Here is a 71,930-nt window from a genome sequence, read left to right as displayed (position 1 = left end):
GTCCAGAACTACATCAGCTAATCCTAAGAAGGCTGCCTCAGTGTCCACATCCGATTAACTCTCCCGTATCAGTGACATTCCCAGCAAAGGCTTGCCCTGCTGGTCAGAGAGCAGACATCCCAAACTTTCAAACTTTAATTATGAATGAAGCTTTATTAGGTTTCTGCAAGGCATTTTTTTGCATATAAAATTATTTCAAAATACAGAAAGCACACTTAAGAATTTCCAGACAGAAACTCGTTTCATACCTAAAGTAAACCATGTGCTAGTTTGCTGCTGTTAAAGCTATTAAGGGGTTAAACGATTTTTTGCACGGCCAGAATATTCGTGACCTGGCAAAACCTCGTTCGGTTCTTCTGCTTCTGACAAAGCAGCTTATGAGTATGTTCTCATTATATATAAATAATGTCATTCCTGCATTCCCCATCAACCCCCACGGAGCCGAATGCTTTTCACAGCCTCAACAGTCCAGCCTGATTTATTATAATATTTACCTGCAGTGTATTGCAGCACAGATTGACACAAGATCACAAGGTCAGCTAAGCAGAACACAGACAAAAGTGGGAAAGTGAAAATCTGCTGCATAAAATGGAGAAGCTATGGCAGTGGTTAGAAGCCGGAGAAACAGTGGATCCAGAAAATTGCCATTCAGTGCCAAGTGCGTCGTTAGGGCCAAACCGTGGATCTTTATAGCATAATCCCTCAGTCACTCCCGAGCTTCCTCTTTGTGATTTATCGTTGCCTTAAGAATTTAGCAATTAACTATTTATTTTGCCCATCTATCTTCCAGCGGCTTCCCCAGCACAGGGCGGCTGTGACCCTGGAGCCCGCCCTGGGAAGTGCAGGGCATGAGGCTCACCAGCAGGAATGCCATCCCATTTATTTCACACAAGCACTCAAAGGAAATCTGTGTGCGATGCTATTGGTAGCGACGGCTCAGCGGGTTGAGCTGTGCTGGTATTCCTGTGAGGATGGCCAAGGCTTGGTTCCTGCCCGAGCTGTTATTTGTGGACAGAGCAGACTCTCTCTGAGCTCCCCCTACAGTCTGCCAGAGTGCAACCAGCGTCTGGAATCAGCCCTGAGTGTATGAATGCTGTGTGATTAAGTACTGGTGCAAGGAACGTCTCTGACTTTTCAATAGGAAGCTATTTATGAAGAAAAAAAAAAAAACACTTGTGTTTCTGCAGATCGGGATGACAGTTCTGCATGAAGGCCAGCTGAGTTAAATTATGGAATAATGTTTCATTAACTATGTTTTAGCATTTGGGGGCAAAAAGAAGTACATCCCAGTAATCACATTTAATATAACGGCTCCTTACCGAAGAAACAATCTTAGATTATGAGCCAATCTAAGGCTGGGCCAAGCAGAATGGGAAAAGGGCGAGGAGAGAGAGGCAGACAGTGGGGTGTGGATTTGAGGTGATGTTATTATGTTATTATAGATGCAATGGACAGACACAACCACCAAAGAGCAAATAGCAGACAGCAGCTAATGTGAGTGTTGTTCCTTGAGATTGAGGGTATTTAGTATTATTTATATTGATTAAACCCACCCCCAAAATGCACTAGAGGCACCAGACAAATATCCCGACCCTGCATGACCCCAAGCTTCTCGTTCGCTTGTATATACAGTGTCTCAAAGGAGAGCGTGATGGGAAATTCCAGTGTACCTGTACTTGTGCAAATACCAAATAAAGCATCTTTTCAAATGGATAGACGTAACCCTGGTCACTAGTCACTAAATTTACAAACGGTTGGATCACAGGTACATTTTCCAGCAAGAGCACTGTGCTCATTTCTTCTGGCTAAATGAAACTGCACATTATCTGCAAAAAATCTGCCAAAACTACATGCCTGAAGAAAAGACCCCTGAGTGTAACCCATAGGCTTCATGGGTTTATATCTGTGCCATTGGCTATGTTTCCGGTCCAACAGCAGCTGAAATCTGCTGGAATACTGGAGTGAAGAAAGGCCTTGGCTGGAGAGTATCAGTGACAAATCTCATAAGAACCTTTTTCTCATGAATCTGCTTTATATCGAGTTATTAATTTTTTTGTGTAAGGAATTTTTTATGAGTATTCAAGTATGGAGAAAGAGACATTCATATCCTCTTTATACTGATAATTGAAATGCATGCTTATTTTCCCATTTTACAACTATATCATAGTAATTTATTCATTTATTTAACTCTGCAAGATGAAAAACCTCACCATAACAAAAGTGAAATCTTGAATGAGGAGAATCAGCACTGAAAATCTCACATTATGCAAATTCATGAAGATGTCTATAGATGCGCAAGGAGAGCGAAGTCCCATTCGTCTGAGCTGCTTCTTCGGGTCTTCATCCAACTCTGGGACTTCTGTTTACTTTCGCTTAATTGGCCCTATTAGGTGTACAGGGGTGGCTAATCTATTAGAAAGGTCACCATGTTATAACTGCAGTCATTTAAGTCTCAAGGACAAAAGCAGCCCTAAAAATGATCATGAGACTCTGATGTGGGGAAGTGGAAAATGACATGAGATCCTAAAAACATCAAATTACACACCTGAATATTTTATTTGACAAAGTAAGTCAGCTGTTAAAACGATTATTCATTATTGGCCCCCCAAGGAAGATGGATCCAGTGCTTTTTAGTATTTCTGATTCTGCACGTCACCCCTTTAAAATCATATAGGTATTCTTATCAGTAAAGTGATATCTGCACCCATGAAAGGTTACTGGTGACGAGCACAAAGAATCCAGGAGCCAAGGCTCTACCACAGTGCCAAATGTCTGGGTCACATGACTTCGGCAACACGCCCCCCCCTGGGGTATTTCATTGCACCACAGACTCTGGAGCTAACAAAGTGGGTTGGGGCTCAAAGAGGGAGGAGATGACACGACTTCAGAGTGGCGCAATGGAATACCCTAATACCCTACAGTGCGCTGCTGAGGTCATGTGACCCAGACATTCCGCACTGTGACTCACTGCAGAGCCATGTCTGAGAGCAGAGTTGGATCTGAGATGAGAGTCATGTCTGAAGGCAGAGTCATGGCTGAGAGCAGAATCCAGTCTGAGAGCAGAGTCATGTCAAAGAACAGGGTTATATATGAGAGCAGAGTTGAATGTAAAAGCAGAGTCATGCGTAAGACTATAGTTACGAAAGAGACACCTGTGACAGCAGAGTCCTGTCCTAGAGCAGAGTCATGCCTGAGGGTACAGTTGTGTTTAAGAGTCGTGTTTGAGATCAGTCATGTCTGAGGATAATGTTGTGTTTAAGAGTCGGGTTTGAGATCAGTCATGTCTGAGGGTAGAGTTGTGTTTAAGAGTCGGGTTTGAGATCAGTCATGTCTGAGGATAGAGTTGTGTTTAAGAGTCGGGTTTGAGATCAGTCATGTCTGAGGGTAGAGTTGTGATTAAGAGTCGGGTTTGAGATCAGTCATGTCTGAGGATAGAGTTGTGTTTAAGAGTCAGGTTTGAGATCAGTCATGTCTGAGGATAGAGTTGTGTTTAAGAGTCGGGTTTGAGATCAGTCATGTCTGAGGGTAGAGTTGTGTTTAAGAGTCGGGTTTGAAATCAGTCATGTCTGAGGATAGAGTTGTGTTTAAGAGTCGGGTTTGAGATCAGTCATGTCTGAGGGTAGAGTTGTGTTTAAGAGTCGGGTTTGAGATCAGTCATGTTTGAGGGTACAGTTGTGTCGGATGGCAGAGTTGTAACTGAGAGCAGAGTCCTGTCTGACAGCAGTTGTGTCCGACAGCATAGTCATGTCGGAAAGTAGAGTCATGTCTGACAGCAGAGTTGTATGAGCTGTTTAATTTTGGCACCAGGATCCTCTTCAGTTTTCTTTTTCATCCACAGCTGATTTTCATTTGGCTGTTTCAACATTATTATTTATACTTTGCCAACCCTCCTTTCGCTGACTAAGGAGAGTCATTGAAATATGCTGCTCAGAAACAAGGTAAAACTGAGACTCGGGGCTAAATTAAATTGACATCCTTTCAAAAAGTTAATTAATCATAATTAACTTCTTTTATGCTTCTGTTCATTAAAGTGGTCATTTGCCACACAAGTGGACAAAGAGGACACGTTTATTCACATCAACACCTTGCAGAAAGGGATTTGATAGTCCTTTAAAATGGTCTGTAAAAAACATTCAATTTCTGAGACACATTTCATCATGTAAAGGCTCGTTTGATGACGCCTGGGCTGAAGCAGAACCCAGCCAGGAGCTGCCCGTTCTTTCAAACAGTCGTATTCTGTTTTTTTTCCAGGCGAATTTTACCTCGACTCCATTAACATGCACCTGTGTCTCCTTGCACCTTGCTGTGAAGGGACACAGTCGGCACGGTGATGGAAGCATGACCACAGACTACGGGAGACATCACTACTCACCGTTCCACACCTGTGGTGCTCGTGTATGGCAGAAATGTCACACGGCACACGGACAGCAGTGGAAGCTGCATATTACAGGGCTCTCGTGTGCTACGGGCTGTAAGAGAAACTCTCCCGGAATCATGTCACATTTGTTTAATGCCAAGGAAATGTCATGTTGATGGGGGAAGTCATTTACTTTTGTAAAGAGGGATAACGAGCTTTAGCTTAAGCGGGTCAACGAATTAATAAAGATCCTGGATGGTAATGCATGCTGAATAACTTGCCACACTGGAAATACAGAACATTATGTTGGCCAGCTCACTTGGATGTATGTTTTTCTCTGAAATAGTGTAATCTCCGCCCTCCTGGATGGTGACATGTTTTATGGAGGTCAGAGAAGTGGAAAGAGATGCAAAGCAATGGGTCAGTGTGAGTGCTGAGGAAAGACGATGTTGCCTCTGGGCTGGAGTTTCCTGAGTAGAACCTTCTGTTGGGTGTTGCGATCGGGCTGTGGGCCTGACCTTTGCATACATCCCCAAAGTGCTAAGCTTAGCTAGTCAGTTATAGGGATTTTAAGAATGGAATGTAGGTTTGTTTGCATCTGAGCAGAGTTTCTTAAGAAACCACAGCAGATGGATTGCAGCAGTATGAAGCATTAAATATTTATCACAGGGCCGATAAGGAACCACTGGTGCGTGTTCCTGATAAAGTTGGTGTTGGGGGGGGGGTAACCCAGCATGGCCACACAAAAAGGGGGCTGTCCCACTCTTAGAGACTGTCTTTGAAATCAACTTGGGGGCTCCACCCCCTTGCTTAATCTCAAGAAGACACAAATCACCTGCCGTTATATGCGGCCTAACAAAGGCTATATATCTCCATCCATTAAACAGTCAACTAATTAAAACGTGTTGTTTATTTTCGGTTTTGCTGCCATTATTCAGCTGTGTTTTACTGCTGCTATTTGTGTTGCAAGAACCCTGATCTTAGAACGATTTAAGGTTGAGGGAGGGGCCCTGGTGTGTGACGGGGGTTCCCAGACAAACGACCCAGTGTCCATCAGTCTGTCTGCTCATTAGGCTGTTTGTGTTGCATGACCCCAGAATAACTCAAGTGATTTAAGGTTTAGGGAAGGAAGGGCCCTGGTGTGTGAAAAGGGGTTTTCAGACAAACAATGCTCTGTCCATCAGTCTATCTGCTCATTATTTCTTGTTTAATGAGGCCTTGAAACCCAGCCTTTGTCTTTGGCATGTCTCCCCTCTAAGTACACTCTCTTGTTTCTTCCACCTCTCCTATCTGTTTCCATCTTCCCCCTTCTCTCAGTCCTCTCCTGCTACATCTTACCCTTCATCTCCATCTCTTCTTGTTCTTCTATCTTCCCCCTTATCCCCTCCATCATCTCTAAGGCCTGTTCCATGCAGTCCGTCCCTCTCTATTTGCTCTTCCATCCCTTGGCTCCCCTGAACACAGAAGGATGCAGGTTTGTCCTAATAAGCTATTACATTCAGTGTTTAAATTGAGGGGAAACTGAGAGGGGCTCCCCGGACTCACAATAAGAACACTGTCAGGATCGGTGCCCATCTGGCCTTGTCCCATGTGTCTTCTGCCTGTTTGGCCAGTGGTTCCTGCTGGCTATTCCGTTTGGGACTGCCAGCTCCCTGGGATACCACATGGCTCAATGGGTGGGTGATTCAGAGACAGGTATCCTGTCTGTCATAAGTTTGAGACTGGCCTTTTATTTATTTTTGGTATAGTTCATTTATGTCTTGTTTATGGATAGCCTGCCCATGCCTTTATGTTCCTTGAGCTCTCCTAGTGTTGATAGCGCTCAGTGTTTGTTAGTTTCCTAGTTTCTAATGCCTGTTAATTGTAATCTATCCCACCTGTTCCTTGTTGCCCTGAGCCCTTACTGATTGGTTAATTTTATTATGGTTCTCACCTGACTGGCGTCATGTCTTGTCCGTAGTGTATTTAAGTGCCCACTCCTGTCCTATTTTTCAGTGGTTCATTGTGGCTGCATCCCTGTGTTAGCTGGGTGTTTGTTAGTTGTAGTTACACCATGTTAGTTATTGTCATTTCCTGTGTTCCTCCCTAGCTTTGGTATTGCTGTTCCCAGTGTTGCTCCTTGCCTTAGTTTTGACCCCTCGTGGCCCCCTCTGTTTTCTGTTTCTCCTGTTCTGTTTTGTTAAATAAACCCTGTTTTGTTGGAGCCATTGGACTGGAGCCGCTACATGGATTGTTTCTCCCTCATCGTACCGAACTGTAACAGAGCTATATCAAGTTATATTAAAAACATAGCTCCCCAGGTTACTTTCTTTACATCACTGTACATAATGTTAGAGACCGCTGTCCTACAGTTATGCAAATTGGTTGTCTCGTCACTGATTACATTTGATTGATTATGAATACTTATTAGATTTGTGTCTTAGATTGTTCTTTCATGTATATCAACCCAAAACCAGCCCTTGGATGTACAGTGCACTGATCATAAAGGTGAAGGGAGCATGCAGTGAACAGCAGTGAAGCACTCCCTCATTATGCAATATCTCACATATATGTATTTTATAAATGATCAGAAAATTAAGATAGTGGAAAACAGTTGACTCCATATGGGGCATATTGGCTGTAAATATGCAGTACGTTAAAGGGCACAGCACACACACACACACACACACACACACACACACATAGAGGGGTGCTGGGGCGGCTCCCCCGACATCATCACTCTTATCTCCACCCATATGTTTGCTCCAAGGAGATGCGGCTCTCCGTAATTGACTTTCTTCCACGGAGTTCTAGCTGGAGGCGAGAGTTTAGTCCACTTATGTCTGCTGCAGGTCTGATAAAACGATTAAGCGCTTCCTCCAGAAGCCTGGAGTGACTACAATAACACGGCCGTTTATTTCCGCGTCTCCCAATGCCACCTAAACACGCCCGCCTGCTATGTAATGGCTTCGTAAAACATCCCACAGCTGAGTTCAGCAGTCAGGTGAGAAGCTCGAGATGGACACAAATGCCGTGAAGGCCACCCAGGGGATAACAGGAACAGCCCATGGCAGCCATAGGCCGGACGTACGGTGTGCAGCAAGGCTCAGAAAGGCAGAGATGTCACATCCGAGCAGGAGGGACAGAAAGCATACGAGAGTCTGTTGCATTGTGTCGCTCGTCATCCTACATCGATAGCCAGCTCCTACATGTCATACAAACAAGGCAAAGCCACTGAAAATCATTCCCGTCAATCTATAGCCTACCTGCTGTCTGACTCGCAGAACAGAAATCAAGCTGAAAGACAGTAATAATAATAAAAATAGAAAAAACGTCACGGAAAGTAACTTCCCCCACCCTGAAAATGTTTTCTGGAGTTCTGTAAAAATCCAGCCAGCCCTTTTAGCTCTGTTTTCTCGGCTCTCACCCCAGGTGGCCCCAGGGCACATAGCGGGTGGCTCTGAGCGCTGATTGCCATCAAGGTTTCCCAAGGCTTTTTCATACCTTCTGAAGATGGCCATACTGCAGGGACACTCATAAATTAGGCCCTGAGAACACTGAAGGAGAGTATACCTTTGGTATGCAGGCCTCTTTGTCACGTTTGCCAGGAACATAGCACAGGAAAAGACTTCTTTATCATGCCAATCTACAGTCAGGAGGCTGTGGAGATGAGGACTGCTTGCTCTAAAGCAGACTGACATTCAAGCAGGAGTATTCGTCACCAGTGGTTATCAAAAACACTACAGTCACAGGCAGCTGGGGTAAAAACCAGGTTATGGAGCATGGTAATAAGGGAAACAGTTATTCCATTATTCATCTTCATCCGCTCTAAAGCTCACCTTTACCCACTCTATCGGGCGAAACGTCACGTAGCGCAGGCAGGGAGTGTTCCTCAAACATCCCAGTCGCAGAGTGGCCTCAGTCTTCTGAAAGAAGATACCGGAAGCCAGCTCAGTCACTAACACTGCGGCTTTTGTTTTGTTTTGTTTTTATCCAGCACAAAAGGCGCGAGCGTGAAATGCACTGCAGCTGCGACGATACATTCACACGGGAGAGAAGCAGCAGAAAAAAAAATAGGCAGACAGGGTTCACAGAAACACAGACCGCATGCGGAAAACTGACAATTTCTACTCATGCAGGAGTCACTCATACTAACACTTCTCCATGCATACAGGTATTATGATGGGACGTCCTCTGCATGCATACATGCATCATGATGGAACGTGCTCTACATGCATACATGCATTATGCTAGGAACTTCCTCTGCACACATACGCACATCATCATGGGGACTTCCTCTACACGCATACACACATCATGATAGGGTCGTCCTGTACACGCATATGCACATCATGAGGGGGACTTCCTCTGCACGCATACGCACATCATGATGGGGTCGTCCTCTACACACATACGCACATCATGATGGGGACTTCCTCTACACGCATACGCACATCATGATGGGGACCTCCTCTGCACGCATACGCACATCATGATGGGGACTTCCTCTGCACGCATACGCATATCATGATGGGGACGTCCTCTACACACATACGCACATCATGATGGGGACTTCCTCTGCATGCATACGCATATCATGATGGGGACATCCTCTACACACATATGCACATCATGAGGGGGACTTCCTCTGCACGCATATGCACATCATGATGGAGACTTCCTCTGCATGCATAAAGACTTCATGATGGGGACTCCCTCTGCATGCATACGCACATGATGAGGGGGACTTCCTCTGCACACTCATGCACGTCATGCTGGAGACTTCCTCTGCATGATTACGCACATCATGATGGGGACTTCCTCTGCATGCATATGCACATCATGATGGGGACTTCCTCTGCATGCTTACACATGTCATGATAGGGATTTCCTCTGCATGCATACGCACATCATGATGGGGACTTCCTCTGGAGGCATACGCACATCATGATGGGGACTCCCTCTGCATGCATATGCACATCATGATGGGGACTTCCTCTGCATGCTTACGCATGTCATGATGGGGACGTCTTCTACTCGCATACGCACATCATGATGGGGACTTCCTCTATACGCATACGCACATCATGATGGGGACGTCTTCTACTCGCATACGCACATCATGATGGGGACTTCCTCTGCAGGCATACGCACATCATGATGGGGACTCCCTCTGCATGTATATGCACATCATGATGGGGACTTCCTCTGCATGCTTACGCATGTCATGATGGGGACGTCTTCTACTCGCATACGCACATCATGATGGGGACTTCCTCTATACGCATACGCACATCATGATGGGGACTTCCTCTGCATGCTTACGCACATCATGATGGGGACTCCCTCTGCATGCATATGCACATCATGATGGGGACTTCCTCTGCACACATACGCACATCATGATGGGGACTTCCTCTGCAGGCATACGCACATCATGATGGGGACTCCCTCTGCATGCATATGCACATCATGATGGGGACTTCCTCTGCACACATACGCACATCATGATGAGGACTTCCTCTGCAGGCATACGCACATCATGATGGGGACTCCCTCTGCATGCATATGCACATCATGATGGGGACTTCCTCTGCATGCTTACGCATGTCATGATGGGGACTTCCTCTGCACGCATACGCATATCATGATGGGGACGTCCTCTACACACATATGCACATCATGAGGGGGACTTCCTCTGCATGCATATGCACATCATGATGGGGACTTCCTCTGCATGCTTACGCATGTCATGATGGGGACTTCCTCTGCACGCATACGCATATCATGATGGGGACGTCCTCTACACACATATGCACATCATGAGGGGGACTTCCTCTGCATGCATATGCACATCATGATAGGGACTTCCTCTGCAGGCATACGCACATCATGATGGGTACGTCCTCTGCATGCATATGCACATCATGATGGGGACTTCCTCTGCATGCTTACGCATGTCATGATGGGGACTTCCTCTGCATGCATACGCATGTCATGATGGGGACTTCTTCTACTCGCATACGCACATCATGATGGGGACTTCCTCTATACGCATACGCACGTCATGATGAGGTTTTCCTCTGCATGCTTACGCATGTCATGATGGGGACTTCCTCTGCACGCATACGCATATCATGATGGGGACGTCCTCTACACACATATGCACATCATGAGGGGGACTTCCTCTGCATGCATATGCACATCATGATAGGGACTTCCTCTGCATGCTTACGCATGTCATGATGGGGACTTCCTCTGCATGCATACGCATGTCATGATGGGGACTTCTTCTACTCGCATACGCACATCATGATGGGGACTTCCTCTATACGCATACGCACGTCATGATGAGGTTTTCCTCTGCACACATATGCACATCATGATGGGGACTTCCTCTACACGCATACGCACATCATGATGGGGACTTCCTCTGCATGCTTACGCATGTCATGATGGGGACGTCTTCAACTCGCATACGCACATCATGATGGGGACTTCCTCTATACGCATACGCACATCATGATGGGGACTTCCTCTATACGCATACGCACATCATGATGGGGAAGTCTTCTACTCGCATACGCACATCATGATGGGGACTTCCTCTACACGCATACGCACATCATGATTGGGACTTCCTCTGCATGCTTACGCAGATCATGATGGGGACTTCCTCTGGACACATACGCACATCATGATGGGGACTTCCTCTGCACACATACGCACATCATGATTGGGACTTCCTCTGCATGCTTACGCAGGTCATGATGGGGACTTCCTCTGGACACATACGCACGTCATGATGGGGTTTTCCTCTGCACACATAAACACATCATGAAGGGGACTTCCTCTGCATGCTTACGCAGATCATGATGGGGACTTCCTCTGGACACATACGCACATCATGATGGGGACTTCCTCTGCACACATACGCACATCATGATTGGGACTTCCTCTGCATGCTTACGCAGATCATGATGGGGACTTCCTCTGGACACATACGCACGTCATGATGTGGACTTCCTCTGCACACATACGCACATCATGATGGGGACTTCCTCTGCACGCACACGCACATCATGATGGGGACTTCCTCTGCACGCATACGCACATCATGAGGGGGACTTCCTCTGCACGCATACGCACATCATGATGGGGACTTCCTCTGCACGCATACGCACATCATGATGGGGACTTCCTCTGCGCGCATACCCACATCATGATGGGGACTTCCTCTGCACACATACGCACATCAAGATGGGGACTTCCTCTGCACACATACGCACGTCATGATGGGGACTTCCTCTGCACACATACACACATCATGATGGGGACTTCCATTGTACGCATACCCACATTATGATGGGGACTTCCTCTGCACACATACACACATCATGATAGGGACTTCCTCTGCACACATACGCACGTCATGATGGGGACTTCCTCTGCACACATACACACATCATGATGGGGACTTCCTCTGCACACATACACACAACATGATGGGGACTTCCTCTGCACACATACGCACATCAAGATGGGGACTTCCTCTGCACACATACGCACATCTAGATGGGGACTTTCTCTGCACACATACGCACGTCATGATGGGGACTTCCTCTGCACACATACACACATCATGATGGGGACTTCCATTGTACGCATACGCACATCATGATGGGAACTTCCTCTGCACACATACGCACATCATGATGGGGACTTCCATTGTATGCATACCCACATCATGATGGGAACTTCCTCTGCACACATACGCACATCATGATGGGGACTTGTTCTACACACATACGCACATCATGACGGGGACTTCCTTTGCATGCATATATACATCATACCTTAATCATGCACAGATGATTATGATGATGATAATGATGATGATGATGCTTAGTGTCTAAGCATGTGAGAGAGAGGGAACAGGGGTTTATGTTGTTGCCGGGGCATTTCAGGGGAGCCAGTAAAGAAGAGAGGGAGAGGTTAAGCGAATCAATCATTTCTGAAGCATGCAAGAGATGCCAGAGCTTCAGGGTCACTGCAGCACTTTGGAAAAGCTAGAAGAGGGAGAGCGAAATAAAAAATGGGGTATAATTCATCGGTGTGCTGCACATGGTGGCACAACATGGCAAAAAGCCCTTTATCTTTACAGAAATGGCAGCAAATAAGCTGCTTACCATAGTGCTCAAGGTCGCCGGTTATTCATATGCCCGGACGGGCCCCAGCACTGCCACTCTGTCTGCCTCAACGGCCATCACGATGGCCGTGTGCTAATAAACGGTGTGTAGGTGACATTCTATGCTTTCCTCTTGACAGAGATGGATCGTTCCAGTCCAGAAAGTTAAAATCCAGACCAAGGTTTTGTTTCAACCAATCGGGTTGAATGTACAGAGTCACAGTCAAAGGCTGTGTTCGAATTCGGGGGCTGCATCCTTCAAAGGAGGCAGTCTATGTAGCCTTTGTAGACTGCGTCCTTTGAAGGTCTGCGCAGTAAATTTTGGAATAAGTTCAGCTGCAAAGGATCGAACGGGTGGATCCTTTGCAACTCAGCAAAAGAAGGATGCATGTTGAGACCATATTTGAAGAAGCCTTTGAAATGGGACAGCCTTGTCGCATCGCTGTGACGCAACCGGTCTTTGAATGCAGCCTTAGAAGGGCGCAGCCCCCGAATTTGGACACACTCAACTGGTTGGTCGAAATAAAACTGGTTGGTCTGGATTTCTACTTACTGGACCTGAACTATCCACTTCTGTCTCTTGACCACAGAGACAGAGTTGCAGCACTGTCCGTGCGCCTTGTAGACTGAGCCTAAGTCTGCCTAATAAAATGAGCACCATGATGTAAGGTGGGCTACCAATTTACACAATCGCACTGTGAGTTCTGCCTTCTCTGTCACAGCCATCCATATCACCACATATCTGGTACCGCACTCCGTCAAATGGCTCAGGATTCCTTTAACTGAATCTTCATTCATTTAATCAGGACTGTATTCCTTAAACTGCCTTCACATTCCTGGTTCTACATTCCTTAAATTGACATTACACTCCTTAACTGAACTATGTTCCTTTAATTGGCTTTACGTTCCTTTAATTAGCATTATATTCCTTAGAATATAACGGGGGGCAGTGTGTGGCTCAGTGGGCTAAGCCTGTGTCCTTGTAATCAGAAGGTCACAGGTTCAACCCCAGCCTCAGCACATCTGTGGGTCCTTGAGCAAGGCCCTTAACCCTCAGCTCCCTAGACACCGCTACAGGTGGCAGCCCTTCACGGTCAACTTACTCCACAAAGAGCAAGTTGAGGGAGGCATAAAGATAATTTCCCTACAGGGGATCAATGAAGTATCAATTATTATTATAAAATGGCTCTACCTTCTTTTATTGGCATTACATTCCATAACCCAACTACATTCCTTTAAATTCCATTACATTCTTTAGTTTAACTTCACATTCCTGGCTCCATTAATCAGCATTGCATTTCTTTAATTGGCCCTAGGTACATTCCGTAATTGACTATACATTTCCTTTAATTGGCACCACATCCCTTTAAGTGACTGCACATCCCTTTAATCAGCATTCCATTGGTTAGCTGGCTCCACATGCTTTAACTGGCATTTATATTCTGCCTGCTCTACATGCATGCATGCCATTAAGCACTTTAAACATTACACTGAATGCTCTGGCACCTGCCGACAGCCTGCTTTTTTTTTTTTTTAAAGGTATCCAGCCCCAGATCATAGTCACAGCATATGAGCAGCACTGGGCTTCTTGTCTCTATAACACTATTAGCAGAGCTCCCTGTAGCTGTGAAGCGGCAGTTTCTAACGCTGCTGCTGAGCCTTCCTGTGCGGCGCCCACTGATTTCCATTCCAGCCAGACCCATAATTAATATCCAGGTGGTGTTTTTGGCGTGTTTAAACCGAAATTCCTCTTTGAATATTTCCCTGGAAGGTACCCGCTACCAAGACTTTCAGAGATTCTGCATCGCAGGCGAGCATGAAGCTGAATAATTCACCTCGTCGGTTCTTGGGGGTTGTGCGGCATGCAGGGCAGCGTTTGGAGGCCCCCTGAAGAACCTCTGAAAGGGCTGCTAGTAAGGAGACCCTGGTGGGGGGGTGGGGGGGGGGAGGGGTAGCGAGAGAAGGAAAGAGAGAGAGGGCTTCGGGTCATGTTATCAAGGTTACACGCTCACATAAATAAAAATAAACCAAAAGGAAAGAGTGACGTGCAGCGATGACACTGAAGAGAGACAGAAGAGCTACAGGAAAGTGACGTGGAGAATGAAGAGAAAGGCTTTGAGAATGGAGCCGGGGCGAATATAGCGGCAGTCGGCGGGGCGTCACGGGACTGAAACTCATGCTGGCTCGTGTTTCGGGGCTTGGCTTCAGATCTCTGGTTGCCACACATACCCACCACAAAACAAATAAAGGAAATTGAGGGACTAACTTCAAAACCTGGCTGTTAGCTAACTAGTCTACATAGGAACAGACGTCAGAGAAGCATGGTGTATTGCTACTGTATCGTTTATTATTCTTGTCCCGTTGCTGTAAAATGTGACATTAACCATGTGAGAGTGAGGCCCCAGGTCTAGAAGGATCTCCTGCCTGTTATGCAGGTGAGGTCTCTAAGAGGGGAGGGGGCCGTGTGTGTCATTTTAATTAACCCACAATGTGAGGGGCGGCGTGCAGCATGCCCAGCCAGCTCTCACCTTCAGGTTACGTGTCCGCGTCCTCAGCCGCCACGCCCCACTCCCCGCTCCCCCCACCCCGGCGGGGAGGGAGGGTGATTCACAGCACAGCTGTGGCCTGGCGTCCCGTGGCGGGCCAGCCAGCCCCAAGCGGACAGCAGGTGCCCCGCGCGAGCCGGGAGACGCACAGATGGCGGGGGGAGCACAAAGGCTGTCACGGCCTCGCGGTCACAATACGGCCCCCGGTGGCCACTGCTGTGGGAGGAAGGACACTGCAGGGCATTTTATTCTCTCCCAGACTCATGCACAGGGCGGGAGAGAGAAGGGGAGTCAGTGAGAGAAATGGGATGAGAGAAAGAGAGAGTGAGAGAGAGGTAGAGAGGAACTGTATTATAACTTTAATAAAATGTAATATAAACAGTAGGATGCAGCACAATTAACAATCACTTAACTCCAGTGTAAAAACATAAACAGCAGTGGAAATCATTCTCATCTAAGTGTCTCTGATTACAATCATGCCCCTCATCATTTAGGGTAAGTGCCAGTTCGAGCAGGGGGTCTGCAGGAATCTCTTATTTTGGCTTATGTAAATTTGTCTGTATTCATGTCTCCACATTTAGTTTTGAGTGCATGTTGTAAATAATCGAGCTGAGTGTGTGTGTGCGTGTGTGTGTGTGTGTGTGTGTGTGGGGTGGGGGGGGGGGGGGGGGGTTACATTGATATTGCATTGTGGGGACTAAAAGCCTATTATTTTGACATTGTGGTGACCATGTTTTTGGTCCCCACAAAGAGGAAACTCAATTTTATAAAAATCTGTCACTGTAATCAGAAAACTAAAAATCTCTTGTATTTTATTTGGCTACTTATGGTTAAGGTTACGGCTGGGTAAGGGGTTAAGTTTGTCCCATAATGTGAGTGTATGTGTCCTGTTCATCTCTAACCCCCCCCCCCCCCCAGGGCACCTCAGTGCTGAGTAGGACCCTGTAAGAGTCCTACTTTATAAACGATTACTCAAGATGGATGTCTGGATGTGCTTCATGATACTAAAATGTTCACAGTGTGCTCTATTGTTTGCCTCTCTCTCTGTCTCACTCTCTCTCTCTTTCACACACACACACACACACACACACACACACACATTCAATTTAACCATTTCCACCTTTTTAGACTTTACTCTTTGCAGCAGTTTTCTTGGGTTTATATCATTCCCTTCAATTTAGAAGAAACTAAATTACTACATCGAATGATTTAGCAGGATACAAGTGAAGATGATATCCTGTATCTTTAAGCTTGTTATCACATGTGTAAGTTCCATCACTTAGTGTTGGATTCTGTCTGCCAAGGATAGCTCAGTTTGCAGTGACCGTCGCTCGCATGTCCAGCCCTCAGCTGTATCTCCCTGCCACACGCAGGTATCAAGGACGCATAAAAGACGGCATGCAGTCCACCTTTTGTACTGCACTCTGTCCCGGTGTCCTCCAGCAAACATTATGCAGTAATATCTTTATCTCTTTGATTCAGATGTATACTCTGAGTTATGGATCATGAGATGAATAAAAACAGCTTTGTCTGCCCTTTGAGAGGAATATAAGCAGCAAAACAGAGAAGCAGAAGCACCAGAAGGTCACCTCTGTGGAGCAGGCAAGGCCCATTGTGTCTATAGGTTATTTAGCTACAGTACTACTGTTCATGAGATTGGTCATGGAATCTTTATTTATTTCTGCCATTTACGTTTATGTTTGGACGGGCTCAGTGTGAGGCACTGCAGGCTCACCTCCAGGGGTGGCTCTGAATCCTGCCTCCATTCTGCGTGTGGAGCTTGTATGTTCTCTGCAGGTTTATGTGGGTCTCCCTCCATAGTCCAAAAACATTAGGAAACAGTCAGAAGAACTGGCATCTCTAAATTGCCCATAGCGTGTGAGTGTGTGCTGATTATATCCAGGAAGTCCCCTGCCGTGTGCCCTGTGCTGCCTGGGACAGGCTCCAGGCTCCCTGCGACCCTGTGCTGGATAAGCACTTATGGAAGATGGATGGAAGAATGGATGGTGCATGGAAATCTGAGGAGAGCAAAGTTATTTGCTGCTGTTACTTGAATATGCATTTCACTATTTAGGAAAATAGTTTTAAAAAGTTTAAAAACAGTGACAACAGTCCCTGAAAATGCTGGCAATCTGCAGAGCTCGCGAATGCTTCCCAGAAACGTCGAAGGCAAACTGGAACAAAAAACGTCGATGGTGATTTCCGTCGGATACGTGGGACATCATCAGCACACGAACGCGCCAATGCCTGCTCTTCAGCCTGAGAGCTGCAGAGCTCTCTGCGGGGGGAGGGTGTGGCGCGTCTCTCAGCGCCAGGTAAATGGTAGCAATGTAACTAGGAGCTGTTCAGGAAGGTAAGACCGTCTCCACAATGGACCACATGAGCTGTTTGCACACAAGAGAATCAGCTCAGTCTCAGTAGTACTATAGTGAATCTGTACGTATCCGTACCGTTCTTGTGTTGGAAGACCGGACTAGCCAAGACCACAAGTACAGTCTTCCTTGGTATTGAGATTCACCCCTGGTCAGGTGGTGGGGGCATGGAGGGGGCAGCAAACAGGAAATGTGCTGGCCAATGAGCCCTTGTCAATTCGCAGGTAACCATGGTGAAGCCCAGAAAGAGGAAGAGGCCATAAAGTCCCACGACCCCCCCTCCCCCCCACCAGGGGAAATAGAGCAAGAAATTTTGAAGGCTCATGGTGGATTTGTGAGCCTCGTAAACCTTCCCCAACAAATAGGAGAATCGGGCTCTGACAGGGCAGCCAAAATGTGACGTGTGACAAAATGACGAGGTGAAGGACCGGCAGGCCGCGTTGGTGGCTTCGGCCACTGGCAAACACAAACGACGTCAGTCTCCCCCGCTCTAGCCCTAACGCGGCGCGGGCAGACGAGGACAGAGTGGATAACGGTAAAGCGCTGGCTCTGTTAGCAGCTCTCTGTTTCCATGACGACGGCCGTCCGCCAGGCACATGCCATCTAGTCGGAGCCGCGGATGGGGTCACGGGTTTGATTCTCACGCTGCCAGCGAGGAGGTGTCTCTATTGTATTCCATTACTGTGTCACGCCAAACTGAGGCGGCCGTCCTTCTCAGGCTCAACGCTGGGCGTATACCCACTGACGGGCCGCTATGTCTCATTTCACAGGATCGTATGGTCGTCGACTGAGTCACTGCCAATGCAGAGGCTCAAAGATGCAGTTCAGCCAAAGACCAGCCTTGTGACCCGCTGGAGTTGTGGAAGAATTTAATATTTATGGCGAGTGCATTCTCCTCACCAGATTGGACGGAAAGAAGATATAAAGCATAGCACAAACATTTTCAGAATTTGCAGTTAACCCTGGACCACCCCCCAAGCTTTACCAATATAAAGAACTTTTTTTTCTTACTCTTCGCAAATTGAATTGTTTCTGAAGATGAACTTTATGCCCCCACCATGGACATACCTGCTATCTGCAGGTCCCCAAACATGCGGACATGGTGTGTAATTGCATGTGACATCCCATCCAGGGTGCCCTCCACACATACATGGAACATTCATTTCTTCACTGGGCAATACCCACTGTGTAATACCCACAGTGTAATACTTATTGTGTAATACTAATTGTATAAAACTCATTGTATAATTCCCACTGGTAATACTCACTGTGTAATACTCATTGTGTAATACCCACTGTGTAAAACTCATTCTGTAATACCCACTGTGTAATACTTATTGTGTAATATTCACTGTGTTATACCCACTGTGTTATACTCATTGTGTAATACCCATTGTGTAATACCCACTGTGTAATACTCATTGTGTAATACTCACTGTGTTATATCCACAGTGTAATACTCATTGTGTAATACCTATTGTGTAATACCCACTGTGTAATACTCATTGTGTAATACCCATTGTGTAATACTCACTGTGTAATACTCATTGTGTAATACCCATTGTGTAATACTCACTATGTAAAACTCATTGTATGATACCCACCGTCTAATACCCACTGTGTAATACTGATTGTGTAATACCCATTGTGTAATACCCACTGTGTAATACTCATTGTGTAATATCCATTGTGTAATACTTATTGTGTAATACTTACTGTGTTATACCCACTGTGTTATACTCATTGTGTAATACCCATTGTGTAATACTCGCTGTGTAATACTCATTGTGTAATACCCATTGTGTAATACTCACTATGTAAAACTCATTGTATGATACCCACCGTCTAATACCCACTGTGTAATACTGATTGTGTAATACCCATTGTGTAATACCCACTGTGTAATACTCATTGTGTAATACTCATTGTGTAATATCCACTGTGTAATACTTATTGTGTAAAACCCATTGTGTAATACCCACTGTATAATACTTATTGTGTAATACTCACTGTGTAATACCCACTGTGTAATACTCATTGTGTAATACCCATTGTGTAATACTCGTTCTGTAATACCCACTGTGTAATACTCATTGTGTAATACTCACTGTGTTATACCCACTGTGTAATACTCATTGTGTAATACCCATTGTGTAATACTCACTGTGTAATACTCATTGTGTAATACCCACCGTGTAATACTCATTGTGTAACATGCACTGTGTAATACTTATTGTGTAATACTTACTGTGTAATACTTATTGTATAATACTCACTGTGTAATACTGATTGTGAAATACCCATTGTGTACTACCCACTGTGTAATACTCATTGTGTAATACTCATTGTGTAATATCTACTGTGTAATACTTATTGTGTAATACTCACTGTGTAATACCCACCGTGTAATACTCATTGTGTAACATGCACTGTGTAATACTTATTGTGTAATACTTACTGTGTAATACTTATTGTGTAATACTCACTGTGTAATACTGATTGTGAAATACCCATTGTGTACTACCCACTGTGTAATACTCATTGTGTAATACTCATTGTGTAATATCTACTGTGTAATACTTATTGTGTAATACTCACTGTGTAATACCCACCGTGTAATACTCATTGTGTAACATGCACTGTGTAATACTTATTGTGTAATACTTACTGTGTAATACTTATTGTGTAATACTCACTGTGTAATACTGATTGTGAAATACCCATTGTGTACTACCCACTGTGTAATACTCATTGTGTAATACTCATTGTGTAATATCTACTGTGTAATACTTATTGTGTAATACTCATTGTGTAATACCCACCGTGTAATACTCATTGTGTAACATGCACTGTGTAATACTTATTGTGTAATACTTACTGTGTAATACTTATTGTGTAATACTCACTGTGTAATACTGATTGTGAAATACCCATTGTGTACTACCCACTGTGTAATACTCATTGTGTAATACTCATTGTGTAATATCTACTGTGTAATACTTATTGTGTAATACTCACTGTGTAATACCCACTGTATAATACTTATTGTGTAATACCCACTGTGTAATACTCATTGTGTAATAGCCATTGTGTAATACTGATTGTGTAATACCCACCGTGTAATACTCATTGTGTAACATGCACTGTGTAATACTTATTGTGTAATACTTACTGTGTAATACTTATTGTATAATACTCACTGTGTAATACTGATTGTGAAATACCCATTGTGTACTACCCACTGTGTAATACTCATTGTGTAATACTCATTGTGTAATATCTACTGTGTAATACTTATTGTGTAATACTCACTGTGTAATACCCACCGTGTAATACTCATTGTGTAACATGCACTGTGTAATACTTATTGTGTAATACTTACTGTGTAATACTTATTGTGTAATACTCACTGTGTAATACTGATTGTGAAATACCCATTGTGTACTACCCACTGTGTAATACTCATTGTGTAATACTCATTGTGTAATATCTACTGTGTAATACTTATTGTGTAATACTCATTGTGTAATACCCACCGTGTAATACTCATTGTGTAACATGCACTGTGTAATACTTATTGTGTAATACTTACTGTGTAATACTTATTGTGTAATACTCACTGTGTAATACTGATTGTGAAATACCCATTGTGTACTACCCACTGTGTAATACTCATTGTGTAATACTCATTGTGTAATATCTACTGTGTAATACTTATTGTGTAATACTCACTGTGTAATACCCACTGTATAATACTTATTGTGTAATACCCACTGTGTAATACTGATTGTGAAATACCCATTGTGTACTACCCACTGTGTAATACTCATTGTGTAATACTCATTGTGTAATATCTACTGTGTAATACTTATTGTGTAATACTCACTGTGTAATACCCACCGTGTAATACTCATTGTGTAACATGCACTGTGTAATACTTATTGTGTAATACTTACTGTGTAATACTTATTGTGTAATACTCACTGTGTAATACTGATTGTGAAATACCCATTGTGTACTACCCACTGTGTAATACTCATTGTGTAATACTCATTGTGTAATATCTACTGTGTAATACTTATTGTGTAATACTCATTGTGTAATACCCACCGTGTAATACTCATTGTGTAACATGCACTGTGTAATACTTATTGTGTAATACTTACTGTGTAATACTTATTGTGTAATACTCACTGTGTAATACTGATTGTGAAATACCCATTGTGTACTACCCACTGTGTAATACTCATTGTGTAATACTCATTGTGTAATATCTACTGTGTAATACTTATTGTGTAATACTCACTGTGTAATACCCACTGTATAATACTTATTGTGTAATACCCACTGTGTAATACTCATTGTGTAATAGCCATTGTGTAATACTGATTGTGTAATACCCATTGTGTAATACCCACTGTGTAATACTCATTGTGTAATACTCATTGTGTAATATCTACTGTGTAATACTTATTGTGTAATACTCACTGTGTAATACCCACTGTATAATACTTATTGTGTAATACTCACTGTGTAATACTCATTGTGTAATACCCATTGTGTAATACTCACTGTGTAATACTCATTGTGTAATACCCATTGTGTAATACTCACTATGTAAAACTAATTGTGTGATACCCACTGTCTAATACCCACTGTGTAATACTGATTGTAATACCCATTGTGTAATACCCACTGTGTAATACTCATTGTGTAATACTCATCGTGTAATACCCACTGTGTCATACTATTTATTGCTGAGCCTTCCCTACAGCACTACATGCCATACAGGCATTCCCTTCTTAAAAGCAAATTATCTATCTATCTATCTATCTATCTATCTATCTATCTATCTATCTATCTATCTATCTATCTATCTATCTATCTATCTATCTATTGATGGAATGGAATGTTACGGCAACATCTTCAAGCCTATGTAATGCTTATAATGCTGATGGTACATACTGTATTAATCTGCCTAAAGAATATACATCTTTAAATACTGGCAGATATTGCAGGACCCATCGCCGCCACACGTTTTTGCAGATCAGTGTCTTCTGGAAATCAGACTCATCAATCTGTCAGATTCCTGTCCCTTCATCTTCCTACCTTTTCATCGTAGGTCTTATTTACTCGTTTTGGAGCAGAGTAGAGGAAGCCCACCGGAGTCCCGCTCTCGACAGCCTGCACCTGTATCCGCGGCAGAAGCCCGCAGCCATTTTGGCCCCCGACAGAGAGCCGTGATGGAGTAAATACGGCCGGCATCAATCACTCCGCAGAACCCCGCAGAGGCGAGTCCTTTCCCTGTCTGACAGCTGCGCTGCCTCCAATCTCGATTTAAAGACACAGTCGTGGCGTAATATTCCGAGGGCGCTGTCAGTCAGCGCGGGGTCTCACGAGAAAGACAGAGGAACTAACAGAATAAGTACGGTCCAGCTTACGCAGACTGCACGCAGCCCAGAATAACAAAAACATGAAAAGCACACCCATATCCCGTGCGCCGTAGCATCTATCATCCCGAGACAATGCAAGATAAATGGCGGAGTGTATGGAAACAAAGGCAGGCACGCTCACCCGCTGTGTTCCAGTGAAATCGATGTAATTCACTGCTTTACCTCCGAGCTCGGGGTGCCCCTGTGAAATCACGGGCTCTCCTGCATTTTAGTATGACCGATGCACTACACTGTTTTCATATTTACACCGTTTCACTCCATTCACTGTGGATTTCGACATCAAAAACGTCTTTCATTGTGCTCGCGTTGAGTGCATCCCTGTGAAATTATGTGCTAGTGTGAACTTCAATGTAAGAGATGCTTTTCACTGTCCTTGTATTTACTGTCTCATGCCATTCACAGTGTTCTTCAAAGAAGCTGGTGCATCTCGTAATGTTGTCGTACTTAAGCGTACTCAGAAGGGCTTGGTCTACTGACCTGCTTGGCCTGGTGTATTTCTGCATAATTATGGCACTGTGAGGTGTTCCCCCGCACACCCGTTCATGTGTGGGGTGTGTCGTACAAGGGGAACCTGCCTCTGCCATTTCACATTATTCCAGCGAAGGGGCGCACAGGAGATTGGGCCAAACAAGGCCTCCGAGTGCAGCATTAAAAGAACATTCTAGATGACAAGGGCAGGAAACATCAGAAAAGCACACAGGCAAACAATATTCCCCAGATACTTGTTAGGCAGCCTTTAGCATGCCGCCCTCTGGCTTCAAAAGGGCCGGGATTTCAGATGTAGTCATCAGCAGTGACGACGTAACACTTCTCCAGCCAAACGAGACAATCAGATAGAATGCGAGATTTTTCCTTGGCTGGAAATGCGAGCAGCAAGTGCAACATCATGTTCCGGAGAATTCATACAAGCCGGCATAGTTAGCTGGTGTATACCGTTAGCGAGCTTTAGAGGAAGAGTGGAGGAAGATGGAAGGCAGACGTCAATACATCAAATAAACAAACAAAGAAACAAGGAAGTAGATAAACAAAAGAAAAGAACCACGAAAAACTGTATCATGTTACTTGGAAATATGAATTAGATTGGCCGGAATACAGCTGGCAGTGTTGGAGATGTACTAGCATTTTAATGTTCTGGGTCCCTTAACATTCCTTCACACAGTCCTTGTTTATATTGAATATTAAGCATTAAATTTGTATTAATTCATGTCACAGACACATTTTTGAAATTCAGTCACAAAGCAGTTCATGTCACACTAGGTCCGGTCTCCCAATCAGTACATTACCTGCTGCCGTGAACTTTAGAAATCCAACCTAATCAGTCAACGCCCTTCCATAATGAAGCTCATACACATACGCAGGCAAATGCATATACTCATGTATTCTCAAACGGAAACAAGCACAGTGTCAAAATATGATTAAACAATGGAAAATCCATCCACATTGCCTGATAAAGGTCATAAAGATATTGGAGTCTCTCCCAAGTAATATAGGGCACACGGCTGGGGAACATGCTGGTCAGGATGCCAGCCCATGGCAGGGCACACACACACACACACACACACACACACACACACACACAAACGCAGTCACACAGTCACACACTACAGTCAGCCAGCAAGCCGGAATACCTGAAGGAAAATCATATGACACGAGGAGAACGCGTAGACTCCACGCACAGACTGGAGACGAGATACAAACCCCCAAACCTTGGAGGTATGAAGCAGCAGCAACTGTGCCACCCCCCCGAAATAGAAAATCATGATAAAATATTCAGATTCAAACAACAAAGGAAACAAAAACAGCAACATTAACGCCATAGGAGTTCACCTCCATGCATCTAACAATATGTCGCCTAGGAAACGAGTTAAAAAGAGTAAACTCTCTACGGGGCTCATGCATACGACACAGCACATGGCTTCCTGTCATGGTGTCATCATTCAGAGAATGTGACTGAATTTATACAGCATCCCTTGATGGGAAAGGAATGTAAATGATCCACATGCTTTAGAGTAGGGGGCGCCAGACTCAAGTGATTCATGTGACCACAGTAAACTTCATTTTGACGTGGAGAATGCATTTTTGGTGGTGGACTCTCTGAAGTAAGGTGACCTCCAGAGCTCCACCTGACAAGGGGAAGGTGGGCATGCAAAAGCTAAAATCGTCCCCTTGAGGTCTGGGAGCCCATCTTCTCAAAATGTGCATGCAGCTCCTCTCCTGAAGCCCCTTTGCCTTTAAAGGAGCATAAATTTCCCTCTGCTGTGACTGACAGCGTGAAAGGTCTCTCAGGCATCACTGCATGATGCTTCTGCCATGACTTCCAGAGAAATCACAAGAAGACAATATGAGGATGAGTGACAGAGGAATTGTCTGCCCAAGTGTATTATTTCTATCTATTCCATCCATCCATCCATCCTTCCATCCATCCTTCCATCCATCCATCCATCCTTCCATCCATCCATCCATCCATCCATCCATCCTTCCATCCATCCTTCTTCCATCCATCCATCCATCCATCCTTCCATCCATCCATCCATCCATCCAACCATCCATCCATCCTGCCATCCTTCCATCCATCCATAATAACAATGAGAACCTTAACCTTAACCATGTGTGACCAAATGAAATACAAAACATTTTAAGGTTTTTGATTGCAGTCACAAATTTTTATAAACCTGAGTTTACCCTAGTGGGGACTGAAAAAAACATCAGAATGACAGGTTTTTATCACATTGTGGGGACATTTAGGCTTATCTTATTTTATTTTATCTTATTTTATCTTGTTTTGTCTTCATGTGCGTTCTGATTTCTGCCATGCTGCTGTCATTCTTATGTTACATTAAGTACTCACTGCACAGCACTGTACTGAACTGCCTCCTTTGCCACTTTATTTACAAATCGTTACATTCAGGCTTAGTTTTTCATTTATTTTTCATAGTTATATCATTTCGCTTTAACCTTCATAATTTCCAAACTGAGCGTGATAACATGCCCCATGGCCAAATAGACCTACAGCTGGTTTGCAGCTGCACTGTAAAGCAGAAGAAGGAAATCATACATGTACAACCAACCCAGAACCTGGCCCAGTCCAAACCCACCCAATACCACACCTGACTGTAGCGTAACTCACACTTAAACTCATTAAAACTCATTAAAACCCGCTGAGTTGATCTGCAGCCGGCTGCAGTTTTGTTTTCTCCTGTCACTAAAAGCAGGGATGGGTAAACATTTCACGGCAAGAGGGGTAATGATACATTTTCATATCGGTATCAGAGGGAGGATGCCGATTGTACTCAACACAGATTATGCTTTTGAAGGGGGGGGGGGGCGTAGAAATGGGGGGGTGGTAACGGAAGCTCTTTGGGCAGACTTCATTGTCGCAGAAATGCAATTATGCTAATAAGTGGCTTTAAGCTGCGGCTGAGTGTGCAGCGTAAGCGGGGGGGGGGACACGGCTTTCGCCAGTCTTCTGATGAGTGTCTCGCTGGAGAGAATGGAGAGGGTCAGTCACTGGTCAGCTTTTTGTTGCGTGTGTGGGGATGTGAAAGCTTTCCTGCTTGTGTGTGTGTGTGTGTGTGAGTGAGGGGTATTGTGTTTCATTTCCAGGAGTACGTACAGGGGCGGGTACAGCTCTTTAGGCGTGTGGTCAGCCTAGCCTGGCACCAGAACAATCCTGCTGTGCCAACAGCCAGACTGACCCCTATGCTGCTCCTATTTCTAAAGGCCACAGCGCCCCCAGCAGGCAGCACTCATCAGCACTGATATATAGTGAAAGCATTACGTTTACATTTGCTTAGGCGAAGCTTTTGTCCAATACGACACTTTTCTTGAGACTGAATATTTCACTGGAGCAAATAGGGTTACGTATCTCACAAAAGGGAGGAGACGGCTGCCCGCCTGGCACCCGGGCCATCGACTTCCAAGCCCGGATCCTTAACCGCGATTCTCCCCGGTGAGTCATGGAGACGCCATCTCTCCAGAAAGAGACACTTTAAGGACATACAGAACACAAATGCTTTTTTTTTTTTTTTTTTTTTTAACATAATTGGCTCTTTTAAAAGACATTACAATTTAGTTTGGAGTTAAATTTGATCTCCTTTCAAAGCTATGAGGTCAAAAATCATCTGCCGCTTTACTGCGCGAGCCAACGGAAGGTCACTCGGAGAGTCCGAAACATAAATGAGCGAGTGCATCCATGTCAACGCTCATGTCTGGATATGTCGCCCTGCTGCATGTTCCGGAGTGTTCTCCTGTGTGTCTGCAGGCTGTTAATTTGAGCATGATAACATTGGAAGCCACTACCTACATTATCATGGACTCATGAAGACTCTCACACACCACGGAAGACTAGCGCCATTCCATACCTTCCCTCTTTTCTTTTTTCTCCTTCCCAGGTGTATGTAAATTGGTTTCAGGAATAAAATCCTTTTATCGTTCCCTTCCAGACCCTGACCACCCTATGTTTTCCATGGTTTAACATGCTTGAATTAAGAGAACAGGCACAAGCTCAATTTTTCAAGCTAATTAGAAGACAGTTACATCTGGGTACAAGCAGGAGGCTAAGCTGACCTCACATGTGATCGGGCACACAGACCCAGAGAAAGGAAGATAATATCCCTCGTACATTAGCAACACACACACACACACACACACACTCACACATCCATGTAGGATATACCTATCCTTATGGGGCCCGCTCATTCACTTCTATGGGAAAAATGCTAACGCTAACTATGACAACCTTAACCCCCACCCTGCCCTAACCATAACCATAAGTAACCAAGGAAAATACTAGAGTTTGTGTGTTTTTAGTTTTTCCATAGCAGTCACCGATTTTTATAAAATAGAGGATATTTATCACGTTATGGGGACATTTTGTCCCCATAAGGATAGGTATACCCGCTCCCACACACATACACACAACCACACACACACACACACACACACACACACACACACACACACTCACTCACAATACCCAATATTTCAGAAATACCCAAACAGCAACACACAAACCCAGCAGGCGCTCAGGCATATGACCTGTACCTCTTTATCCGTCTACCTGAAGTTGAGGTTAATGCATTAAAACAGAGACTCGGCCGCTGTGTTTGTTCTAGTAAGAAATTGTGTCCCGAAAGAATAAAATAAATACACAGACCTGCATATAGACGTGTTGATATGACACACAATCAAATACATGCACATAGATACAGCGGTACATCCATACCAACGTACACAAACAGGTACATACAGCATAACAATATGCAGGCTAAGCAGCCAACGCATTGGAAAAGATACCAGCATATTATCACCGAAGCAAATACGGTTCTTACACGTCAGTCACGCTCCATGTAATCAGCAGTCCTGCAGCTTCAGTAGTGAACACCACTCAGAGCTCCGGAAAACACAGGAGTATGGAATCAGAGCTCCCATGATTTGAGGTACTTTTATTAAAAATGTCGTGCGATCCTGACCTTGAAGGAAATGGAAGGACAGTCACCTTCACAATCTGTGAATATGCAAATATAAGTTATATGTCCAGTACACTGGCAGAATTCAGAATGTAATTCGTGGACGATGATCATACATTTCAAATAATGTCCACTACAGTGGTAACTAATTCTGTGCTATTCTGGAGAGTTTTCCATAGGCGGCGAAACCTAAGATCATTTGTAGACAACAAGATTTGGGGATGGATCCAAATGGGGAAGATGCAGGTCTATATTTTCAACATATCCAAAGATGGTCACATGTTGCAGGATGGTCAGTGTTAAATGTAGCCTTAAGTTATATAGAGATCTACACAAATAAATTAGGCACGTGACTTTGACCCTTTAATTAGGTTCAAAGGAGCACTTGATGCACCTTTAAGTCTCTTTTCCTGAATGAAGAGGCACTCCTGATGTAAACAAACCCTTGCTAGTTCAGTGTTAACTTTTAATTTTTTAACCTGAAGAAGTGTCCCCAAAAGTAAGGTAGGTTCAGGTTTTACTGCACTTTGGGAACATTTTGGTCCCCAAATTTGATTTATGCAAACCCCCCCCACACACACACATGTTTGTAATATATCTTTATAGGGACACTTCATCCATTTCCATGGGGAGAACTCTAATCCCGACATGATGACCTTAACCCCTACCCAGCCCTAACCTTAACCACAAGTAACCAGACAAAATAGAGTTTTTGCATTGCATTTTTAGTACAGTCACAGAACGGAAAAATGGTCCCCACAACATCAAAAGAACAGATTTTTATTACATTGTGGGGGACATTTGGTCCCCACAATGTACTAAAAAAATAATCCACACACACAGACACACACACACACATTCTCACACAGATTTTTGAAACAGTTCCTGCGGCAGTGTTGACAAGCACAGCGAATCCTTCTGGAAGGGTCTGGCGGACTCAGGCTCATTAGCAGGCTATCCGGAAGAAGCAGGCGAGGTGACTGGCTCTCACCAAATTGGCCTTATGGGAGACGGTGTCCCCTTTCCTTTTAAAGAAAGGAGCAGGTGCATTAAAATATGATCCACGCTGGAGCGGTGGGGCAAGGACAGGCTCAGGAAACGGGGGGAGCGTCGAACCAGGGCGGCTTCGGGGTGGGCGGGCGGGGCATGTCTGGGCAGCATTAGCGGGAGGGTCCGTGGCCCCTGGAGAGGCGGGGAGAGCTGCGGGAGGAGACGATCAGTGCCACGCGGCTGGTGGCTCCTTCCTGCCCAAGCTACTGCACGACGCGCCAGAGATTCGGGGAAGACACCCTCAGGTGCCTTGAGTGAATGTTTAATTTAGTCCGTTTGCCACCGTGATTGACGTTGATCTCACCTGAAGCAAACATAAGACCGGTGTTCCTGATGATGGCAGCAGGACTAGCTTTGGGGCTGGGGTGGCCATTCCATATCCTGAGAGAGTTAGGGCTCAAGTAAGCCTGTGGTCTGTATCTCTTTGTAACAATTCCAGGCATGAAGGAGCATTTATCCAAGGATCTGGATTACAGAAAAGAGCTGTATGCATGTGCATTTGCATGTAGGTGTGTTTGAGTGCGTTTCCTGCGTCCTGAGGACAAGTGCAGGTATTTTATATAAATCGACTGCTTTCTGTTGCTAATTATAGCAGCATGTTAGCAGCCCAATAAGAATGAAGGCATGGTGCCACCTACTCTCTGCAAGATGGAAGGCAGCTTGATTCTCAAGGAGGGCAAACATATTATAGAACCTTGGGTAAATTTCCTCATTGTTTATTCATTAATCTGCCACAGTCTCTTTGTTGACGTTTTAATATTGTAATGATTTTTCTACCAGTGGCAATTTCATTTGCACAATACAGTGTAGATTAGTAGAAAAAATGTCATGGATGATGCCAAAAATGATCCAAAAATATGGGATAAAACTGAACCTATACATCGGTCCGGCACAGTTATGGGGTCTGAGGAACAAGTAAAACAAACTGTAAAAGGGATGAAGAAAATGCAAAAAAAGTGAAACAGGAGTGAGTGTGAGTGAAAACATGCGCTAATCGATGGTGAGGATCATAGCAGGTCACGTTGCCGTCGCTGTGGGCTGTGTTGCCAAGGTGACAGAGAAACTCCAAGGTCTGTGGGTTGAGTAATGGACGGTTGAAGGGCTCACGCCCGCTGTATTTCCATTCTGTCTGCATCCTGCACGCCTCCTCGCCGCTGCAAAGGTGTCCACTCACTAAGGTGCACAACGGGAAGTCCACGCTTATCGGTGACTTGCTGACAACCCTAAATAGTTTAATGAAATGCAAGGATACATCAGCCCCTTCAGTGCTGGTTCAGGCTAGCCTCACCAATGGCTCGTACTCCTAAAATGCAAACTAAGAATGACCTGGTGGTAGAATTACCATATGCTACTCATTGGAGCCAGAATTGCTCATTACTGTCGTACGTAGAGCTTTGTGCCAACAATGCAAAGGTTGTGTAAGCTCCCATATAGTGTAACCCTACGTCTTTATCAATTTCCTACATAATTAACTTAAATAATCACTTAATAATTGCTGATAATGATTCAATTCAACCAATGTTTGAATAATGATGAATAATCAAAGACATTGGAGTATGATTAGAGTGTACCTACACACACACACACACACATATATATATATATATATATGTACATATATATGTATAACACACAGAAAACACAGAAGAGAATAGTGATACTTCATTAAGCCTCATGGGAATTTTTATTTTTTTGCTTCGCCCCCCATAAAGGTGAGGGCTACCTGAGGGGGGTTACAGCCACTTTGGGTGGGTTAAGGGCCTGGCTCAAGGGCTCATGGATATGTGACTATTCAGCGAAAGCCAGACTTCAGCTGCTGACCATCCACTCACAGGCACAGAGGCTTAGCCCACTGGGCCATGCACCCCCAACCCCACCGCCACATAAAGTTTATGCATGCAAACGTGCATGCGAACATATGCATGTTAAGCCAAAGTTCTGCTAGGTGGCAGGTGGAGAGCAGGACACACAGGTAAGTGAACATCCAGGCTTAGTAAGGACAACATGGTCATTGAAGCTTAACGCCTCTAGGGGCAGGATTCTCCAGAATCCACTGCAGAAGGGGGAGTTCACAGACCCTATGCATGTATTCTCTGTATACAAGCACGCACAATCCTCAGCGTCCTCGTTACCATTTTTTAAAATTATATTATCTGACCATTACATGTGCTATTATTTCAGTGCATTGATGTCCTTTTCTCATACATATAGTTCAGGCATAATGGTGTGACGGTGTCTGCAGCCTCCCAGCTGCCCATCACAGAGGGGCTCCCCCTTATCTCCAGGAGTGATGCTCACCCTTCGTATCTCTACGCTGTAGTGCAGCGGTGGGGGTGGGAAGGGGGGACGCTGACATTAATGGTGTTATTTCCGTCCTCAAAGTCAGCGATGTGTATCTGTAGGGAGACAGCAAGAACGCGCCGGGTGCCTGTCGAAGGGCGGCTCTCATCTCGACGAGTGTCTCAGATGCGCAACGGCGCAGCTAAGAGCCTCCGCCACAGCGACAGCGGGGCCATTTCAGCCTCTTCCAAACACAGCCTGCACACTTCACTTCCAGCACTTGGCGTTCAGCATTTTTTTATTGTCTTAAAGTCATGATTAGTCAGTCTGTTACGGAGGACGCCAGATGGAATGAGGGTGTGCAGACGAAATCTTTAAAGCAGTCGGGAGAGACGCGAGCAGCCAAGATACAATCCAATATGCGAGCTCCCTTCTTATTGTACCCAGAGATTTGTACGCGATCGGTTGACCATGAATCGCAAGGCAGTATGTCATCGTATTCGGAACATAATTCAGAATAAATCATCCTCTCAAGATGTATCAGAGATGTTTACTGTTAGTAGTAAATATTCAAATTTGGTAAATACCTGAATAGCTTAAACTTGAACTGTACACCCAATACTGTGGCACTGAAAGGACAAAGACAAGACAAATAGTCATGTATATTCCTATGAGTTGAGAGTCAGGGGTCTTGATAGCTTTCCCCTACAACAAATACACTTGGTTCACTTCACAAGGAGTGATCGTTCCCCATCATGTTTGCCTTTGGACAGTGTTTGCCCAGTGTGTCCATGTCTGGCCAATAGTTTTCTTGTCTGCTGCAGGTTCCTGCTGCAAAACATTCCTCAAAATGAGGGCTTTGGGACCTTAATTTTTTTAGTCAGCGCTTCCTTATTGGTAATTGTACCTGTTCATTTTCATGTCTTGATTGTCAAAAATTCCACGCCACCTTGAAGTCATGTGATTGGTTAAATCACACATCCGGCATCACTTATGCTGACAGACTAAGAACCAACACATGCAATAGAGAAAACCTTACAGTACCATACCAGTTTCTGTGCAGAAACAGATCACAATTCCTAAACACACACAGAACATCAACAGATGTTAAACATAACACTGATAACTTCAATACCACACCTACTATTCATATTAATATTGATGAATGAATGAGTAATGAAAACTGTCCATGCAAGTACAAATCGTGACAGGAACATCACTGACGCCAACTGTCTGCCAAGGTGCCACAAGTTTTAATGACAGTTTAGAGGTCGTCTGCATCCCATTGGTGATGGAGTGCCGAAAAGAATATTAGAATTATAACGTGTTTAGATCAGGGCTTTTCAACCTTTCTTATACTAAGGATGTCAAAAAGAAATTCGACCGGAGCTAAGGACCCCCTGCTACTAATACATGTTCACATATGTAAATCACATAATATTGAATGTTCCCAGTTTTACAGTAGATAATGTACACACAACATTTATCTTCTTGGTCTCTGGGTTTGCCTGTACCTTCATTTACATAGTTTATGCAGCATTTATCTTGCAAGAACAATCTTCCTTTTATAATTGTATTAGTTTACTAAACACCACAGGGTTCGGACGGTACAAATCCAGACCAAATTTTTATTTCAACCAACCAGTTGAGCATCAAGTGTCACATTCACAGAATACTCATTTGTTTGGTTGAAACAAAACCTTGGTCTGGATTTCTACTTTCTAGACCTAAACCTTCCACCTCTGCTAAACACCACTGGTGTTTAAGGGAGTCTAAGTTATGCATGCAGATCACTGTATTCCTATGAACAGCTGCCTCTGTTCAGCCATTGTCCCTAATCTGCCCTATTTAGCAGACACCTTTGTCCACAGCATAGCTGTTAGTGAGAAGCTAGGGGTTAGAAGCCCTGGGGCAACTGGGGTTAGAAACCCAGAGCTGTAAGGGTTACCAGCGGGTCTGGGCTCATGGACAGAAACAGATTCCAGATGGATGGTTGGATGGATGGATAGAAGGATAGATGGATGGATAGTTTTGCCCACCAACATAACATAAAATTGAAGTTTATCAAATGCACAAGAGTACAGCAAGGAGCAGTAGATGAGGTAAGGAGATGCACTGATTACAGTACGTTGCTGCACCCAACACACGACAAACCACTTCAGGGATGAGAACCTGAGTGCAGCCATGCAGTGGGCGATACCTCAGCAGTACACTAGTCCAAAGGGACAAGTGTGATTTTTTTTTCTGGTAGCTGCAATGCCAAGCGGTAGATGGAAGCAATGAAATTCACTTCCCAGAGAGCTCTCTGTTGTAAGTAATATAAAGAGAGAAGTAAATTAGCAAATATAAATAGTGAAACTGTAAAATTATTTAAGCAAAGTAAAACAAAAGTAATAAATGTCTCTGCTAATGGCCCAATCAAGTATCACCAAAGAAGTCGTATGTCATTATTTCTAGATTTTGCCACCTTTGAATGTGTGATCCTTTACAGTGTGCAGTATTACTGCTAGGCTCCCGGTCTGAGATTTTGAAACACTGGACAAGAAATGCTTTTCCCTGCTATAGGCATTCATCAGATATTAAAGTTTCAATAGGCTGTGGGGATTTTAGGTTATTTTTAGCAGTGCAGGAGTGTATCTGGAGTTTTTGTCTGAATGGAACTGCCATAAGTTTTTATGTGTCGTAGTAAAGGCCTTGGTCACCATTCTTGTACCGCACTACATCTGTGAATGTATCCCATGGAGCTCAACTGTAAGTTTAACTGTAGGATGAGATTTCTGACATTTACAATCCCTGTCGTTTGTGTGTAGCTGAGCGAAGTAGGTAATCCTGACACACAATGCATTTCTAATACAAATAATTTCTTAGTTATCACTTGAAAAAGATGGGAATTACAGAAAATAGGACATTCACATAATTGAGAACGGACAAAGCTGTTGACCTTGGGCTGGACCATTGCGAATGGAAATCGCCATACATATTTATGGCTTTCAGGTGGAGCGAAGCACAGATACAATCGAGTGCTGGACAGGGGGTGTAGAAAGAATGGGGGCAAGTGGATGGGCGTTCCTGCCGTATTTCACCAAGGAATCCCACACATTCACAGTTGGAGGCTCCACTCCAGTCTAATAATGCAAAAACAAGAGGAGCTGGAAGCCTGAAAGTTCAGCTATCGGAGGCTGTTTGGATTTCTTCCATTTAAAGCCACCTTTGTTAGCTTTATCTGGCTGAGTGCTAACTGAGATTTCATATACTATACGGGCAGAACATACTGTACAATACAGGTAAATCTCATAGTTTGCCAGAAAAATCTGCAAAGCTGCTATTCTTGATAAAACACACATTACTGCACCCACTCATTTACGGCCAACTGTTGGTCAATCTGTCATACTCTGCGTTTTCCCTCCCGCTGAAAGATAAAAGCAACCCCTCCCCCCCAGGCATGCTGATCTGCATAGCACAGCACATGGCTAGTGGTTCAACACAAGAACTGTATCTGAAAGTCTGGGAGTTTGTGGAAATCGTGGAAAATGTAATTGTGTTCTAAGCATGTCAATGGGCCTTAAGCAGATTTAACCCAGTGAAGTCATGCATTTATTACAGAACATTATCCAGCACTTTCAATTGGTTAGTATCAGGTAGGTATGTGAGTAATTCTACCAAAACTCTTCTGACATTTCTCACCATGAGAGGGGAGAGTCCTTCGCGGACAAATGGCACCTGATGTACTCCTTTGCCAGCTGATGGTGCTAATGAACTTCAGCTGGTGTGACCTGTTAACCACTGAGTAAAGTGTGAGCATGTTCTTCAATGGAATACATGCAGATCTTTTGGGATATAATACAGAGTGTTACGTTACGATGGGTATGGATTATGAAAATGTGGCCCTATCAAATCCTGGATATCCATCCATCCATCCATCCATCCATCCATCCATCCAGTACAGGCTGGTAGGGGGCTTGGAGCATTTCCCTGTTGGGATAAGTCTATCGCAAAGAATAATGCAGGCTAAAAGACTGTTGTGATAAACACTATATTTTATTACATTCAAAAGAAAAAAAAACTAACTGTAAGAGAGTTGTGGATATAACAGAGACCACTTCACAATGGTGCCCTGCTTGAAGCATGTTTTCCTGCGGCTGGTGATTAGGAGAACCCGAGAATGAAACTTAGCTGCTATGTGGATGGCTGGTCCCTCAGACCATGTGGCTTTGAAGCTACTGTTAGTTCAGCCCCTACAGGGCCATGGATGGATGGAAGGAATTGGGGGGGGGGGGCAGACAGGATCAGAGTGAACTCAACTAGAGTGTTGGGGGGTCAGAGGGCAAGGTATGAGGGGGAGATCTTTAAGAAGATGGGACAACTGGTCATTTCCAGAGAAGATAAAAGCTTATTGTTATTGTTATTATTATTATTATTGACCTTCAGAATATTATAAGTAATACTATCAGCCATAAAGCTAACAAGAACTGCAAGCATGTTCTTTTTATATGAATGTAGTTTTAGTTCAGCATCATGGTATACTGCTTTTCTCCAGGCTTGGTTTAAACAAGATGCTGAGCTACATGTCTGTTCTTCCTTGCCTGTCCTAATTAACAGGAATTATACACTACCAATAGAATATAAATTAATAACATGTTAATCTTAGCTGGCTTTAATTAAAATTTGGCGGTATAAGGTTACAGTACCTCATTAATTCACTGCTAAACTCCACTATGGAATGACTTGAAGTTTTCTGATGTCTACCGTGGCTTCCTCGGCAGGAGGAATTCTGGGAAATGTCCTGGGACTTTCAGTAGATTAGTGTATCTATCTTCCTGTTGCAGCTCCTCGTCCGTGACGCGGTGCGCTTTTGTGGGCAGCACCGTAACATCCCTGGCCCTGGCCTGGCCTGCGTGTTGACAGCGTCCTGATGGCTCAGCTTCATGGGCGTGTGCCGTCGCGGTGCCCAGCTGTCCGCCCACATGAACATCTAGCTGCTGGTGCCTCTCAGCGATATGTCCGGGACGGATCTGGGGCCGCTCGGGCCGGGCTCTCCCTCTCTCGCTGACCCATTTTCTAGCTTGACGGTTTCAAGCTGAGCACCTGCCCAAAGGCAGAAATCCCGGGGTCCAGTGGCTGCACTCAAACCCCCAAGGATCCCCTTTAACTGGACAGCTGCCTGCCCTGCAGCCCGTAGGCCGCTGGTGGCTTTGCCCTGACTTTTCGCACTGGCTCCTCGTCTGAATCGCAGCTGTCTGTAACTGATGAATCTGGCAGGAACACCTGCAGCTCCTCTTGCATTTACGCGCCTCATGTCCCCATTCCGGTGGGTAGCACTGCCCCAGGCAGAGGTCATGGGGCTGGGGTCCTGCTGATGTAACTGTGGAAAAGGTGTCTGAATTGCTTCATAAGTCACTTTGGATAAAAGCATCTTTTAAGCAAATAAATAATGCAGAGTCCAGGATAGAAGCGTATACTAAATAAATAAAATGCAGGAACGTTCCAGCCAGGTGCCCCGAGGTTTCTGCCGCGAGTTCATTTCAGTCCCTGCTGCTGGTTTGCCCCAGAACCTCCCTAGGTAAGGAATCCAGCAAGCGTGTTCCTACGAACACCACTGCCGTGGCCCTCAGCTGGGCACCTGGCCTCAGCTCTTCCAGCTGTACCAGTAAAGAAAAGTGTTATTTTTTAATTTCTGTCACCCTCTGGCTCTTTCAAACTTCCTATTACCGCTGTAAAACATTAATTACATTTTAGCTGTTACTAACATTCTGCTCATAGTGCCATCAGAAAGGGGAAAGTCAATAATAATAATAATGATAATAATAATATCCATTTAAGGCAGAGGGCATAGTCAGCTTCTCCTGCATTGCATAACTGGCGGATCAGATCCTCCCAGGTTACACTGGCAGGTTTGAAGGAAGCCAGTCCCATGTTAAAAGGCTCCGATGTCAATTCCTCCCAGCGTGGCAGAATTCCTTCCTGTCGCGGGGGGAAAAAAATAAACTCTAAACTGTCATACGTGTGCCTGTCGGAGCGAGCGAGCGCGGCGAGTAGAGAAGCAGAGCTGCATTATTACCCGACTCGGTGCTCACTCTCTGTTAGCGTGAGAGAGTTCGCCAGGGCGGGGGCCGGTGCTGCCCAGGGTCCACTCCCTGCCCCCCGCCGTGAGCCAGAAGAAAGGTCAGTCCGTCTGTGCTTTACCTCACCTCCACCGTCAGTCCGTCCGTCCCCTACGATGCACACACACTCTGCACCTTTACCACAATCTGTTCTCTCTGAGACCTCCTCCTCCTCCTCTCTACCCACTGCCATTTATAAGGCTGATTTTAATGCTAATTTATTTTTCAGTCTGTTGTTTTTTTTTCTGCTCCATCTCATGTTAAGCTCTCCGGGGAAGGCCGTGTTTAGAAAAACAACTTCCTCACCTTTTCCCTACCCCCCCCCCCCAACTTTCTTTGACATCTGCTTCTTCGACTCACTTGTTTAATTCATTTATCCTTCCCACCCTGTACCGTTTCTGCTTCCGCGGAGTGAGACTCCGTAACTAATGGATGGAGAGCGATTTCTGGGAATGTTGGCCATTTCTGGCCCTCGTTACGGGGGAGCCGCTCCTTGCGTTGCTGCATTAGAGAGGTCAAAGCGGCTCTCTGTTGCGTGAGGCCTGCATCGCTAGCTGCCGAGATGCAGCAGATCGAGGAGCTAATGACGTGACCTGATTCCGTCAATCATCGTACCCCGTAACTGACTAGCTGGAGCTCCCAGCTGTGCACCCGGCGAACACAGAAATTCCTCCCCCTCCGAAACAGCTACAGTGTGATGGCCCTCCACCACATCTGCCTAAGGGCAGCTGAGATGCTTCAGTAACAGGGTTATCCTCCTCAACTGGCCTGGGACCAGAGAGCCAGGGAAACGACACTATAACTGGGGAAGAAAATTCTGCCCTTAAAAAAAACTTCATTTCAGTCGTCTTCAGCAAATTATGGGACCCATGTATGTATGTATGGAGGGACAGATAGACAGACAGACAATTTATGTTTCCCAAAGTGAAGTACTGTACAATTCTAGCAGCATGCATCTGCTCAATAGGATGAGTATGATTTGGACTTTGCTCTAATGAATTTTTGGGGAAATACCACAAAGAGAGACATATGCATGAACATTAAAAATACTTCAGTATAACATACTGAAATAACTGTGGTCCCCTGTGCGTTATCAGACAAGACAAAGCTAAATGCCACGTCGTATAGACAGACCAGCCAGCACTGCTGGACAGCCTCTGGCTGGCTGCTCTAATGGCACATTATAAGAGTGTGACTGCACTAACGTTCTGCATTGGTTGTTGTATTTTATCAGGACAGCTTGTGCCCCTCTGTTGCCAGGCTTCTTCAGCTCCATCTTTTGTCCTAATGAAGATTTACAGGTCAGCGGGGTGACGCTAAAATGCCACCCCTCCCTCTGCCCTACAAATGGCACTGTACCAATCACCCCGGAAGAGGATTCCGTGCAGGAAGGTCAGGATCGATGGTGGGGCACTCGTGCAGCTCAAGACCTGCCGACAACACCTTATCGAAACCTTAGTTACGAGTGATCACAAGTGATAAATAACTCTGACCCCGTCATCATTACGGGCGAAGGATGTGACCTATTCCACCGGTGAGGAGCAGAAACAGTGGCAGGTTTTAATGGTGTCATTTATTCCTAGCTGGACCCTTCCTTCGGTGGATGGAGAAGCATGTGCCAGGGGACAGCCGTGCAGCGGGGAGCTAGGCTCCTGTCAGCCCCAGATCAAGGTCAGAGCCATGGCAAGCTGGCCCACCAGTGACAATCCCCAAAACCTTTGTGCTACAGTCAGCCAGGTATGAGTAATAGGCTGTCAGGGGAGTGCTCTCAGGTTCCATCTCCGAAATCTGCACACTTTTAATAATAACCCCTTAACATACCAGCACATATGGTTTTCGGGTCAGTGATGCCTGGTTGCTGGATTTAATAGGGAAACAAGGAGAGCTCACTATTTGTTTGCTATTTTAAGGATGTTTTCTTTGACATTACTGACCTGTCCTTTGTCTTCTGACACTCTATGAGACCCGTGGCACAGTAGGGTCACTCATGCCCTCTGTGGGGTCATTGGCCTTTAACGACTGTCCCACCTGCTTTAGAGAGAGGAGAAGCAAGGTATAAGTCAACTGGTGTCCCGTTCAACCACACCAGCCCAAACCATGGCTGCTTACAGCATCATGCTAACGTGTGACTATGTTTAGTTCAGCAAGTCTGACACAGCATCCCGTGATGATATAAAAACCAATTGATCAGTCTAGGAGACTCACATCGAATATTTAACAATATATTTGTATCCATTTTGGGCAAATAATTCTATAGCACAAAATATAATTCAATCTATAGTTTTAGAAAATAGCCAATAGCTCAATGAATAACTGACATTATTCTCTGTATTTATAATCTAGCATTGTAGTCCAGGAATCAGACTAGTGAAGGTATCTCATATTTAGTCAAAGCTTCTAAGTTGTATTCTAAATTCTAGCTTACATTAAATGTAACAGACTGTATTCATACTAATCCTGGCCTGTCTAGTTTGTTTACTGCTATTTTATTTTAGACTATCACTCGAGAGTAAGAGCAGGGCTGCATATCACTGTAGGTGACCAGTCTCTGCCCTGACTGCCTTACCGGAGAGCAGTGGCTCTGAGCCTGAACACTGAAGGGTCGCAGTGCATGTGAGCAGCATCTTACATTAAGCAGAGCCAGAGAAGGCTAAGTTGCTTCAGATTTCATAATAATTAGTTCTTTTGGGTGCTTAAGGGATCGAGCAGATTTAAACCCTCAATACACCGAGGACCAGGGTAAGGAAAGCCTGCCAGCAAGTGAATCGGGCTGCCGGCGAACTTAGAAACTTATTCCTGGTGAGAAGACCCCAGGCTGTCAGGAGAATTATATGCAGGAGGGTTAGCCGCGGGAATCACGCTCCTCTAAAACCCTCTTTTAACGACCTGCGTTTTTTACGTCTTTGACATGCTCTGCCTGGGCCCCTATTGTGTTCGCAAGGCTACCAATGCTACTGGCTCATTCACACATCACCAGCGTGAACGCGGCTAAAACAGCGTCTTGCGAGGGGGGGGGGGAAGGATGATGACATCCCCGGTATTCAATATTCATGAATCTCCCTCATATATCAGTATATTTCTTTTCTGAATCTGTCGCGTGTATCGGAACGGCTGCAATGCCTCACTGTACATCTGTTACCCCCATAAAGACAGTCGCTCCGGCAACTAAAAGGAACAACAGTAGTAGCTATGTGTGTGTAGCATTTGTGGTGAAACACTTCACTTTGAAGCCCTTTAAGATACTATCAAAATGCAGACCACGTGAGAAGCCTCACTTCACCGTTTATCAGGCTGCATCACAAAAAAGGAAGAAAAAAAATAGTAGATTATAGGGTGTATTCATGTTCAAAAGGCAGCCACCTAGAATTAATTTGAGTGAAAAACATTTCAAATTATCCAAATATTTAACAGCCCGTAGCTGTGCTTTTTCTGGCCTGGTGTTAAAAGGCACAGAGTGGGGACGCCCTGCCAGCAAGTGGCTACCAGACTAGCCCGAGCCACTCCCTGCATCCGCAGCACAGTGGGAAGCCTCCAGGGATTCTGCTCTCACAGCCTGTCCTGCTTGGGTAGACTCTTTGCCCAGATCAGACCTGGCGAGTGGCCTTATTGTCCATGAGCCGTATCCAAACATAATTCCCATCTCTCTCTTCCGGCTGGGTAGCTTATATATCCTCACACTTGCTTCCCAGCCTTTTTCCGCACTCTTTGTCTTTCGTACACTGTCAAATTTCACTTTTACACAGTCCCACTTAACCATTAGCGTTCCTGAGATCTTCTGGGAAACATCAAAGGCAGTTTGCTTATTTACCAAACTCCCTGCTGGCCTCCCATTTCTCGCCATCCCCTCTGACCCATTCTGAAATGCTCCACCTCGCCCCCATTCGCCGTCTCTCTCTGCTCCCACGTTTCCAAAGAGCGGCATTTTCAGATCTCTGCCGGAATCCTGTCCCATGGCCCATTAACGGGCCGCCATCATCCCACGCCGCAAAGCGCCCGCTTGGCTTCGCTCAGAAGATGCGAAGACTTTTGAAATTGTGAAATTAATCAGTGCTCCACAGCTGCTTTCGCCAGAAATATCAGCCGCATTCCTCAGACACGGGGCCGGCTGATTCAGACAGCTGTGCTGGGGGCAGGCATCTTTACAGAAGGGGTGCGCCGAACACTCGCACCAGGGAACCAGCTGGGCCTTCCCTCATCACACCTAGCGCCGCTTGATCTCGAAAACAAAGACTTCCCTCTCGCATTAACGGGTCCTTTGAAGAACACTCCCCTGCGTCTCCTCTCACAGTGATTTTTCTCCCCCATTTATGAGAGGAGACGGGTCTTGTCGATGAGTCATTGTGATGACTAAACGAGACAAGGACTAACGAGCAAGAGTCGTTCTTTCTATATCCCTTTCTTCCTATATTTCCTTATTTTTGTTGAGGAATAAATGATGGTTTAGGGAAGAGGAAGTAGAAGGGAAGATAGAGGAACGATTAATCAGGATCACGCTTTGAAGTTCTCTGTGGCGGGCGGCCTCTATTCAGCTGCAGAGGTCAGGGCTGCTCCAGATACTGTATCCTTCCACCAACTGTTGGTTGTTGCTAAGAGAAGTAAGGGAACCAGAGGCTCCCCCAGCATCTTCCAGGAAGAGCTCGGAGGATGCGCTTTCAGAATGAAAATAATTAGACACCTAAAGGCGAGTGAGTCAACCAAGTTTGCTGACCAAAGGATAAAGCATAAATGAGCTTTTGAAGTGTATCTTTTTTTCCCCACCAACGTTGATGCCAATCCTATGGAGAATCACAGAGGAGCCTCTATCTGAGGCGTTTCCTACATCCCTCTGTCTCACGGCGAACACGGCTTTGCTGTTTACCTCGGCCACTCTCCGTCTGGCTCAGAGATCTCTGAAAGAGATCACAGACATGACTGCAGCGGGTAAATAAGCCTTCCTGGACAGTGCTGTTTTGCTTTGTTTCTCTACATCATTTATCACTTGACTGATATTTCCCTCCACATTTGCCTGCAGTCTGCAGCTCAGCTTGTTATGAAATGATGATACATATTCAACACACGTCCTTAAAGCAGAAGATTCAGCGGGGAGCTTGGAACATTCAAGCTTAGAGGAGACTCCTCTCAGAAATCCTGCTTAGCTCTGTTGAGTCCTCAGAGAACGTGTTGACAGGCTCATGAGATACGAAGTGTTAGTCATGACTAGCCAGGAACTGAGACATTGTGGTTCTAATATTACACACAATGCTGCTCTTCTATAGTTTTATTTATACATTAATTTTATGCATAAGAAATTACAATTCTACACATACTCACAACTGAGTGTTTAATTTCTCCAGCACATCTCTTAGCACACAGCACATACGTTCAGAACCACCATGCTACTTTACAATGAAAATCCAATAGTTCCTTCCATCAACTATCCAGTTTCTCAGGTACACATTTAGTCACTCACTCTGGGAACAGTGGTCGAGCTACCCTTCTCCAGTACAAGAATATGTACCTTGCAAGATCTAGCTGACTGCAGCTAACAGAGGATTCAGGTCTTCTGATTTAAAACAGAAGACTGGGGCGCCATCTGGTGTTGAATGAGATCACTGTCACATCATACATGTTCTTCAGTTGTATTACTTAAATTCTTTGAGGGCCACAAACAATGCTATTTATGAAAATCTTACCAGGGACAACCAAAAAAATTTATAAATTTCCAGTATACAGCTGAAAGTCTCCATAAGTCTGGTCACAATTAATGTCAGCGTATGGTATGCAAAAGCATGGAGGTAACTAGCAGAAATATAACAGACAAGGGTATTTGAAACAAGCACTAAGCCTCAATTTGTGAAAACTATTGCAGGCAACCTTGACATTCTCATGTCTATTTAGAGACAGTAAACCAGTTGGTAAGAATGCTAAATAATTATTGCAAGATTTTGGATAGAATTCATTCACACAAAGCTGGTAATACCACCGCAGCATGTCATCCCATAGAGCATGGAAGGCATCGAGGCAATGCAGTTAAAACCTGTCTGGATGAACCACTCTGAAAAGCGAATGCCTACAATATGGTCAAAGCATTTGAATTCCCAAGTGTCATGCGCAATGGTAAGCTTGATTGTCAGTTGCTAACAAAAATATTTTATAGCATGAAGTTGCTTGCAAACATGACCCATAAAACAATGTTGGTTTAAAACTTGCCAGTTTTTCAGCTACTGAAGTAATGCTGGACTCACTATATGCTGCAGGTGATACTCTCCATTTTGTCATTGTGATTTATACAAACCCCCTCCTCACCTTATAACTAAGGAGGCATATATACATCCTCGTACATCTTCCCCCTCACTACGTCCCATTGAACTGCAACTGTTTTGCGCTTGACAAGTTTATAAAGACATGAAAAAATACTCAAAACTTTATTTACAAATAGAAGATGCATATTCATCCATTACAAGTTTCCAGCAAACCAGGAGCCTATGCTAGTAAACACAAAGCAGGAGACATCCTGGATGGCATGCAAGCTCACACAACCTTCCAACCTTCTAAATCACCTTCTGGTGCAGACAAATATTAACTTAAAACCTAATAGCTTGCCTTGGTATAGTTAGGCTAAAACAGAACAGCACATTAAAGGCCACGTTTAAATATCTGTACGAACTTCCCATTCACATATGAATGACAATACGACGCCCGTCTATCTTGAGGTGGGGGGTGGGCTGCCCAATCATGCGGATCACAGCGGCTTCGATGCGCCCTCTCTGGACAGCCTGTCCGCCTCCTCATTGCCCTTGTAGCCCGCGTGGCCCGGAATGTGCAGCTGCAGAGACAAGGAGTAGGATTTAATGACGAGGCGAGCAATGCTTAGTGTTTAAATGGAGGCACATCTCAATTCCAGCGAGCTAAAAGTCCCGCAGAGCTACTATCGGCATCAATCTGACAGCACCCATTAAAATGGTCATATAAGGAAATTCACAAACACACACAGACAATTTACTATATGATTCTCATTTATTATCCATCCAGCATATGGTATAGCAGCCTACTGCATCGATCAATTCTCACCCATAGAAGGCACCCTGAATGGTATAGCAGCCTACCTCAGGGATTAATACTTACCCAAAGATGCCTAGGGGTGAGTTTCCCAAAAGCTAACTATGCTAGCAACTTGTGTAACTCGAAATATGCGAAGTATGATGCAGGCATTTCCCGAAAGCATCGTTCAAACATTGCATAATATATCAAACTATGAACATTCGCAAACACTGCGGTTAAGTTGTGTAGTTTAAACTACAGCTTTCGAGTTGTAGTTAGCAGGTTGGTTCGGGTGAAAACGTCATCGATGCTGGAAAATGCAGTCGAGGAGGGTAGTCGCCATGTAAGTTAGGTGAAAATATTAAATATCCTGCTGTACAAACATCTATAATGCCAAGTGTTGTAGTTGTAAGAGTAATTTTTATGTACTTCTCTGTTCACGAGTATGGTATTATTGGAGAGGATGTTTACCCTGTTTGTGTTATATGGTACAATTCATTACATGGACAAATACATATTTAGGGCTGCACCATTATGACATCACAATATCACATCAGGTAATATTGTGTTATAAAAACCAAAAAGGAGATTAGAGTAATTTAAACAAACTACTGGCAAATAGAACTTAACTAGTAGTTTAGCAAGTTGCCGGTGTTCTCACTAGTTATTTTAACAAAGCAGTACTGACAAACGAGATATGAGTATTACACACACGCACACGGAGATGACTATGCTGAAACAATTTATCATTCAGCACTTACGTACTCACAGTATTAAATAGGGAAAAACATTGAGAAAGCAAATAAAACACGGGCAAATTAAAGGCTAAAAATAATAAATGACTTATTAATCACAGAGTTTTTGTTGCAATATGAAAAATGACAGCGGTGCTTGAATACGAAGTCTGGGGCACCATGGTGGGGTTTACAGCCATGAATCCCACTGAGCCATGAGGCTGTACGAATGCCGATGGATCAGGAATTTCTAGGTGTTTACACTGTGACTGAAATAATAAAAATAAACTTTTTTTTTTTTAAATATAATTACACATACAGCTGATCTCACTCATTTTTTCCCCTCTACAAGAGGTATCACAAGTATCACGAGACTATTGCTATTTTTCAGTTTAATACTATTATTTCTGTTATATAACTGACACAAACTAATAATGTAATATTGGTACAACCGTTACATTTATAAATAACATTGCGAGGCTTGTGGGTTTTTGCACGCGAGATGCGATGAGAACTAGACCAATCACCTCCGGAACCATTGCAGTTCAACTACGGTGGTTCAAACTACAGTGGTACTAACAAAGTATGATGGTTTCAGGAAACAGTTGTACTCCAGATGTAGTTAGTTTGAACTAGGAAAGCGCAATTAATTGTAAAAATAAATAAATAAATAAATAAAACAATGAAATCTTGATTCACACCGTTGAAATTTAGAAATCAACGGTTCTTCTGCATTGTATCTACTGGCTAAAAACAAGCCCTCCTATTTTCCCCCAAAGTGTCTCAAGTGCTCCATAATTCTACATTCTTTTAAATTTAAGTTAAACGGTGCTTTTCCACTGCACCAGGTAACGTACTTTTGGTACTTCGAGAAAGCACAAAAACAGGGTAATCCAGGGTGTTGGTTTTCCACTGGTGTAAAAGCTGATACTGGTGCTGAATGACATCACAACGTGAGGTGGGGTATTTTGTACCGAATTCAAAACATGGCTGTAAAAGGACTGAATGAGGTGTGATATTAATAACAACATCGGATGTTGTGCTGTTCAACTCTTACTTTGCCAGTTAGGCTTTTCCTTACCTTCAGTTTGGTACAGACATTATAGTGCAGGGAGTTTAGGTTTTGTTAAAACATTTTTACTCATTGCTATTTTCATAGCAAACAAAATATCAAGTTTTGCTATTTTAATTATTATTCCTTTTCAGGATTATTAAGTATATGTTTAAAAATCAGTTTAAAGTTTACCTTTGCTGATTTTGCACGAGTGCTACTTGTGTTCTCTGAGACGATCATAAGCATTTTCATACTGGCTGTTTAAATTATTCACAGACAGGTTTGTGAGAAATTTCTTAAAAACTCCTTTTTTGTCTTATAAATACCCCAATATTTATTACAGCAAAATCACATTGCAGTACTTAGAAATTTTCCAATACCGTGCCGTCCTAGTACATTATACAAAATACTTTATTCCTTTTTATGCTACACTGATCTCTAATTCTTCCGACCCGATCGCAGTTAAAGCTTGGGTCACTTCATTTGTCCTATTTCTATAACCGATTGACAAAGAAAGTGTTTCAAGTCCCACCCCAAAGTACCAAAAAAGCATCCCACTGGAACTTTTGGTATGGCTGTTTTGGTAGATTGGATGGATGGATGTTCTCTGTTTCTACAGTATGTTCTCTTCACCTAATGAAAACAGACTTACCAGGATCACACAGAGCGGCCAAGATCATCCACCTTCCCATTCCAAAACTATCTGACGAAAACCACAAAGCTGCCATTCGCCTTGCAAGAACCATAAGAGTGTGACTAGAGTCATTGGTTAACACACAGTTTACTCTGCTGCCATCAGGTCACAGATACAGGACTCTGAAATGGACACTGGCTCGCTTTGGCAAGAGTTTCGTCCCCACTGCCATAGCTGCACTTAACTTGCCACATTAATCTTGTGCCCATGAAATTGCCGCTAGTAATTATGTGTATGTGCCGTGACATGCATGTGTGCCTAAGATGTTGAACATGTTATAAACCTGTACTGTACTTTGTTTGTATTGGAACAGACTGTGAAGACAAATATCCTCACAGGACAATAAAGGCTGGCTGGCTGTCTATCTATTGTTACGGAAAACCGTAATCTCAATTTTAAGAAAATCGTCATTCATATTTTTCCCAGAATTGTGTATCCCTATTTTGAACTAACATTGTACAATGCATCTTTAATGCTAACTTCCATCATTGTACAGGAAACACACCCTGGGCCAGTATACCAGCCTGTCACTGGAATTCATATTCACCCATTCAAGACTTACAGGGAAAGTGTTAGTAAAATTGGCACTCCAGCCACTGGAAAAAACCTCTGGTCCAGTCGGACTAGTGTGGTGCTGAGGTATCACCCGCGACATGGCTGCACTCAGGTTCTCATCCCTGAGGTGGTTTGTCGTGTAATCAGTGCGTGATTTTACCCCTCTCCTCTCTTATACAAGACGCCCTGGATGGTATAGCAGACCATTACGGTAATTAATACTCACCCAGACTACTTCAATTTCTGCATTTAACTTGTCGAGCTTCTCAAACTCGTCCCTGTGAGTGACCAGCCCACCGTTCTTCAGCCTCCACCCATTCCGCTTCCAATTTTTCACCCAGCATGTCACACCTAGATTTGAGGGTGCCCGTAAGTAAACGGATGTGTCACTATTACACACGTGTTTTAGATAAGTTGTCGTCTTCAATGAAAAATAAGTATCTAGGGATTGCCAGCTCAGCTTTTGGAGGGCTGTTGTTTACTACACAGATCTTCTATCAATTCAGCATTTTGAAATCAAAATGACAAAAAACCAGCCCTTGAGAATCAGGGTTCAACATAAACGATCAGTAATGGTGACAGAGGACAAAGGCACTGGAAAATTCTCACCATTGATAGTGAACATGCTATCAGTGTAAAGAACCAGCTTCTTTATCTTCAAGTCTTTAGCCTGTTCCAGGGCTCGACAGGCGGCCTGAGTTCAAGAAAAACGAAAAACCCTAATTAAAGGAAGGGGCAGAGACTTGCACTGTCCATCAGTTTCATTTAGACAAATGAGAATACACTTGCCAATAGTTCTGCCCTCTGGTTGGTTTGCCTTCCGTGCAGCCTGTCAGATACATTTCTTTAACAAATGAGAAAAGCATTCATGAGATGAGGATTAAAAAATAAATTTTATATATATATATATATATATATATATATATATATATATATATACACACACACACACACACACACACACACACACACACACCCCATCATCATCAAAACAATAAACAATGGGGAAAATCTGAGACTTTCAAATCACCCCATCTTCTCTAGGATACTAAGTGCACTTCTACACGAAGTCCCATACTTTTTGTGACAAAGTACCAAAAGCAGGGTACTTCAAGGTGTCGGTCTGTGTTTTCACTTCATGCTAGTGCTGCTATGCTATTGCACAGTGTCAAACAACATTTTTTTTGTGATAATTTGCATTACTCCCATAATTACATAGTGATATCAAAGGAAAACATTTCATATAACGAACTGCAGCATTTTCAAAATCATAATGGTAATTTCATTTAAAACAAAAAGAAAAACTATGCGTCTTGATTTAAAATTATTGACGGGGACGCATTTTCAGCGTCGATGTCATTGACTCCATCGATTCATCGCAGCAGCCCTAATCCAGGACTGTTCTCCCTGCTCAAATCATATTTGACTCTTTCCACTTACAGACGGTGATCGGGTCCCCAGTACACACCGATGCCAGCCCGGGCGCCGTGCTTCCCGTTGCAGGAACAGCAACCATCCGTGTACACTACCACCGCATCTCCTGCAAAGGAAACCTCGAATGCACCTCATTTCAAGATTAAGAGAACCGACAAAGAACCATCAAAATGACATTTTCACAATATGCAATTACAGTAACAGAAAATCTTACGTTTAGAGAGTTTTGAAATGTGGCTGTCAGCCTTTGCATTTATACCACTGTGATGTTTGTATGGGCCTTACATAATTACATACTTTATTTAAGTATAAAACAACATTACAATGATCTTGCGCATGTGACCTAACACATACGGCTCTATATTCAACCTCTCGCCCAATCATTTACCCATAAAGGTAAGACCGTCCCTGCTGCCTGCTGCAGAGCAATCATAAGTGTCCTTTGCACATTTCTGTCGTTTGGGAGACAGCTCGTCGTCAAAATTCACATGAGGCCTCTTCCCCTCAGCAGACCGAGTTGGAAGCACAGCTTTAAAGATTTCTGTGGAGGCTTCACCTCCAGGACAATCTGCTGAAACACCGAAAGATACAACCAAGTATAATTTGCAAGTAAAATACAGCGCGTTAAATGGTTTTATTTGACGTTGCAATACACGGACTAAATATCTGAAATAATTTACGTTATAACATCGTGCACAGAAGTTGATAAGCAAATCGCAAACAAATCTAATATTTATCAATCGTGCACTAAACAAACAATGTGCAATAAGTCTTAAATTTTGCAATGTTTCTTCTTCATAAAATCCAGTATTATAACCAACCGGAAACGGCAAGCGACGAACAAGATGGGTCTGCTGATTGTTCCCTTACGAAAGCCCACGCGTCCTCTTCGGATGCAAATTTCTTATAAACGGCAGAAGGAAACTTCTTAACTTGACTTTCACATTCATCCCTGAAGAACATTGCATAGTATAAAATTAATAGACGCATGTTAAATTACTATGTCCGATCAGTAAATTGAATTCGAATAACGCACCACGTGCAGTAGACACCCGGCTTGGCGCCTCTCCGAACTGCGTAGTAGTATTTCTTCTTCACCATTTCTACGGTACCAGTACAAAACGCTCTCCGGGTTATGCTGTAAAGACTGTTCAGCATTACTTGGGGGAGAATTTGGGTGCTATTTTATCGGCTGTTTTTCATTTTATGTTTGTTTTCTCCTATAAAGATAAACACTTTGGCAGTCAAAATTGCCTACCAGCAATGTAACCTAACACAGGACAGCTAAATAGTAAATAGCACTAATCTAATTAAACAAATATAGCAGGCAAACGTATACTTGTACGTGACTTCTGTTCAAACAAGAGTATCAACGAGGTCACGTTGACTTGGTTCAATAATACATGCTTTTTAACACTTCCATTAAACATAAAAGACACTCAATCATGCCAAAGTTACCGTTTCACAGAACGAATGCTGTACTTGGGTTTCGGTCACTTCCGGGTTCTCGATTTCCCATGAGCCAATGTCACACCGCGCTAATAGCAACTTCTCGCGATATTCCGGCCTCTTCCCTGGCCGTCGTTGACTGAGGTGGGTTGGAAGAGCTGACACTGGACTTCATATTTTTAAGAAAACATGGCTAATATCACAAATTTCGCGCTGTTTGTATTAGCTGTGTATGGTGGAACTTATGATACCTTAGATTATCCTTTGTTTTAGTGCGGATGGCCTTTTTGTATGTAAGGTGGCTAAGATCTAGCCGATCGTAATGATCTATGGTAAGACTAGGCCCATGTGTGGTTTGATCGTTTCTATTAGATCTGTTTTTCCGTGTGTTTCAAAAGCATGGGGTTAGTATTTTTTGATCAGTTCGGTAGGGTTTTTAAAACTATATCATGCCATAAGTTCGAGTTTTCTGAAAGTACAAATTTCACTGACATGTCAAGCGAATGGGAATAGTAGTTGCCCAGATTAGTTTCAGTGTTCTTCTATCACAACCTCAATTTGACTGATAACTAAAGTTTCTACAGCAAATAAATTTTTGTACACTGAAATGGTAGAGACTGGAATAATTACGGAGAAAAGCGCGGTTAATCGTAGATGAGGCTTGTTTGCTATTGATCATGTTTCGCCGCGATTTAACGTAGTTAATTGTATAGTACCGTAGTTGCAGTTAACACGGTAATCTTGTAGGCATTGAACTGGTTATCCCAAAGTGCATCTCCCCCCCTTTCTTTCTGTAGACATAGGCCATGTTCAGTACCAGTGCGAAAATCGTAAAGCCCAATGGCGAGAAGCCAGACGAGTTCGAGTCCGGCATCTCCCAGGTGAGTGTCCCAGTCTGTACAGGTAGCCCTCATGGTGGCACAAGATGTTACCCTTGGTGGAGTATCTCCTTTAACGATAAGCTGACCCTTTTCTCAAAGCTTTGTATCCCTCTTCCAGGCGCTCCTGGAGTTGGAGATGAATTCGGATCTGAAGGCTCAGCTGAGAGAGCTCAATATCACTGCTGCGAAGGTTTGTAACTTCACTGCTAGTACAATCCTGTATATGTTGAATATGGCAAAATAAATGGACAGGGTATTTTTTATGGGGATGTTATCTTCTAAAGTGTCTCCTGGCATTATTTTTTTAAACGGTGGAAATGGTACAGTTGAAATTGACATTTTCCCCAACGTGGACATCCTGTGAGGTTGCACTCATATGGCTCTGTCCGTGTGGCGTATGGGAGCGCAGCACTTTACGGTGCCGTGACGTACAGTCCCGTTCCACGTCGTTGGATAACAAGCCAGTCCCCGGCCTTTAGGCTGGTGAGGATGGCGTACTGTATATTCCTACACTTTCCCAGAGCTCTCAGCTATGACTGGGGAGGTAAACCATGCAGTGCACAGATTGACATGACCTGTATTGTACCTGGTAAAAATGAACACCGTTCATTAGCTGTTTTAACTAACTTAAAATGTCCACCAAAGATGATTGATGACACGTTAAAACAATACCCCAGGAAATCGAAGTTGCTGGCAACAGGAAAGCAATTATCATCTTCGTGCCGGTGCCCCAGCTGAAGTCTTTCCAGAAGATCCAGGTGCGGCTTGTGCGAGAGCTGGAGAAGAAATTCAGCGGTAAACATGTGGTCTTTATCGCACAGGTATGGCCGGCTCCATCACCATGTCCTCTTCCTGTGCTGCTAGCATGGTCTCCGTTCGGCGGCAGGGCTGTGGGGGCTTCTGCCTCTGTTCTTCAGCTATGGTGTCTGAACTGTGCACTCGGTATTAATAGCTGACATATTCCAGTCTCTGAAGCATGACCCTGAAATGGTCTATTCAAGCTCATACCATCTCTCATTGATGCATAAAAGCTTGCCTCAGATTTCTGTACTGCGTAGGTTCGTATTAACACTATATGCAGTTCCTGCTTGGTAGGAGCTATGTCCTGTCAAACCTTGCGTTACTTGATCCTGCACTGGTAAGACATTTAGTATTAATGTTTGGAAAAATTAGACCTATTAAACCTTTCTGTTGGGTGTTTGCCTATTCATCTGCAGCCCAGTTAACCAAATTCTGTTTACTCTTTTCTTTTTCCCTATTGGATTAAGTCAGTGATTGACAGTACACTAATCCCACCCACTGTTAATCTTGGAACTTTTTCTGCCATTGCTGCTTTGTGTCCCACCACTGTTCTGAGAATTCAGATTGTAAATCAATTGCTAAAATTAAGATTGCACACAAGGGAAATCCACACACGAGAAATTGGAGCAGTGTGGAAGGTGGTAGGACAAGATGACTGACTTCAAGTGCATTCCCCTCTTGAAATGGTGTATGGCTAGCATTTAAACTTATTTTATGTAAGCGTGATGTGTGGTGTTGTGCTAATGTGAGGTAACTGAGTCCATTGATTTCCAACGTGGACATCCTGTGAGGTTGCACTCATATGGCTCTGTCCGTGTGGCGTATGGGAGCGCAGCACTTTACGGTGCCGTGACGTACAGTCCCGTTCCACGTCGTTGGATAACAAGCCAGTCCCCGGCCTTTAGGCTGGTGAGGACGACGTACTGTATATTCCTACACCTTCCCAGAGCGCTCAGCTATGACTGGGGAGGTAAACCATGCAGTGCACATTACTAAGTCTTGTTGCATTGAACTTGAGTAAATATCTGTCTGAAGGCTGCAAAAATGATCTAGACTTGAGCTAATCTAAGCACATTTCTAATTGCAGAGGAGAATTCTGCCGAAACCAACAAGGAAAAGCCGCACAAAGAACAAGCAGAAGCGTCCTAGGAGGTGTGTTTGTGTTTTGTAACACCCTTTACTGAACGGAATTATACATAGATTCAATAGTCGACTGAATTTTACTCTTAAGGTTATAGATATTGCACTTTTACTTGTTTAAACAGTTGCTTGTACATATGATCTCCAACGTGGACATCCTGTGAGGTTGCACTCATATGGCTCTGTCCGTGTGGCGTATGGGAGCGCAGCACTTTACAGTGCCGTGACGTACAGTCCCGTTCCACGTCGTTGGACAACAAGCCAGTCCCCGGCCTTTAGGCTGGTGAGGACAGCGTGCTGTATATTCCTACACCTTCCCAGAGCTCTCAGCTATGACTGGGGAGGTAAACCATGCAGTGCACAAATTTTGACCATTGTGTAGAAACAGATGCTCTCTGTTGGTAGTCGCATCATTTAGGCTTGTGCTAAAATGTGAAGAACTAAAGGCATTCATGATCTTTTGTCCCTCAGCCGCACTCTTACAGCTGTGCATGATGCCATCCTCGAGGACCTAGTTTTCCCAAGTGAAATTGTTGGCAAGAGGATCCGAGTGAAACTGGACGGCAGTCGACTCATCAAGGTCCACCTTGACAAAGCTCAACAGAACAATGTTGAACACAAGGTATATACATGTTTGACACATGCTCAGTGTATGTAGTCAACGTGGACATCCTGTGAGGTTGCTCTCATATGGCTCTGTCCGTGTGGCGTATGGGAGCGCAGCACTTTACGGTGCCGTGACGTACAGTCCCGTTCCACGTCGTTGGATAACAAGCCAGTCCCCGGCCTTTAGGCTGGTGAGGACGGCATACTGTATATTCCTACACCTTCCCAGAGCTCTCAGCTATGACTGGGGAGGTAAACCATGCAGTGCACATTTTGCAGTTCTCTGATATATGTGACTATTTTGCATTTTCTGTGGAAATTGAATGGAATCATAGCATCATAAATAAAGTAAATTGATCAGAAATGACAGGGTTAGGGTTTCTCATCCATGACACTTTTCCTTCTCCTCAGGTCGAGACCTTTTCCTGTGTCTACAAGAAACTCACAGGCAAAGATGTCGTGTTTGAATTCCCAGAATTCCAACTGTAAAGTGCTAATGACAAAATAAATTTGTGTACGGTAACACAGAAGTTCTCGTCTGTCCCTCAAATCCCTTGCACTTTGCGTCCTTTTGTAGCGGGTCTGATGATATAAACGCCTTTGTCTAAGCAAGGTATCAATGGGTGAAGGACATGAACTGCCAACCTTCAAGTTATGTGCAATTCTGTTGAACGCTTGGTGAAGCTGCCTTACCTGATTTGACCCAGCTCACATAAATCAGCTGTGTATATGTGTAGTAATGCTGTAGACGGCCATGTCAAGCATTTTGTGCAAGAGCTTTAAAATCATAACAATCTGAATCGGAGAGTCCAGGCACTGTCTAGTGATGGATGTTTTTCCCATAAGTTTGCCAGACTGGAACAGTGTGAAAGGCCTCATTCTTCATGTTTTATCTCGTATACAAGCTGAATCAAAACACTGACTTGCTCAGTGTCAGATGGTTGCAGCTTGGACTGATTTCAGCAAGGCCATGTTGATCTATTGATGGTGATGTGACGTATAATGCTGTCCTGAGTTTAGTAACCTCGGAACCAGCCCTCATTGTGTTATTTCTTGTAAAAAACTATGTTTGCCGTCTGGCCATTCAATATTCTGTCCCCTTGCAGAAATATTTTTTAATATTAAGAATTCAATTTTATTTTTCTACTGTGTGTTTTGTAACATTACATTGTCTCAAAGTGCTTTACATTATCCCTGCACAAAGTGCCTGGTGAGGAAGCCAGAGGCAACAGTTGCAAGGAAAGATTCCCTAGAAGGAAGAAACCGTGAGGAACTAGACTCAAAGGGGGAGCCCATCTGGGGGCTGGCAGAGGAAGTCCAATGAGCAAGATGGCGAACTCCCTGTTCAAACTGTCCTAATTTTAACATTTGAGTCTCAATGTGGAGGGCAGGCAGATGAAGGCAGGCTGGTGCTGCTTCTGATGGAACAGTGAAAGCAGCAGACTATACTGGATAGACGTCACAGGCAGATGGTTCAGCAGGTCGGAAAGATGCCACAGGTAGCGGAAATAAAATGTGCAGTTAGCCAAAGTAGGGGAGACTAGAGGCAGAATAAACAGGTGAGTGCAATGTGTAAGCTCTGAGAGGCAGGTGGGAACTCCGGCATGGGGGTCCCTGAACGTCAGCACTCCAGTTCCATAAGGGAGTATGAAGCTAGAGTGACAGTTCAATTCATCCAAAACCAATGGCACTGATCCTCACCCAGCTCTGCACCTCACACTACAGGTCTAACTGGGAGTGAGCAGTTGGCTAGAGCTAAAACTGAAGTCCCTATAAGCTACACTATACGTGTGTTTTTAGTCTGGCGTTGAATATTGAGAGTGAGCCTGAATCCCGCACTTCCGCGGGAAGACCATTCCACAGCTGAGGAGCTCTGTAGGAGAAAGCTCTGTATCCTGCCGTAGCTCTTTCTACCCTAGGCACTACCAGATCTCAGAATCCTTGAAATCGAAGCAAGCAAGGAGTGTTGTGAGAGACCAGTAGATCTCTAAGGTATTCTGGTGCAAGGCCATTCAGTGCTTTATACATAGTAGCAATATTTTGGAGGCAGTCAGACTTAACTGGAAGCCAGTGAAGGGAGCATAGAACAGGGCTAATATCAATTTTTTGTGTTTGTAAAAACTGGCTGCTGCATTTTGTACTAGCTGGTGCTTATGCAGGGATGCAGATGGACACCCAGAATGGAGGGCATAGTCCAGTCTGGAAGTTATAAAAGCATGTTTTGCTTTTGCTTCTTTATGAAACGATCTTCCGAAGATGGTAGAATGCAGATCTGGTAATACTTCTTATCTGAGTATCGAAACTTAAATCTGAATCAACTAGGACACCGAGATCTCTGACCCCTGTGTTAAGCTGAGTAGGAAGATCACTAATGGTGAGGTTGTCAAACTTACTTCAAGCAGCCTTGGGTTCAACAAGCAGTACTTCTGTTTTTAGCACAAGGAAATTTTTTTTGCCATCCAACACTGGATATCTAGTGGACAGTCTTCTGACCCAGAGAGCTGTGATGCCTCATCTGGTTCAACAGATACAGTACATAAATATAACACACACACACGAATGCATATATACATACATACATATACAGTGGTGTCTTGACTTACGTGTTTAATTCGTTCCGTGACGGAGATTGTAACTCTACAATCGTACAGTATGTCAAATAATTTTTTTCCCCATTGGAATACCATTAATCAGTCCCGGATCCCCAAAAAACACCGCTGTTTTTTTGTTACATGTTTTCAAATAAGAAAAATGTGTAATATTGTATAAAAACAAAATACAATAGAAGGTACTGCAATAAACTGGTTTTATTAAGTATAATGTACAGCATTTGCCTTGGAGATCGTCACCTGAATTTTAGCCCTCAACTCAAAGCAAAAATCGGGCAAGAGACGGCTCGTATCTCAAAACGCTCGTATCTCAAAACACTCGTAAGTCAAGGTGCCACTGTATATGTGTGTGTCTAATAGAGCCCAACACCATGATTTCTGATAATGTTAGCAAGTGGTAACATATACAAAGTGAACAGTAGCGGGCCCAGCACTGATCCCTGTGGGACACCATACTTCACTTTAGTGGGCTTGGAAGATTCATTTTTCACATGGACAAACTGATAACGATCAGTTAAATAGGAGCGAAACCAAGAGAGCTGTCAGGTTAAGACCAACAACAGATTCTAGCCAAACATGGTGTACTTGAAATACAGGCAATATTTCTAAATCTCACATTGTTTGCGAATCACCAAATTACAGCAATTAACCTTCAGCCTTGCTTCTCTTAAATGGCAGGTGGAAAATAAATATTTTGGTCTCGGAAAACATAACACCAGACGCACCTCTAATGAGTGAACATCCCCGGCAAAGCCTGCGGAATCCCGCTGATGCTGGCCGGCCGTTTCTGTGCTGTGCTTCTCTTTGGAATGTGTCACATTTCCGGGTTTTGCAGTACAGCCAATCCCTGGTGTAAGAACATCCGACTTACACACAGCTAATACTTAGAAATGGACTGACATAAAGTTTATTATATTAAATTTGGGTTAAATATGTACATTCATGAAAACATTGTGTGGCTTCAGCGGTTTGTCAGTTTGAAGTACAGTGCAGTACAGTGCCTTACATTGTCGTATGTAGTAATTAATAATGTATAATTATGTACTGTATTGAATTCCTCACTTTCAAACCTCCTTTGATCTTTTTCCCCCATGTGTGATGAGTGTGTAGTGTTCAGCTTACTGCTGTAACACTGATTTCTGCACGCTGTGCATGTGTTAAAACACACAACTCTTACTGTGGAATAAATCTGCCCACCTAACATCAACCTGACGCTTGATGGCCAGAATCGTGTTCATTATGGTGCTTTATGTAACGTCTTGCTTTCACCATGATTAAACCTTCATTTATTTTAATGAATTCTTTAATAAAAGTCTATGCTGTGCTAATGTTTATGACATATTTGAATGGATGCATTGTCAGAAAAATTATGAGGTTCACTGTGAAAGCAGGAAAATTTTAATTGCCGTTCTAACAACACTCTATATTCATAGACTATTCATGAGCAGTTAATTGCGCTGCTGTGAACAAATGTGGCCTTCAGTAATATATAGAGATGCCTGGCTGTACTCTGATTCAGTTTATAAAAAGCACAGAAACCTTGCATGCTGGAAATTTTCTAAATGTGCCCCCTTTGTGTCACTAGGGGGCAGTGTTGCTGTAGTAATGTGTCACAGCCATTCAGGAAAGAATGAAAGTGAAAATCAGCACAGCCGCCTCAATAGCCATGCGATTTACACAGAAAAGTTAAAAGTCCTCATTTTGAAAATTGACTATGTTTTTAGTTGTCACTCCTGTAAGAACACGACTGTGTTTGTGTTATGCAGTTACATTTCAAAAGTCCTGTTTCATTCCAAAGTCAAAAAAATGGTCCATGTGAACTGAAGCTATTCATTGCTTATTAGACAGGCATCCTGTCCAGTGTGAATTTTGACCTTTGTCTTGTGTTTCCTGGAAGAGATCATCCACTCTGATAAAGAACAGCTTTAATAAAGGGCACCTCAGTTCCCGATTCTACTCATGGTTTGTTGAAGTTGAGCTGTTCAGAGGCTGTGAAAACAGTGAATGCCTTTATTAATGCCAGGTCAATCAAAGTCACCCAAGTCCCCTTCAGAACAATTCAGTTTTACTCTCCTGTTCAACACTGGAGTGTTATTATTCTATATATTGAAGCCAATAACGGGAGACTGCTCCCCTGCAATAATCTCAGATATTTAAAGGTCCATATACTTTTACAGAAGGTGATTTTCTGGGTAGCACTGCAGCTTTACACCTCCAGGGTTGTGGGATTGAATCGCACGCCTGCTCTGTGTGTGTGAGGCCTTTGCATGTTCACCCCTGTGTAGGTTTCCTCCCACGGTCCACAGAAATGCAGTCTGTAAGTGATCTATAATGTATAGTTGCGTGTGCCCTGCGGTGGACTGGCATCTTCTGCAGAGTGTAGCCCAGCCTCATGCCCTGGGATATCTGGGATAGGTTCCTCCATCTCCCTGACCAGGATAAGCGGTTATAAGTTGGAAGGATATATGGTTACCTTTATAGTACTGCTTATGCTGCTCACATCATCAAAATGGCTGCAGCTGGGGGCTGTAGACAGGTGCAAACACACAATCAGCTCTTCATTGATTTTCATATTTTGAGAGTGATTTATGCTCAAGTGAAAAGGAGAGCCAAACAAATGCGCAAACTGAATTCTAACTCAGGGTGTATATACCCTGTTTTCCTCTTTGTGTTTTGCAGTAGTCTGTGCAGGAAGCAGAGAACTCAAGGCTTCATAAGTCACACCGGTCTAACGATCTCGGATACGCTGACGTTAGTTTCACATCTGTGTTATTTTGACAGATGAAAAACCCCATGTTGAAGCGCTTCTGCGCCTGTAGGGAGAAAACTGGTGCGAGGAAAAAAATAAAACAACAAAAAAAAAAAAATCAACAAGCGAAGTTCCAAAGGGCTTATTTTGAAGAAGCAGACTGCATTGGTGACGAGGTCAGTGTCGCTGCTCAACATGACCCCAGAGCCATTGACAGCTGGGGCACAAAGCCTGGACTTTAATCTACGGATGCGAACGCAGACCCGAGAGAAGCAGAGCACGAGCTAATGGCTATTCTCTCCTAAAGTCATGTGCATCTCTTCCAGTGTGTGTTCCTGGGCAAGGCGCACAGTCTCACTGCACTGATTATCTCAGGAGTGTGAGTCCCAGAAATAATAAGAAGGTTCCTGCGTTCGATTCCCGCTGAGGTGTAGATCAGAAAAGAAGCATGACGACTCCACCGGCAACAAGGGTGATGGCTGATGAGCCAGACTTCCTGCAGTTTAACAACCTGGCCTGTGAAACAGCAGGGGGGAAGGTCAGTACTCATTTAGCCGACACATATGAATTTAATCAGGTCACAGTTTTTGCTTTAGCACTCCTTTCTGTAGACTTAAGTGAACTGAAAGTAAAAATCTATAGCTTTAAAAAGTGTGACACATAACTAGATTGCCGTATATATTTGTCCTTTGCTTGCTTCTTAAATGCAAATGTTAATTTAAACATTGCTGTTGTTCCAGGTGATATTTGCCACCGATGAGTGGTTTGCCCCTGGGCAGAATCTCTTAAAGGTGCAGTACATGCTTTTGGCTCAGTTTTGACTAACCCTGAAGTTCCTGTAATACGCAATGGCATGAACTTGCCATTTTTTGTATAGGTGTGGAAGAGGAATAAAATAGCCCATAGCTTTAAGAGATTCATAAGACTGATGTGTATCTCTGTCCTAGAGGGAACCTGCAAAGTTTATTGCCTCTGCCTTCACGGAGTTTGGGAAATGGATGGATGGCTGGGAGACCAGGAGAAAAAGAATCCCAGGTAGATGCTGTGTGTGATCGGAAGGTTGCTGGTTTACATCCCCGGGTTCAGATAAAAACACCTGCTATATAAATTGAAAGTAGATATAGAGACTATCTAGTTCATCCAGTCTCACCACCCATTCAGATCTCATATAGCTGTTTAGCTTTCTATATCAGAAAAGAGGACAGTTCGTTTCCTGGGGATTAGTGTCTTCCTATTCCCATTATAAAATGCAGGTCTTGTTTGTGCATTTCCATGCTCTAATCAGAGCCGGACAGCATTCTTTATCTCACCATTCATCAAAGCTTTGTGTCGACTGAGGTTCATTTTGTGCCTGTTGTGGGTGGTGTGTAACTTTGTGGGTTAGGACGGTGTGCTTGTGAGCAGAAGGTCGCTGGTTCAATCCTGTGGTTGGCAGAGTAGTCAGGTCAGGGATGGGCCCTTGAGTCTCTTAGCCAGGGAGAAAGGCTCCTGTGGTGCCTGACAAATGGGTGACCCTGCCTTCTGACTCCGAGGTTCACGCTCAACCTGTGTACGTGTCTCAAAAGAGAGTAAGAGGGGATGTGTGGAAATGACAGAATCCATCTATACCTGTACAGATGCCAAATGAAGTATAGTCTCTGCTTAAAGTTTTAACATCTGGGAGCCAGGAGTCTTACATATTCCTAGAATGAGCATCGCACCTTCCAAGAGCTCTGACTGTGTCTAATCACGTCTCCCTGGAAGGGCACGATTGGTGCATCATCCAGCTGGGAATCCCAGGAGTCGTACACGGATTCGACGTGGACTCTTCCTTCTTCACGGGAAACCACGCCCCCTCTGTGTCCATTCAGGCTGCCTGTGTGGGGACAGGTGACCAGTTCCATCATGCATTTCATCTTTCTGTTAATTGTAATTGTAAACAAAATTCAATCTTCTCAGTGGGCACCATAAAAGACATCTATACTGTATATAATGGCTGCTTCAGGTCACTGTAGTTAAATGACAAGGGTTAATCTCACATAATGTTCAGATGGATAATACTAAGGGTAAGCTGCTGAAGGCTACTGACCTGGGGCGATCCTAGGATTTTTTAAGGGGGTGGGCGTAAGAGGAACCATGCCTCATAGAGAGGGGCCATCCTTTCTGTTAGCCAATGATATGCTTTAAATCAGTGAGTGACTGGGAGATTTCACTCTGGGGACCAATCAGCTTTCAGCTGGGACTAGTACCCCTCTATATACATCACTGCTATTGATTATCAGTGTTTGTCCTATGGTGGTGGCATTGTGGTGCAGTGGTTAGCACTGTCACCTCACACCTCTGGGACCCGGGTTTGAGTCTCCGCCTGGGTCACGTGTGTGGAGTTTGCATGTTCTCCCCATGTAGTCGTGGGGTTTCCTCCAGGTACTCCGGTTTTCCCTCACAGTCCAAAAACATCCTAAGGCTATTTGGAGTGACCCATAGTTGTGCGTGGTGTGTGAATGTGCCCTGCGATGGGTTGGTGCCCCATCCTGGGCTGTTCCCTGCATTGTGTCCATAGCCCCTGAGATGAGCTCCAGACCCTCCGCATCCCTGAATAGGATAAGCGGTTTCTGAAAAATGGATGGATGTTTGTCCCATTGAATCATAGACCCGGGTTTGCTGGGGAATGTAGTCTTTCTCTTTGAACTTACATGCCTGCCGAAAGCAGAGCTGAACAGATTGCCTGTGAGTTTGCACATCAGTCCATCCCACATTAATGAAGCTTTAAACTCTGTAATTGGCTTTTATCGAGCCGCCTCCCTTTTAATCCCACATCGTGCTGCTTCCCGCCTGACTTAGACGGCCTGCCCCCGCCGCTGCAGAGATCTGAGGCTGACCGCACCGGCACAGCAGCTACGCAGGAGGAGTTTGAAGCTGTCGCCGTGGTGAGTGTGTTCTCCATGCAGCTGCTCCGGTAACCAAAGCCAAACAGAAGTTCCTATCATATTAAACATACACTATGTAGACAAAAGTATTGTGACACCTGGCCATTACTCCTACAGGAACTTTTATGACGTCCCGTTCTAAATCCTTAGGCATCAGTATGGAGTTGGTCCCCCCTTTTGCAGCTATAACAGTTGCCACTCTTCTTCGAAGACTTTCCACAAGATTTTGGAGTGTGTCTGTAGGAATTTTTACCCATTTATCCAAAAGAGCATTTGTGAGGTCAGGCACTGATGTTGCATGTGAAGGCCTGGCTCACAGTCTCCGTTCTAGTTCATCCCAATGGTGTTTCATGGGATTGAGTTCGGGACTCTGTGTCATATTCTTCCACACCAAACTCACCCAACCATCTTTATGGAGCTTGCTTTGTGCACTGGGACACAGTCATGCTGGGATAGAAGAGGGCCTTCCTTCCCCAAACTGTACCCACAAATTTGGAAGCATAGAACTGCCCACAATGTCTTGGTTTGCTGAGGCGTTAAGATTTCCCTTCACTGGAACTAAGGGGACTCGTCCAACCCCTGAAAAACAACCCCATACCATTATCTCTCCTCCACTGAATTTTACAGTTGGCACATTGCAGTCAGGGAGGTATCGTTCTCCTAACATCCGCTAAACTCAGACTCACTCATCAGACTGCCATACAGAGAAGCGTGATTCATCACCCCATAGAACACCTTTCTACTGTTCCAGACTTTACCACTCCAAGAGTCTGGACAGAAAACACTTCAAAACATACAGATGCAAATGTACTGTTCACTGATAAAAGTACTTCACGAATTCAAAATTATTATAAGCATTATTATTATGTTAAATGGCATTTTAAGGTTACCCATGGTGTGACTGAGCGTGCAAGTATGTGCCCTCCCATCTCATCCAGTGCACCCCCAGCCGTCTGCCCTGCAATGCTTAGGACAGGTTGCAGTCCCCCCTGCGATCCTGAGAACGATGAGGCTCGATGATGGATGGAAGTTAGCTGACCACATTATTAGATAACGCAGTTATTTGGTTGGTCTACTGTTTAGCGACTTGATTGGCTGTGTTCACTTAGATGTTTCTAGTGTGTGATTCATTGTTAATGGTCGATCTAAAAACCACAATGTACGAGCAGCACAAACACTGCAGGCCAAATTACCCTGACTAAAACAGTTACCTGAGGGAAGATATATCAATAAACAAACACAGCATGGCGATTCGAACCAAGCAATTAAAAGCCAACAGGTGCGTTCATTTAAGCACAAATTTGGAAAGACTAAAATTGAACAGCTAGCTCATTATTACAAATGTGCTGTTGTGAGTTAATGGTGTGATGACCTTGATTGACAGCTGCGGTCAGAGGCGTGGGAGGAGCTCGTCCCGGTGTCCGACCTGCGGCCCGGATTCGCCGACACCTGTCACAATTACTTCTCCGTCTGCTGCTTGCGCAGAGTCACCCACCTTCGGCTGAATGTGTTTCCTGGTACCTCCACTCACCCCACTCTACAGCTCGCTCTCCTCAAACAGCTCCGAGCTAAGTGGGTCACATGACCCCACAAACCAGGAGCAGAGTCCTGTATTTGCTTTTAATATGGCTTGATAACAAATTGAAAATGTTAATTAATTTCAGTGCGCCACAGTAATATAATTACAAAATAACATAATAGCTTCTTGAAGTGGCAGACTTTGCTAACTGGCACTCAACCCAAAGGCTTACCCACCTCCTCATGTTCCCCCCACGCATGTGTCCCCAACCCCGCCATCGCTGCACAAGAATTTCACTGTGTGCCTCAGAACACGTGACAATAAAGCTCGAAACTTCAACTTGAAGCCTTACTTAGGTTTACACAGTACAGTCTGACCCCTCTGCAGTGCGACTTTCCTCTATATCGTGGGGTTGAAATAAGAGATTAAATGGGAATTTTCTTGAGAGTTTTGTGAAAGCTGCAGACGACATGCAAAGCCCAGCAGACAACAAACAAAAGGTTTAGTTAAGTCATAAATGATTACAATGTATGTACCGAGCCAGTTTAGGGGCCTAGCATGTTTACGGCAGAATCTTGCAGTGATCTCGCTGTGATCTTTGTATCTGACTTTTCTTGGTATCTTGTATCTTTTCGCTTTGCTCCGCTCACCAAGGGGAGCAAAACATTTTGCGTGATTTTTTGAGATCGCCGGGGACCTGTGCTGATAACCGCCATGAAGTGGAAGGGTCGACTGTAATTGTAAACCAAATTTAATGTTCTCAGTAGGCGCCATAATAGACAGCTGTACATAATGGCTTCTTCATCCACCACTGCTGATGGTCCCTGAGCTTCTTCAGCTCAGTGAGGCTGTGCCTTGGTGTGTGTGTGCAGATGGAGGGATTGCTCGATTAAGGGTGTATGGCATCGGGCAAAGGGACTGGAGCTCTGTCTCCAACCAGGAGCGAGTGGACCTCGTAGCGATGGCCAATGGGGGAGTGTGTCTTGGATACAGTGACGCCCACTTTGGACACCCACGCAACATGATAGGTAGGAGAAGATCGCCTCCCTCGCTGATGGCCACGTCTGAACGACCACGTAAGGCTTATCGAGCCAGACACCCGCATCCTATAAAAGCCCAGGAAATCCCTTATCTCAGACTGGAATAATGGTTTGTTTTTCGGATTTCAAAGGCCAGATTAGTAGTAGCTAGTAGTAACTAGCTGGAACCAAAACAAGGGAAAGAACTTTTGATCATCTCTTTCATCCTTGAATGAAAAGTTGCCTTAAAAATGTACATAGATTTGACCAAACAGCAAAGTTAAATACTTAATTCCATCAAAAACGCTTCTTCAGATAAAATAAGAGAAAATAACTTCTAGTTCTAAGTTCAGGAGTAGTTCTGGAATAGACCACAAAACAAACCAGTAGAAGAAGTCATGCATTTTGCTCGCAGCCCTTGTCAGTTGTGCTCGTTAACTCATAGGTGACATGTGTTCGCATTTTGACTTGACAGGTTTGGGGAGGGCTGCCAATATGGGAGATGGATGGGAGACGGCAAGGCGTCTGGACAGGCCCAGAATACTACAGGTCACCCAGTGTGGGGGTGGGGGGGGGCCTACAGCACATAGTCAGCTTGACTTCAAGAGCAAACATCTACTTTATCTGCTTTGAAATGTCAGTGTGGTTTGGTGGATGGATGTGCAGACTGAATCAGCACAAACACAGAGTCACTGTCCTTCAGAAATGCCTGTATGATTAGCCCTGCCTAGCTGTTTGTCTCTGATTACGTCACGCTTCACCCTTTGATAGACTCATGTCATGTGATCCCTTTCAGACCAATGAGACGGGAGCTCTGCAGGTGCCCGGCAGCGAGTGGGCAGTATTCCGCCTGGGACACCCCGGGGTCATCAGCCTCATTGAGATTGACACCAACCATTTCAAAGGTGATGAGAGCGGCGTATGTAGACGCTTCTCGCCTTCACACATGCGTGACTGATCTGCTACCGTTACGTGACCCATGCAGGAAACTTCCCAGACTGGTGTAAGATTGAGGCCTGTCAGCTGACCCACGAGGAGGAGGAACAGCACATTAAGCGAAAATGGAGGAGTGATGGCGGCTGCCTGTGGAGGGTGCTCCTGTCCCAGCGGAAGGTGTGGCGCTCAGGACATTAGACAAGGGCGGGACCACAGGGGCACAAGGCCCCAGCTGAATGCTTATAGGCTGCGGAGTGCCTCCTCACCTGTCATTCACTAATTCACAACATATGATTGGCCAATCGTATGGTTGACACTAGTTGTGTTCCCCGGCATAATGTTTCAGACAGCTGCGAAGGCAGCATGTAGTGCATAACACAGCCGGCATGACAGACATCAAGCTGCAGGTCAGTAAGTCAACAGAAAAAGCGGGATGTTCTCAGTTTAAGTGCCTTCACTTCACACATTTACTCTCCTCTTCTTCATGTGGATTAACAAGTGCGCCTGAGTAAGACGAGACGATTCTTTGGTCAGCTGCCAGTGCCGCGCAGCCAATACTGCCGATGTAACCAAAGCTTCTTAATCACATCTTGAGGAAAAAAATGACAAGACCATTACATGGATCCATTGTAAAGACATTAGGTGGAGCACAGCGGATCTGGTTTGGGCTTTAAAACACTTGGGGAACTCTGCCATGTAACGTACCCCTCAACGCAGTGGGGAACAACATGAGAACACGATGCGGTGAAAAAAGAGCCTAGACCTCAAGCCCAGGGAACGTCACTGAGATGATTCAACCGCCAGAATTACCCCTTTTCAGTAGGGAGCCTTACTGCTCCATTCAAGGAGGAATATAGCGTTACACTTAGCCATGTGCAGTTGGTGGAAATGGGGACGTATTTCACGGCCTCTCACTCTTCTCTGTTCCAGCTGAAACCTCACCACAGGCACTGCTTCTCTGGAGATACCCTGCAGCCGACGGAGGTGGTCACACACGTACGCCTGATCATCGCCCCCGATGGGGGCGTTAGCAGGATGCACCTCTGGGGTCACCCAAGGCCACTCCTCAGACCCCCTGGCAGTAAACTGTGAACCGTCTGACAGCTACCTGGCCGCCTGACAGTCCAGCAAAGCACCGGATAGCAGTAATGGGAGAAAGGAGGCTTTCGGAGGCTGATACAGCACTTACAAATGCTGCCCCGTCTAGCCCAAAGGGGACCCGACATTAGGCGCTGGGAGAAAGGGAAGGGTCTGGAAAATCGGCCTCCAGTCAGGGATTAAACTTGCGGACACAATACTGGGCTTTAAAACATGCGGGGAAATTATCAGGTCTCTGTAAGGTTAATAATCATTTAATCATTGTACATTCATTTGATTGTGAAAGAAGTGAAATAACTAACCTCACAATGTCTACATATATAAATTAAAGATTATTTTTGTGATGCTTCAGTTTTGAAAATGCTTACAATAAGCACATTGAATTTGAATACAATATTTAAAGCAGCCTGCTAATGATGTTTTATGTCATTATTGGAATATAAAGATTGATTGTCTTTCTCCATCTGGTATGACTTAGGGGTCTTGTTTGAAAGTAAGAGAAAAGCTCACATTTCTATCTGACTTTCTCTCTTTCTTGTGGTCCTGTTGATTCGCAGACGTCACCTGCAAAGGTCACTCTGCCTCCTGTCAGACAGACTGACCCCCGCTTTCACTTCACAGCCCCAGGCTTCCTTATGTGTCATTTAGCAGCGACCGATGAAAACTGCATTGCATCATGTTCAGTAATGGAGACTTTAAATACCCATCGCATAAAACGTCTAAGTGCAATCTGAATAGTCCCAGGAGGCACCAGCGCTTGACTAATGGTGCAATACATTATGGGTTCAATTGAGCAGAGAATTACATGTCTTAAGCAAAGAAATAAAAATCCATTGAGAAGAAAGATTCATCCATTTGAAGTAAATTCTACTCATACAATGCTGATGCTGAGAGATCTGGAACTTCAATACCAGGCAAGACTCAATCAACAGCCCATCACATTAAAAGGCTGTTACAGTATGAGCCTGCAGGCTCCTCCCTGTCACAACTGAAGACAGGATCGAAGACTGAAGCCATGCTGGGAGTATTCTGTCCATTAGACAACGCCTCCAAATATGATCGTAGATTTCACTGTTCTTTTCCATAAACATTTCTTCTGTATTTTGCTAAATTCATAATATTTTATGTTTCTCGGCTCATGATGACATCTCGAAGCACTGAGAGTTCTTTTCTGCAGAAGTGAGCATTATCTATTGATGCTGCAGTACAGTTGCTCTTTCAGATAAGCAGGTGGATCATTTCAACTTTATGTTTCAGTTGGGCCTCAGCTGAAGGTTGGCTCAGATATTGGGGTCTGCGTGGCTTTAGTGAGAAAAGAAACACTTATATAATGATTGTGCAGAAGAAGGAGAAACAGGTGAACAGGGTGGGTCCATAACTTACCCCCCGCCACCCCCGAGCTTTTCAAATAAATTTCCCTCACTCCCTGCATACACTGTTTTCACGAACATTCTACCATACAGTACTATTACGATCTGTGGTGGATGAGCAGACAGGGAGCGGCGAAGGATGAGGCAGGTAGGAGAAATAGCGGGACAACAGGGTTTTTTCGGGGGAGACGTGGAGGAACATTACACCACATGACATCAATTACCGACCACCAACAGAGGAAGACATGGACTGACATACAGGAGACAAGCCAAAATAACTGGGAACAGCTGGGCACAATCGGGGAAGCACACGTGGATGATGAGGGGGCGTGGCACACACGAGGACTGGACACGCAGGTCATGACACATACCAAGTTTACGAACAGTACAAATTGGTCATTTGATGTCTAGTAATCTTTTTACATGTAATTTCATTCAATTCTGAAAATGGTATAAACCTACTTTGCTGAACAGGCCCCAAAACACAGCAAGATGTGCAGTTGTGTGTTGTAACATTTTGACATCAAAGCATTTTGCCATCAAAATTGTTTTGGGGATTTCAGACGGCAGGTGTAAAGGTCTGCGAATGACAAATGGGGCGATGTCAAAACCTGCCCCACATACGTTTGAAAAATGATGTCATCTACCTAGAGGCCTGGACATTGGGTCTTGGGAAACCTTAAGTGAGTGATAGATCTTAGTCCAGCTCGGATACTGACTCCACTATTAAACTGGGAAAGAGTAATGGTCACGGTTATGGTTACAGGAAGGTTGCACCTCCCAACAGGAGCAGTTTGCACTTAGGTAGGCCAAGGTCCATGCTTTTGCTGGGCCCAAGAACCTTCTTCTGAAGATGGTTACAAGTACCCATATAAATATCTGTATTTTTGAGAATAAGAACCAACTATCAAAAACATACTTATCAGGAATTTGGGGAACTAAATCCTTCTTGCTTTATACAGAAAGATCCTCATTTAAAGATCCTGCTTTTACTGAAAACGTGATGATGCTTAGATGTCTATAGTCAAAGAAAGAGAAGTATCTTAATATTCATACTTCTGTCTCGAAGACTTTTGTCATAATTGACCATGACCTTTTATCTATACTTTCAATTTCTCCATGCCTCCTTTTGTCATTTTGTTATTTTGCCCTGTGACGTCCTTATTGATCTATCGTCCATGTCACTTATAAGATCATGTTGGTACTCCCTTCTCTATCCTCTGATGAGCTTATTCTCTTTTTTGTCACAGTCATCAGTCCTTCTTTATGCCTCTTTTTGCCGGTGGTCAGCCAGCTATTTACTGGGTGTGACCCCATTGCTTTAGGGAGTGTCTGTTATTGTGTGGTCACCTGTACCCGAAGGACCTTGATACTCCTGTAGCTGTAGTGGATACCCAGAAAAAGCCCTTGGAGGAACAGTGCCACCTGGAGGGAGACGTTTTAATTACGTTTGCATAACGAAGCTACATGGACACGTGTCCCTCTGTCCCCTGTGCTGTCCTGTATGTGTGTGTGTGCTGTGTTTTACTTAACTACTGTTAATTTTAACTGTTAAAATGCTCCTCTCTTCGCCGTTGTGTCCATTGTGTTTTTCTTTGACTAGTAAAAAGGTCAGTAAACCAGAAAAAAATTTATATATCGGAATGAGTAATATGTGGAATGAATAAATGAGATAATAACCTGTTACACAGAGATCCTCAGATCCAGCACAGCGTATTAAAAAGCCACTAAGAGAATATTGTTTTGTGACATTAAGGATCTATCAGGTGTCCTTATGAGCAGATTCTACAGTAAGAGGGCAGAGTCACTTTTGAAAATGGCCATCTCCCATCCTGCTATGTTCTCCTAGATAAACAGGGAAATCGCTGTTTGAGCAGCCAGCATCATGTCAGTCTCCATAAGTCACATGATAACCATAATCTCATTTACCAATCGGGTTTCAGGAAATTACCCAAATGTTCTTTTTTTTTTTTTTCCTCCTAGGGTCATTGGAGGATGAAGGTGATCAGTTACAGGAGATTGTGGTAATGCATGTGGATGTGCGGATGTCACAGAGGTAGTAAGGAGAAGGCAGCCAGACTGTCGATGCTCAGCTAAGGATGCTCAGGAACCCTGAGAGAGGGAGTACTGGACGGGGTCTTTGAGCTGCACAGTGGTCTTTGTAAAGCACCTACCAGCAGTATATGTCCATAAAGAATTACAGCTTCACATTAATGTGAACATTCATATTACTCATGTGATTCTTTGTAAACTAGCTTTAAGTATCTATTTTTTTCTGATGAAAGATTAAAGAAACAGGTTTAGACAAATGGAGCCGAAATTTCCCTAAGACTAGGAGAACTTTTGCCAATGAGCTATTTTCAGGGCAATAATCTGTCCAGTGCTTCAGTGAATGTAGCCGACATAAATAAATCTGCTTCAGGGTTCTTGCATTAGTGTATCTGAGAAATGTCACGATCATATTCCTCATTCGTACATAGAAATGACCCGAGTCTCTCACACCACCAATGAAAGTTTTCGAGAGACAGCTCTGTTCCGGCTTGTATTTAAATCTGTGGAGGATAGTCTTCTGCATATAGACCTGAATAACTGATGCGACCCGCTTTAAGATGCAACATTCCTATATCATAACAGTTACATGTAAGGCATTCTCCATTGGGTTATACACAGGATCTAGGCAGCGTTTAGGGTTCTTTGGCATTATGAAGCCAGAGAGAATAGGCCAAATGGATCCAAATGATTCCACTCACTGATGATGAAGAGTAGACCAACTGTGGTTCACAAGACAGGTTAGGATGTGTATTAAATCTGTTTTGAAGTTCCCCTGAGTAGTCTGGTCATCTATGCCCTGCTAATTACACTGCAGTGCCTGGATGATTGTAAATGTGAGTAATTGATGTGTGCTTTGTTTTGCATTTATTCACCAGAAGGGGGAGACAGTAACTCATTTATTTTAGCATACCTGATTCATGGTAATCTAGCACTGTCCTGTTGACGACCTCCTGCAAACCCATATCTCACTCTCTCTCGGGATGTTTACCTGGACCTTTGTTAGCCTTCCTCAGATGAAATACATTTCTTGAAACAACTTTTTACCCATCTGACACTTTCATCAAAATACAGCTTTTAAAGCATTTAATTTGACATTTTCCAAAGGTAATCTGATTTATCGTTGCCCGGTTCTTCTGGAAGCTGCTCTTGCCTTTGGTGATTGTGTTTTCCCACTGAGACAAAATCGCAGCCCACGTCAGTCTCTGCGCCGCGGTCTCAGGTATTTTCAGTGAAGTGTGACGCTAGTGTATTCCATCCGGCATTTTACCGCCACTATTGTAGCATGTTCCCAAAATTTCCTGGAGGCTTAGCGAAGCTATAGGTGAAACACAGTAGTTGAAAGCAAGGGACTATAAATGTGAACTGCCTTGCAGTGCAATAACGTGAGCGGGTTTGCTAGATGAAGCAGACCGAGTCTAAATGTCACCTAAGGGTCTGCAGTATCTAGCAAACCATTTCAGCTTTATCTAACTTTACAGGCACCCAGGCAAATTCAGCCCAGGGTCTGAAT

General features: G+C 44.1%; 3 protein-coding genes and 4 non-coding genes across 11 annotated transcripts; 6 read left to right on the top strand and 1 right to left on the bottom strand.

Moving 5' to 3' along the window:
• Positions 1-44,182: 44,182 nt before the first annotated feature.
• rnaseh1 (ribonuclease H1) lies at positions 44,183-50,793 on the bottom strand. Of its 5 annotated transcripts, none has more exons than XM_048985184.1 (9): positions 50,744-50,793; positions 50,322-50,432; positions 50,107-50,237; positions 49,674-49,856; positions 49,292-49,391; positions 48,641-48,695; positions 48,461-48,545; positions 48,078-48,202; positions 44,183-44,599 (listed from the first exon to the last, which is right to left on the bottom strand). In XM_048985184.1, exons 2-9 carry the CDS (start codon positions 50,384-50,386, stop codon positions 44,516-44,518), a joined length of 828 nt encoding a protein of 275 aa, XP_048841141.1. In that variant the 5' UTR covers positions 50,387-50,432; positions 50,744-50,793; the 3' UTR covers positions 44,183-44,515. The 5 variants fall into 5 exon arrangements, with proteins under 5 accessions (XP_048841141.1, XP_048841138.1, XP_048841140.1 ...); XM_048985181.1 differs by having other exon boundaries at positions 50,322-50,505; positions 50,744-50,775; XM_048985183.1 differs by having other exon boundaries at positions 50,322-50,423; positions 50,744-50,761.
• Positions 50,739-54,692, top strand: rps7 (ribosomal protein S7). The gene is made up of 7 exons (XM_048985185.1): positions 50,739-50,878; positions 51,532-51,615; positions 51,734-51,805; positions 52,293-52,436; positions 53,504-53,568; positions 54,028-54,178; positions 54,574-54,692. The coding sequence occupies exons 2-7, from the start codon at positions 51,541-51,543 to the stop codon at positions 54,649-54,651; spliced, it is 585 nt and encodes a 194-aa protein (XP_048841142.1). The 5' UTR covers positions 50,739-50,878; positions 51,532-51,540; the 3' UTR covers positions 54,652-54,692.
• LOC125715284 (small nucleolar RNA SNORA73 family) lies at positions 51,960-52,181 on the top strand. Its single transcript, XR_007383996.1, has one exon. It is a non-coding gene; the product is annotated as a small nucleolar RNA SNORA73 family (small nucleolar RNA).
• LOC125715283 (small nucleolar RNA SNORA73 family) lies at positions 53,187-53,408 on the top strand. The gene has a single exon (XR_007383995.1). It is a non-coding gene; the product is annotated as a small nucleolar RNA SNORA73 family (small nucleolar RNA).
• On the top strand, positions 53,701-53,922 carry LOC125715282 (small nucleolar RNA SNORA73 family). Its single transcript, XR_007383994.1, has one exon. It is a non-coding gene; the product is annotated as a small nucleolar RNA SNORA73 family (small nucleolar RNA).
• LOC125715281 (small nucleolar RNA SNORA73 family) lies at positions 54,215-54,436 on the top strand. Its single transcript, XR_007383993.1, has one exon. It is a non-coding gene; the product is annotated as a small nucleolar RNA SNORA73 family (small nucleolar RNA).
• Positions 54,693-59,563: 4,871 nt separating the features above from the next.
• Positions 59,564-67,412, top strand: allc (allantoicase). Its single transcript, XM_048985179.1, has 11 exons — positions 59,564-60,058; positions 60,261-60,311; positions 60,468-60,555; positions 61,264-61,389; positions 62,341-62,426; positions 63,811-63,943; positions 64,818-64,973; positions 65,440-65,513; positions 65,761-65,869; positions 65,950-66,077; positions 66,831-67,412. The coding sequence occupies exons 1-11, from the start codon at positions 59,969-59,971 to the stop codon at positions 66,990-66,992; spliced, it is 1,203 nt and encodes a 400-aa protein (XP_048841136.1). The 5' UTR covers positions 59,564-59,968; the 3' UTR covers positions 66,993-67,412.
• Positions 67,413-71,930: the final 4,518 nt, after the last annotated feature.

Source organism: Brienomyrus brachyistius, chromosome 19 (assembly GCF_023856365.1).
Source record: "Brienomyrus brachyistius isolate T26 chromosome 19, BBRACH_0.4, whole genome shotgun sequence".
NCBI classification, from domain to species: Eukaryota; Metazoa; Chordata; class Actinopteri; order Osteoglossiformes; family Mormyridae; genus Brienomyrus; species Brienomyrus brachyistius.
The sequence above is the reverse complement of the archived record's forward strand: the minus strand, read 5'-3'. Positions and strand labels throughout refer to the sequence as shown.

Bases quoted from the DNA above. Each gene is read 5' to 3' on its own strand.
- rnaseh1 (XM_048985181.1), bottom strand. From the start codon at position 50,443: ATGCTGAACAGTCTTTACAGCATAACCCGGAGAGCGTTTTGTACTGGT. The intron at 48,696-49,291 runs GTAAGTGGAAAG...CATTTGTTAAAG, and splicing joins TGGGGACCCGATCACCGTCT to AAATGTATCTGACAGGCTGC. The intron at 48,546-48,640 runs GCAAGTGTATTC...TCTTGAACTCAG, and splicing joins ACCAGAGGGCAGAACTATTG to GCCGCCTGTCGAGCCCTGGA.
- rps7 (XM_048985185.1), top strand. From the start codon at position 51,541: ATGTTCAGTACCAGTGCGAAAATCGTAAAGCCCAATGGCGAGAAGCCA. The intron at 51,806-52,292 runs GTTTGTAACTTC...ACAATACCCCAG, and splicing joins TCAATATCACTGCTGCGAAG to GAAATCGAAGTTGCTGGCAA. The intron at 53,569-54,027 runs GTGTGTTTGTGT...TTTGTCCCTCAG, and splicing joins AAGCAGAAGCGTCCTAGGAG to CCGCACTCTTACAGCTGTGC.
- allc (XM_048985179.1), top strand. From the start codon at position 59,969: ATGACGACTCCACCGGCAACAAGGGTGATGGCTGATGAGCCAGACTTC. The intron at 64,974-65,439 runs GTAGGAGAAGAT...TTGACTTGACAG, and splicing joins ACACCCACGCAACATGATAG to GTTTGGGGAGGGCTGCCAAT. The intron at 66,078-66,830 runs GTGTGGCGCTCA...TCTCTGTTCCAG, and splicing joins TGCTCCTGTCCCAGCGGAAG to CTGAAACCTCACCACAGGCA.